The sequence below is a fragment of the Vigna umbellata genome, chromosome 2 (assembly GCF_029865625.1).
Source record: "Vigna umbellata cultivar VRB3 chromosome 2, Vumbellata_1.0, whole genome shotgun sequence".
Lineage (NCBI taxonomy): Eukaryota > Viridiplantae > Streptophyta > Magnoliopsida > Fabales > Fabaceae > Vigna > Vigna umbellata.
This window is the reverse complement of record NC_142166.1, coordinates 22,835,002-22,907,090: the sequence shown is the minus strand read 5'-3', so window position 1 is coordinate 22,907,090 and position 72,089 is coordinate 22,835,002. Positions and strand designations below refer to the sequence as shown.

The 72,089-nt window shown below is 35.3% G+C and overlaps 3 protein-coding genes across 4 annotated transcripts; all 3 read right to left on the bottom strand.

Annotated features, from left to right (window-relative positions):
• Window positions 1–4,489: 4,489 nt before the first annotated feature.
• Window positions 4,490–5,404, bottom strand: LOC148203639 (uncharacterized). Its single transcript, XM_088107692.1, has 4 exons — window positions 5,396–5,404; window positions 5,261–5,299; window positions 4,932–5,069; window positions 4,490–4,804 (listed from the first exon to the last, which is right to left on the bottom strand). Exons 1-4 carry the CDS (start codon window positions 5,402–5,404, stop codon window positions 4,490–4,492), a joined length of 501 nt encoding a protein of 166 aa, XP_087963818.1.
• Window positions 5,405–51,038: 45,634 nt separating this feature from the next.
• On the bottom strand, window positions 51,039–52,985 carry LOC124831213 (Eukaryotic aspartyl protease family protein). The gene has a single exon (XM_047305132.2). It carries the CDS (start codon window positions 52,520–52,522, stop codon window positions 51,176–51,178), a length of 1,347 nt encoding a protein of 448 aa, XP_047161088.1. The 5' UTR covers window positions 52,523–52,985; the 3' UTR covers window positions 51,039–51,175.
• Window positions 52,986–59,942: 6,957 nt separating this feature from the next.
• Window positions 59,943–63,542, bottom strand: LOC124831211 (uncharacterized). Of its 2 annotated transcripts, XM_047305131.2 has the most exons (4): window positions 63,328–63,539; window positions 63,142–63,246; window positions 61,688–61,907; window positions 59,943–60,334 (listed from the first exon to the last, which is right to left on the bottom strand). In XM_047305131.2, the coding sequence occupies exons 1-4, from the start codon at window positions 63,411–63,413 to the stop codon at window positions 60,080–60,082; spliced, it is 666 nt and encodes a 221-aa protein (XP_047161087.1). In that variant the 5' UTR covers window positions 63,414–63,539; the 3' UTR covers window positions 59,943–60,079. The 2 variants fall into 2 exon arrangements, with proteins under 2 accessions (XP_047161087.1, XP_047161086.1); XM_047305130.2 differs by having other exon boundaries at window positions 63,142–63,542.
• Between the last annotated feature and the right edge of the window lie 8,547 nt (window positions 63,543–72,089).

The following is a 72,089-nucleotide window of genomic DNA, read 5'->3' as shown; positions in this document are numbered from 1 at the left end:
CACTTAAGCATTTTTTGAAAACTTTTTCTACTAAAAATTCATAACTGCACTCAGCAAACAGGTGTTAGCAAAGGCACGAGTTTTAATCGATTATACATATAATGTAATCGGTTAAAACTTGTAGTTTGCCACAATAAAGCATTAGTTGATATCTGATAAACTTTATTGATTATATACACACTGTAATCGATTATTTCATATAGATATGTTTTGTGCAAGTAGTTTTGACACTTAAAAACATGAATATGCATACTACAGATATAAACACATGTATAACCATAGTAAGTATGCAAACCAAACAGTTCAAGCACAAACAAACATATAAATGCAGCTATGCATATTAAAAAACGTTTCAGTTGTTGTGCAAGAAACATATAGAAATATTTCTATTGTTGTCATCATAAAAAACACACAAGGATTAGGTTTAGCTTTCACATTGCCCCCTATCAACAATCTCCCCCTTTTTCGATGATGTACAACCAGAAACTATTTTCCCAGTTTATTTCCAATGTTATTTCCTATTTCTCCCCCTTTGGGCATTATAAAAAAAGATATGAAATAACAGGAATAAAAGTACATACAGAGATACATCAATATGTATTTTACATATTAATGGTAGAAATTGATGCTCCCCCTATCATTATGCAGTAGCTCTTTTCAAACACTCCCAATGCAAAACTTAGTTTAGTAACAGAGCTAACAAAAACAGTTAACATTGTATAGTCCAATCAAAGTAACGGATCATGAAAATGCAGAACTTATTTCAAGCATGTAACATGTATATTGACATGTACTATCAGAGTAAAAGTAATGATTAACTTTTGTGTGTAATATTCAGAATACTCAAAATTGATTAACAGCGGATATGAAGTAATGAGTATTAGAATGCATGAAATCATATAACTTCAGAATTGACAATTCAGCAGTACGAAAATCAAACCACATTCTTATGTGATAATCAATTTCACTATTTTTGCAATCGATTAACTTCTGCAGAGCATTTGCTCGTCCATCTTAGATACCACTGGTATGTTCATAATACTTGTCATATTTAGTAATAGACCTGCAAATCACAACTTTCTCAACTACATTGAGTGTTAGTTCAGTGATACATCACAATTGTGAAGAAATAAGAATCATCAAATGAGTATGAGTATGAGTATGCAATGATGTGTATGATAGTGAATTAGCAGTTTGCACTCATACAATAGATATATCCAATCAGATTCATTCAAAAAATTGATCAAGAACACAATATAAACCAGAATATATCTAATTCATTCATTATACCAAAATCTTTGGGTGGCCCGTCGGGTTCAATTCAACCTTACCCCTGAGGAAAAGGGGTTTTTCAAGAAGATATCGGGAAAGGAGGCCTCTGACATGGCCTATGAACTCAATATTCAATCCAGCGTGTGCATGGCCTACGTTGTTGATAGGAGGGGAGCTGGCTCAGCTGTGGAGTTAGCAGCACTTCAGGAGAGGCTTGATGTTGTTCTTAAGTTGAATGAAGAGCTTACCCTTCGGTTGGAGGAAGTCGGGAAGGGTTCTGAAGACGAGAAAAAGAAAGCCAAGACCCTACTCGCTGAGGCTCGCCACAACGCCCATTTGTTGCAAAGATCCAATGATGACTTGAAGTTGGATCTTGAACGTTCATGCGACAAGAATAAGGACTTGGTCACTGAAAGGGACAATCTTTTGACCGAGCGAAACTCCTTACATGGTAAAGTATAGAAACTAGAGGATGAAAATAAATTCTTGGGGGAAGAAGTTGTTAACGAACGTGTTCTTGGTTTCAACCAAGCGATTGCCCAATGCAACCTCCTCTAACAAGTGCCCCTGGATGATCCTTGCTTCGACGTCATAAAGATGGTAGTCGAGAGTAAACTTGTCGATGTGCCCCTTCCTGCTGTCCCCGAGTCTCCGGCCCCGATCACTCCTTCTTCAAAGCCTTTGCCCGTTGTGGTTGAAGTTATTGAAGAGGCCAAAGGGGAAAATGCTCAGCTTTAAACGTTTTTGTTCACCTTTTGTTAACAGTTGAAAATATCGTTATTTGTGTTGTAATCTTGATACTAAATACACCCTTTTTCACTTAGAAACTTGCTTAGACTCATGCTTTTTCATTAAGTTGTGTGAATAAGAGAGTTGAGGTTGAATTTGATGATTTTATGACTAATTCCCTTTGTTTTGATAGAAAATGAGTTAATACAGGAAGCAGAGATGAAGTGCTAAGGAGATAGAGCTCAAAAAGGTCTGGAAAAGCACCAGAAGGGGGAACCGCACGAAGCTTGGCCCCCCTGCATGGAGGCTTAAGCGTAGAAAATCAACGTCCGTCGCCCGGGCGCCCTCCTACGCCGCTCGAGCGTCGGCCCTCGAAGCCCGGGCGTCCAATTGAAGGCTCAAGCCCTACGGAAATCGACGTCCACCGCCCGGGCGCCCTAAATGGTGCGCCCAAGCGTCGCTCGTCATAGATCCGGCCCAGTTTTTGCTCTGTTTCGACTCTTTTGGACTGGGCCCTGTTTCTACTCTTTTCTGACTCTATTTAAAGGACCCAGGCGCTCTAGGTTTTGTATCTCTGGCTGGAGCAACACAACAACACACTCTTCTACTCTCTGAAGGCAGATCTGGAGGCGGGAGCTTCTTCTTCTACTTTTAGGGTTCTTCTATCTCATGCTTTTCCATTGTTCATCTAGTTTCTCCATGTCTATGGGGAACTAAACTCTATTTGTTGTTGGAGAATGATGTAACCTTGTGAACTCTCATGTATTTGAATTGATTCTTAATTTATATGCTTTTTCATTAATTGTTAGGGAATTCATTTGTTTCAATGCTTGCTCTATTTAACTCATTTAGTAGCATGATTTATGAATTACATGAGTGTCAGGAGGTCCCTTACAATTCAGGTTCTTGTTGAATTCTCCCAAGGGTAATATTTCTCAAGGATGAGGGTATGAGTACTCGGTCGTCTTAAGCTCTTGATCTTCAGACTTAATTTTCTAGGAACGCTAGGAATTGCACAAACTAGGAATTAAGGCAGGCTTATTGCGTCGAGGGATCGGGTTCTAAGTAATTTAGTGAGTAACGTTAACATTAATGTAAAAAGAAGAATTCTTATATACATGAGAGTAAACTTGGTGAAATCAAACCCTAACAACATAATCATCTCATTTTATAAACAACCTCCGTTCATCGTTGTGTTCTCTACTATTGATCAATTTGCATTCATATTTAATTTTATGTCTTTGCATTTGAAACCAACAATCTCGTTTTATTTAAGTCTTAATTAATTTAGTTATCACACAACTGTTTAGTGCCGAGAGTCCTCTGGGATACGATACTTGGTCGTACCATTTTATATTACTTGTGCGATTTGGTACACTTGCCAATCCATCAACACCTTTTGCATAAGGGTTTTACTTATATAGTTATTCGCCTCTTAAGTTTTTTGTACAACTTTACAAATGAATCTATGTATTACCTTGGCTTTTCTTTTATTCCATCTTTAGCTTTCACATTTTACCGATCGTTAAGACCCTAGAGGTTCACTTAAAACGTTTTCATAGGTCAAAAATACTAAAGTGAGAGTTAAAAAAACATTTCTTACCGAGTGATAGACTCTAGGAGTTCACTTAGAACGTTTCCTAGGTCGAGAATACTAAGGTGAGTTACGAAAACGTTCCTACCTAGCGGTGGGCTCTAGGAGTTCACTTAGACCGTTCCTTAGGTCAAAAATGCTAAGGTGAGAGTTACGAAAACGTTTCTCACCGAACGGTGGACTTTAGGAGTTCACTTAGAATGTTCCCTAGGTCGAAAATGCTCAGGTAAGAGTTACGAAAATGTTCCTTACCGAGCGGCAGTCTCTAGGAGTTCACTTAGAACGTTCCCTAGGTCGAGAATACTAAGGTGAGAGTTACAAAAATGTTCCTCATCGAGCAGAGGACTCTAGGAGTTCACTTAGAACGTCTCTAGGTAAAAAATGCTCAAGTAAGAGTTACGAAAACGTTCCTTACCGATCGACAGACTCTAGGAGTTCACTTATAACGTTCCCTGAGTTGAGAATACTAAGGTGAGAGTTACGAAAACGTTCTTCACCGAGAGGTGGACTCTAGGAGTTCACTTAGAACGTTCCCTAAGTCGAAATTTTTTTGCATTACTTGCTCGAAAATTGAAGGGAAAACACCTAATGTTATTAATAATTGAATAACACACAATATTACATCGTCAGTTTTTAACTCTAATAAAATCTAAGGTGCGATGCATTCCAAGTGTTGGGTATAGCTTTGCTGGTCGGATGCTCCAAATAATATGCTCCATTTTTTAGGTTTTCAACGACCTTGAAGGGGCCTTTCCAGTTTATAGCTAGCTTTCCCTCCGCCCAGTTTCTTCGAGCTTCTCCCTTCTTTCACCAAACTAGATCTCCTTCCGTGAATTGTCTCGGTTTTACCCTGGTGTTTTAGCGATGGGCTATCAATCTCTTTTGAGCTTTTGCCTAGACATTTGTCGTTTCTCTTCTTTTCGCAAGGATATCCAATTTTGCCCTTAGGTGATCATGATTCATCCCCATGTCCTTCAATTTTCTTCTAAGTGTTGGTTCCCTAACCTCCACTAGTAACATGACATCAGTTCCATATGTCAGGTTAAAGGGTATTTCCCCTGTGGTACAGTGCAGTGTACAACGATATCCTTGAAGGACTTCTAAAAACTCATCAACCCAAGCTCCTTTAACATTTCCCAAGTTCCTTTTCAACTGAGACACTGACCTAATTAGCGGCCTCCACTTGCCCGTTCGGTTGAGGGTGCTCAACTGAACTAGTGAAATGCTTAATTCTTAAATTTGAATAGAAATCTGTCAGCCGTCTATCTATAAATTGTCGACTGTTGTCTCCCAATATCGTTTGTGTCAGGCCCAAATGACAAATGATTGTCCATACAAACTTCTGAACTTGTGGTGCTATTATAGTAGGTAATGGTTTCGCTTCTACCCACTTCGTGAAATAGTCAATAGCTACCAGGAGAAACTTCTTTTGCAATTGCCTGATCAGGAGAGGTTTAACAATGTCCATTGCCCACTGTGCAAACAACCAAGGAGACATCAAGTTATGCAAGTATACCGGTGACAGGTTGAGATTGTTCTCATGCTCTTGACACTTTACACACTTTTAAACGAATGTCTTGCAATCTTTTTCCATCGTTGGCCAGTAGTATCCTACTCGTAAGGCCTGTGCACGAAGGGCTCGCTGCCTAGTATGCATTCTATTACCCCCTCGTGCAACTCTTTCATGACATACTCGGCTTCTTCCTGTGAAAAACATGTCAACAACAAAGTAGAGAATCCTCACTTGTAAAGGTCACCACTTATAAACAAGTACCGAGTGATCTAAAACAACTCTTGCACCTCCGCCATTGCTGTCAGCTAATCCGTCTACAATGACTTTCCAAGGCTGCGAAGGCTCTTCTCCATGGAAAGCTAATTTAGCTACAAAATCTTTTGAGTGTTGTCCTCAAACTGACCCGCGTGCCTAAAAACGTAGGCCAAACTCTGATAATTCTACTGACCAGCCTACTATCCTACCACCCAAATCTTGTTTTACGCAATATCTTAGCAATGTGATGGCCTTGAAAATAAGGCCTCAGTCGTCATGCAGTTGTGACTAGACCTAAGGCTATCTTCTCCACTTGCTTATACCTTGTCTCCGTGTCTTGAAGAGTTTTACTAATAAAATACACAAGTTTAAACTCCGGACTTTCTTCCACCAAAGCCGCAATAATCGTTTCTTCCAAAACTGCTAAAAACAACTACAAATCATGCTTTGGATCAATTCGACCCATCACAGGTGGACTATCCAGAATACCCTTTACTTCTCCGAAAGTTTCCTCGCATCAATCATCCTAGCTTGTCCTGACATTCTTCTTCATCATCTTTACAATAGGCTTGATACGCTCGGCCAATTTTGGAATGAATCGAAATAACGAGGTAAGTCGTCCCACTAACCGTTGTACCTCTTTAAGGTTTTGCAGGCTTCTCATTTCTAGCAGCAGTTTTGCACTTGCCGAGGTTAGCGTCTATTCATTTGGCTGTCAACATGAAGCCTAAAAATTTACCAGCGGGTACTCCGAAGGTACATTTGGCCGGGTTCAACCTCATTCCATATTTACGCACCTGACCGAGCACCTCAACTAAATCTTTGACATGATCATCTACCGATCAGCTTCGTATGACAATATCATCTACGTAAACCTCCATGCACCTTTGATCTGACTATGAAACACCTTGTCCATTAGGTGTTGGTAAGTTGCCCCCACATTTTCAAGACCGAACAACATTACCTCATAACAGTAATTTGATCGTTCGATAATAAAAATTGTCTTCTCACTATTAGGAAGGTACATCAGAATTTGGTTGTACCCTGAATATGCATCAAGAAAAATTAGAACTTGGTATCCCGAAGGTCCATCTACCAAGGCATCAATGCTAGGAAGAGGGTATGCGTCTTTCGGCCAAACTTTATTTAAGTCTATGAAATTTTTACACATCCTCCACTACTCGTTCGATTTCTTGACCATCACAACGTTTGTCAGCAAGTTGTGTATCTGACTTCACGAATAAAGTTCGCCTCTAAAAGCTTCTTGACCTCAACTTCTATCGCCACCTCTTCTCTTCTCCTAGCCTCCTTTTCTTATGTGTCACTGGGTGAGCTTATTTAAATAAAGCCAGCTTGTGTGACATGATCTTAAAATGAATTCCTGGCATGTCAACCGCAGTCCAAGCAAAAAGATCATTGTTGCGTTTCAGCTCCCTACCGAGCAACTTGGCTTTCTCCTCCATCAATTCACTACCGATGGAAGTAAATTGGTTTTCCAAACGTCCAAGATCGAACTGTCTTGTTTCATCTAGGGGCTCCATTCGGTCATTTGTATTGGTTCTAGGATCTAAATCCGCCATAGCCACTCTGACCGCCTGGTTCTACACCAAGAGGCCAAGGGTTCAACCTTCAATCCTGCGAAGTAACACTCTCGTGAAACCTTCTGGTATGCCCGAACAGTACAAATTTTGCCCTTTTTCGATGGAAACTTAAGGGTTAGATGGGGCGTTAAAACTATTACCCCAAAAGCATTTAGGCAGGGATTGCCTATAAGCACATTGTACGGGGTATTGGCCTCTACCAATAAAAATCTAGCCCTCAACTCTTTAGCTTCCCGCTTAGTACCAACATGTTCTCAGGTCCACGTTTCCTCTGGTGCCTACCGTTCTCCCACAAACCCAACAATATGCTCATTGTAGGGTACAATCAAGTCTTCAGACGAGTTCATTTGCTGAAACATTTTCCAGTAAAGGATATTGACCGAACTTCCTTGGTCGATCAAGACTTTGCCCATACTGTACTTAGCGATTACTGCAGTTATCACCATAGGATCATCTTGCTCAGGATCGAGAGCATGAAAATCCTTGTCAAAATACGTGATTGGTGGCATCAAACGTTTCTTCACGTCTACCCTATGCACACTTTTCAAATCCCTCAAGTGATTCTTCCTTATTGAGGCTGACAATCCTCTCCCAGCAAAGCCTCCATAAATTGTATTGATGTGGGCACACAACTGTCAATCTTGGCTTGGACTTCTGATGTGACGAACGGATTGTCGTTCATCCCTACGGTCATATCGACCGGGGCTTCTTTCCCCCTGCTTGTTTCCCATGTACTTCCTTAAATTCCCCACTCTTACCAACTCCTCTATTATATCCCAAAGTGTTATACTCTTCTATGGTGTTCCCCATGTTATGATGATAGAGACAATGCTTCCTACCATCTACATTTTTTGGAGTTGGTTTTTTCTTCAAAGGTGGGAGGAGATCAGCGCTCAAGGCTTCATCCAAGGTTCTTTCTTTCGGTGCATTCATAGGAGTGTACTGATTGAATTTGGGTCCTTTCGGGCCATCTTTATACTTTGGACCTCCACGTCGTTCATCTTGCACGAATGTCCGTTTGCCATCTTTTCGCTCTTGACCTGAAGATGACGCAATTTCATCATGCTGCCTTTTTTGAAAGGCACGCATCTTCTCGATCCGAATAAACTCGACTGCCCTCTCCTGTATCTCCCCCAAGGTCGTAGGCGATCGTGCGAACAAGTTGTCTGCAAAAGGACCAGACCTTAAGTACTCATAGTAAACTTTTTACCAACGTCCTTCACCTGCCGAAAGGTACGATTATATCTGTCCATAAGGTGTCTCAAGGTTTCATCTTTTTTATGCTTTATTTTAGTCAGCTTTAGATAAGTAAGATTTTGTGTTCGACTTGAAGCGAATTGCTACTCGAATAAAGTCCTTAACGTACCAAAACAATCTATGGTACAAGGGCGTAGAGAATGGAATCATGCTTGGGCTTCTCCTTTAAGAGATAGGGAAAATACCCTACACCACACCAAATCATTGGGCAAGTATATCGCTATAGCATCCACAAATGTTCTGAGATGTTCACTTGGATCACTTGATTCGTCGTATTTGTTAAACGCTGGAGGCATCTTCTCTAGCATCGGTTCCTCCATAATAGCCACTATAACTAGGTGAAGCCCCCCGACTTGATCAGTGGTAGCCGTACGGGCCGTTCGGGTCCTAGAATTGTTCGCCTCCTGCTTGGTTCCCTCTGGTTCAATTTGAACGTGCTCTATTGTAGGATCATGAGTAGGCACCACCGACTAATGAATTGATTGTTCTCTTTGCCCCGCAGCGCCCTCTGCTCGTAAAGTTGCAATCTCCTCCTACATGGCTTGCATCTGCATCTCTTGGACTAGTACCAACGGGTTTAGTTGTTCTGTCATTCCTCTGGTCTCAACTAGGTTTCTTCTGCTATCCTCGGCCCCACGGTGGACGCCAAAATGTTTCTGCTAGATAGGGACGAGGATTAAACCTGCAAACTTCTTCTTCCTAAACGAACATTCACTCTTCTCCTTGCTCTGCTCGACCGATCGGTTTGAAGGGGATTGATCTGCAGAAGACACTTCGACGCTCAAGTCAGATATGTTTCGTATATAGGTCTATGTTAATGAATTCTGAAAACTTCGTCTTACCTAGATTAAAACCTCTACTTATAGGGTTTACAAGAATCAAACCTATTAATTGACCTTTTAACTATTATTAATGCAAACGTTATTCATCCATCAATGGCAGTTACCACATTGATTACACTTTAACTTTGCTCAACGACTATCATGACCGTTCGGTTTCGCCGCTCTTCCATATGCTCCAACTGCTAGGCTAGCTTGTCTTGCCATATAGTAACAAAATATAAATAAAAAACCATTAAAATAGTTAACCACATTTGTATATTTTTCCTAATTATTAAAATAACTAGAATCTCACATTCCAACAACAATTATACAAAACTACAGGTATATTCTTCTTATGTTTTCCTATGATAAGACCTAAAAGAAATGCTTAAAACTATAATTAATCAAACACAATAACATATTCATACTTTAGCAAACAATGCACAACAATTATTATAAATATCACCATTGAACATAACACAAATAATAAAATAAATAAATATTATGCACGTAGCAAGAATCAAACACATAACCATCAATCCATAATAAGGAGCTACCCAACTATGTTACTCTTCACTTATAAAAAATTATATTTTCTTGTTTTTAAATAACGACTCTCATTATTACCACATTTTCTAGATATCTAATTTTCCCAAGTCTTACAAGTTTTGTTTACCAACCTGTTGGAAAATTATTTGAAAAAAGTAAATAAATTAAAACTTAACTACAGTTTCTTGTCAAAACCGTTAGAAATTAATGAAGCCTTTTGAAACTGCCATAAAAATATTCATCATATATTACATTATTTTATAGTGATACATTCTCATGATACACTTAGTTCACATATACATTCTATAATACAAGAAAAAATGATTCTTATACCTATACATAATACCAAGATTAGATATACATATTCTGAATCAAATATATATACTAAAAATACGATAAAAAATTTACCTTAAATTAAATTTTGTTAAAAATAAACTGAAAACCTATCACGTAGATTATTCTGCTATTATATATATATATATATATATATATATATATAAAAGCTATTTCTTAACACTTCCAACGTCAATACACTGATCAATGCATCTGGTTTAACAAAGAAAACAACAAACAATATTAAGATGAATACCATCCATATGGCAATAATCAAAGCTTAGATGCTTTATTTCTTTCTTTAATGGAATCACCAAGACCTGTTGCATCTAAATGGATCTTAGATCCATTGCATCTAAATATATTCCAATATCTAATATTCAAAATAAGTAATTCTTCCTTATAATATCAAGACCACAAATTCAATTTTGCAAAAGTTTGACGTGTTTACAACTAGCACATAATATCTTAATAACAATCATATTTCATATATGAAACTATAAAATTAATGTAACAATATACAATGTTAAAAAATAATCAAATATAAATAATCATCATTATAATCATAAAAAAAAAAAATAATAATAATAAAACAAAGATAAAAATTGATAAAGTTAAATAAGGAAAAATAAGATAAAATTGTAAATAAGGAAAAAATTAGAAAAAATTGGCTTAAGACACACATAATGTTGTCCTTAAATAAAAAACACCTTCACTATTCAGTTGGTTAAAGTATCGTACTAAGAATGTTATAAAACATAAAACTAATAATGTTACGAAATTAGAAGAAAGACTAATTTGTTGTCTTATTCTTTGAAGGAGAACTGTATTTATAATCAAAGATACAATTTCAGGATTAAGAATAGCTAATACAAATAACTAAATCTCATAAAAGAGTAATCAATCAATCATAAAAGTTTGAGTCATGATAATTCACTAGTGCAGTAAAGAGATACAACATCGGTTGTTTTTGCCTATAGACAGCGGTTCTGGAACCGAAGCATATACGAACGAGGTAAAAAGTCTACTCCTTTTGCCTCGGTTGTGGACCGAAACAAAAATAGTAGGATTTTTCCTCGATTCTCTTTTGAACCGAGGTAATATCTTGAGAAATTCAATAAAAAAATGCTATTTACATTCATCCTATAAAACAAAGTCCTTCTTTCAGTGTTCTACTTTAGATCTTAAATAAATTAATATAACTTATACTGTAACAATGAAACAATAAAACATCAATATCATATAATCTAAAATTAATATAACATATACTATAATCTAAAATTTGTCAGTTTTCACTGAGTAGTGCAATAATCATCATAATATCAAATGTTGCCAACCTCTTCAAACAAAAGAAACAAGGATAATCTTCTCAATCAAGACATCAGACAAATCACCAAGATGCAAAAGATATCCTCCTAGACTATCACGACTCATCACGAAATGGCATTGCCCAATTTCTGTGAAGTACAAATGGCAAGAACAATGTCACAAAGATGTCAATCAGCTTCCTTACCCACAAGCTTCATCTCCAAAGCTTCATCTCCAAAGCTTCATCTCCCTCAACTTTTTCTCTACCTCAATTCCATGACCAGCACAAATGTACATAGCAAGGAGCCTTTCATGAACCACTCGATATAGTGATGGGCTGCCATCTTGTATTAGCCAATTGGACAACCGCACTCCATGGACCAATAGCAAAACTCTGAAAAAAAATTGAACAATATTTTGAATGGTGTTGGTGATGCCTACAACCACAAAACGACAACGATCAACCCTAAAACAATTGATAAAGAAAGAACGAACCCGGCCCAGGTGGGTCTCCTCCTAGGGAACGAACCCAGGCCAGAGGTGCGGCGGAAGCGGTGTCGTGATTGATGACAGCGAGAGACGAGAGCAAGGAAGCGGTGCCAGTTCAACGAGGGGGCAGAGCGAGATCGCATCCGGTGGAGGAGAGAGATCGCGTCCGGTGGCGGAGCCAGATCGCGTCCAGATCGCGTCCGGTGGTAGAGCGAGATCGCGTCTGGTGGCGGAGCCAGATCGTGTCCAGATTGCGTCAGGTGGCGTTGCGAGATCGTGTCCAGATCTCGTCCGGTGGCGTTGCGAGATTGCGTCCAGATCTCGTCCGGTGGCGTTGCGAGATCGCGTCCAGATCTCGTCCGGTGGCGTTGCGAGATCGCGTCCAGATCTCGTCCGGTGGCGTTGCGAGATCGCGTCCAGATCTCGTCCGGTGGCGTTGCGAGATCGCATCCAGATCTCGTCCGGTGGCGGAGCGTGATTGCGTCCGGTGGCGGAGAAAGATCACGTCTAGATCGCTTCCCGTGGCGGAGCGAGATAGCGTCCGGTGGCGGTTCTGATTGGTGGTGGGGTTAGGGTTGCGGGGGTGGAAGGTGTGAGAGGTTTGGGGGTGGGACAACGGCGATGCGGCCATGGGCCGCGGGAGCAGGTTGGATGCGCGGCGATAACGGAGCGGCGGAAGAAGAACTGAGTGGGAGCAAAGGAAGAAGAACTGCGCGGAGCAGAGAAAGACGAACTGGAGATTAGGGTACTGCACTTCGTGGTTGAAGATAAAAAAATTATACTGACTCGGTTCTTTATCAAACCCAATGTCTAAAAAAATAATACTGACTCGGTTCTTTATCAAACTCGATGTCTATACTCATTTTACTGTCTCTGTCCAATTCAACCGATGTTGTAGGTCAATTTGAAAAAGAATTATGCCTCGTTTTTAATCATTAACCGAGGTAATTTGGCATTTATGCCCCGGTTCAAGAGAAACCGAGACCTATAAGTTAATTTAAATTACAAAAATGCCACCGCCTTTACATATACTTCGGTTTTCAGAAAACTGCGACGCGCCTTCTTTTCCACGTTTTGTACTAGTGATTCTTTTAAAACTATCATATTTTAAATGAAAAATGTGGATAATTTTTTAAAGTGATATTTCTAAATTGGTTATGTTCCGTCTCTGCACACGCACACCAGATACCATTGAGTTCATGAATAATAAAAGCTTAGCCTTTAACTTGAAGGAAGAGATTGCTTTTCTACCTTTGCATCATTTCATCGCAGTCGTCATTCTCATCTCTTCTTGCACGCTTCTGCTGTAATTATATTATTTTAGATCAATCATTGTTCATGCTCATAAATTATTTCTATATTCTATCCCAGTCTAAGTCTTTATAAATAAATTAAATTTGATTAAAACTAAAAATTGAATTGAAAAAAAAGAGAAAACTTGAATACACTAGCTAGCAAGTAGCTCATAATATTTTGGTTTATAAACTCATAAATTATTGCATTAGAAGCATTTAATAAAATTAAGTGATCAACTAACTAATAAACATAAAATGAGGTAAAAAAAATAAAACTACACAAATTTTATTATATAAATAAATTTATATTTTGTAGAAAAAAATATTATTATGTATTTCTGATATTATTTTATTAAAATAATAAGGCTTAATACTTACTTCGTCCCTATGTTAAGAGGTGAATTTCTGTTTAGTACCTGGTTTAGGAAAAGGCAGAGGAGAGAGAAGAAAAAATGCAGATTCATTTGCCACGTGAATTGGAAGTTAACCCCGTTATTGCCCATTTAACGGAAGTGACTCAATTCATACAATTTTGACAACTTTGGGACCTAATGTCTACATTTTTAAAACTAGGTACTAAACAGAAATTCACCTCTTAACATGGGGACGAAGAAGAATTTAAGCCAAATAATAATTTTTTGTTAAGATTTTTAGTATTCTATTATTTTTTAAAGTCCTATATTTTTTATTGGGACATACTTTTTTAAATGAGTTTATTTAATGAGTATTGATTATTATTATTTTTAAAATTTAAATTTTAACTTTTTTAATTTAAACTATTTGTAGAATCAATTTTGTTTTACAATTTTTGTTGTGAGTAATTTCTATAAATTGTCATATAAGAAAACTAATATATAAGACTGAGTTATAAGATCATTCATTCGTAGTTGATTAATTTTAGTATTTGGAAGTCTTTAGTTCATATTTATTTTACCGTCTTAGTCTCAAGTGTTCCAATCATAGAGGCTTCACCCTTTATATCTTTTTTTTTGGTAGAATATCTGGAAAGATACTTTGTCACTTAAGCTAATGTGTGTGAATAATAATGCATCATAGAATAAACAATAGTATTTGTGTCTAATACCTTTGTATTAATTACTTATTTATACTATTCTTAGTGGATCTTTACTTACATGAACTTTATAGACGAATCCATGTCATTCTTAATCTTAATTTAGTCGTTATTTAGTTTGATAATTGATCTTAAATATTTGTTATCATTTGATTGATTATGTAAACACTTTTTTAAGGTGTTCTTGATTTTTCCTAGTACTTATTGACAATATTAGTACTTATAGGTTTTGAGTGATGCTTCTTAACTTTGTTTGACACTTCTTAACCTTATTTGATATTTTTGCCCAAGATGGTACTTATTGACAAAATTGGTATTTTTTTTGCAAGATTAGTATTTATGACAAGATGGGACTTCTTGACAATATGATACTTCTCAACAAGATAGGTAATTCTTGACTTTGTTGATATTATAGTTAAACATTAGAGGGGTAGATAGTGATTTTAAAATTCTTTCGCAAAGCAGCGTCTAATGGATTATAAGAGATATATATATATATATATATATATATAATTTAAATAAGATCTTTAGACATTGTATTTTATAAATGGTGTATATAAAACAATAGCTTGTATGAGCATTCAAGAGTTTACTATCGTATCCTTCGTATCTTCTTTTTAAGTTTTCGTCTATTTATAACTCTCTTAAGATGGGTCTTATATAAACTCTATTCTAAATATAGCAAGTTGTATTGATTACTTCATCCTAGAAGTGTTTAGAAGAGTTAAAATCATTTAACATATATCTAGTTATTTCTTGTAAAGATTTGATTAGACGCTGGTTTTTATAAAAGGCATATATCTAAAAATTATAAAGAACAAAGTAATAAAGCATAAATTTTATACTGCTTCACTCAACCTAAGCAATATCCAGTTCTCCCTTAAGAATTGTTAAGGGGTTCAACTAATCTTCAAGAAGATTACACAAGTTTTACCTCTTCAGGTTTACAACGAGTATTAACATTGCTCTTGGTTCACCTAGGAAACATGACTAGTCTGAGTTTAACTACTTCTGGTTCAACCCTAGACAATTGTCTAGACTGTTTAACTCAATTGAGCTAAATGCCAAGTATTTTAATTCTCTTCAGAATATACAAAAATAGTGTTTAACGTTACGCGTTTAATGTCTAACAAACGAAAATTCAACGTAAAAAATGACAGGTGACAGTTTTGTAAATAAAACGCCATTATAGACGTCAGCTATAGGGGTCCCCGACGTCAAATACGTTATAGACATCGTCTCCCTACCCCACAGACGTTAAATGGTTTCAAACATAATTGAAAAGTCACTTTTCTATTGACTTTACGCGTCGGCTATAGGTCCCCTGATGTCTAATCTGAATTAGATGCCGGCCCCCCACTCACGGACATAAAAAAAGTTCGAAAATACCTCATTTTAGGGGCTAATATGAATTTTTTAATGACTTAGGCGTCGGCTGGAAGGGGAGCCGACATCTAAAGCAATTTGACATTGGCTGGGAGGGGGCCGACGTCAAATTCCTTATTTTCACCTACTTCGGAACGCGAGCATCAGTTACGTGTTTTCTCTCTCACTGCCTTCATCTTCTTTATCTTGCTTTCTCGTTTTCCATTAACGTTCAGGTAAATTTTCTTTCTCTTTTCATCATTTTTTAAATCCTTTTGCACCGATTACATTACATTTGGAACCATTATCTTTCATTTGCACCGATTACATTACATTTGGAACCATTATCTTTCATTTGCACCGATTAAAACTCGTTTACATTGGCTTTTGGTGCAGTTTCTTGTGCACAAGTTCTCAGACCTTGATGGTGGCGCTTTCCATCTCCATTGCTTGTGCATATTCTTCATTGCTTGTTTCCATTCTCTTTTGGTGATTTCCATTTTCAACCCTTCAAGAATGATAGTATTTTGGTAGGTTATTGTTTAGTGTTATAATCACTTGAAACACATAATATATAAAATTTATGATGTGTTGAGATCATTTTTTTGTATTTCAAGTGTGATTTTATTGTAAAAACAAATTTATTTTAAAAAAACAAACTGCACGTCGGTTAGTGTTAAAATCGACGTCAATTGACATCTATCCACGTGTAATCTGATGTCAATTGACATCTCCCAATAAGACGTCAGGACTAGGTTGGACGTTGAATGTCCAAAATGACAAACGTTAAAGACCTTTTTTGCAGTGGTGAGTGTTAAGAACAAATATAGATTGATAACTATCAAGGAGAGGATAAAAACAATACAATGAAATATAAGATTTTGCAAAGATTCTTTCTTTAGAAAATTGACTTTAGACGATATAGAGCAACAACAAGCTTGTATAAACGTTCAAGAATTAACTATGGTATCGTTCTTATCTTTCTTCTCTTCGAGTTTCTATCTATTTATACTTTCTTGAGAAATGACCATCAGATAGAGAGGTTAACTTCATGTATAATTGGTCACGTTTTTAGTTGAGAAGTCAGACTCAAGTCTACTTTACAAAGGTACACTGCTTTGACATATATTTTATCAAAACAAAGCTTATACGATATGTCATAGTCAAAGACTTCAAGGAAAACATTATCAGAATGTTCTTCATATCTCTCAACGTCTTCATCTTGTTTGTAGTAATTCTTATAAAGTATTTGTACTTTTTGTGATCTTCACCAATATCCAGAACAAGGTATACAAGCATTGAAACAATTTATGGTACATTCATTAAATATTTTGAACATTGATAAACGTTAAGATGTATTGCATGTTCAAAACATTTTGTCATTTGTCAACTCATTAATAAATGCATCGTTTGGTAAAGCATTCAACATATGATTATCAAACGATGTAAAATTATTATATACTTTTCAAAAGTTGTTTGAGATATGTAGTGTTTAGTGGACTTTCATTAGACGATATATTCCATAAGACGTTTTCTTCAATTAACACTTTTTGAATAAAACAAATTTTAAGTTTCAGTGTTTGCATTGAGATAGACATTTCTTTTAGTAAGACACTTGCTTGTAAACCATTGTCTGTTTAGACAATGTAAGTTTGAAAGAGTTATTTTACAATAGAAGAGACTATTTAATTGATAGATGTTTCCTTTACATTAGATGTTGTTTATAGAACTTTGTCTTTTAGACAATATAGTCTATAAAACGTTCTTTTAAGCTTGTTTTGGTCTAGAAAAGATGTTCCAAAATAATTTTCTCTTAGATGCCATTTCTTTAAAACAGTCTTTCATTCAGAGCGATATTTCGTTTAATGCTTTTTGTTAAACTTTAAAACTTAAGTTGCTAGATAGTCTATGTTAAGACAAAATTGTCTATACGCCTACACGCTCTCATGTTTTGAAATTTAACCAAATAACATTAAACGAAGTAATAATCTGGATATACCATAGAAAGAAATATAAGACTAGAATCAAAATCCCCAAATATAGAAAAACCTTAGAAAATCACTTAGGATTGTAGGAAACAGAAAACAACTATTAAGTAAAAAACATCTAAGCGAGTTGAAGCTAAACATGTAAAGCTCATCATACCCAAAGGTTATTTAGTTTAACTCATGAAAATGAAACAATGTCTAGAAAATGTCGTTGACAAAAACATTCTAAAGAACTAAAACTTAAAACACCAAAGAAAACACAAACAATGCTAAACATTATTGCTCTAAAAAGGCAAAATCACAAAAAGCATTTACATCAGTCTAAATGACACAATGATCTAAACTATTACTTCGTCCAACGACGAAGTCTTTACTCAATGCTTGGTATCTTTATAAGCAAAACTTAATTGCCGAATGCTACCTCAATAGTAGGAAATAAAAACGCACTTTGTTATTCTGAGCAAGCATTAAATGACATTAAATACTCAACGTTCAAAAACAACAAAAGTGATAAGAGAAAATACATATTTCTTGCATGCACAATCTACTATATTCTTTGCAGATAACCTACTATGCACACATCCATAAGCTTCAAATTAAAATATCAGAATTGGACGTTAGAGACAAAATAGATATTCACATAATGTTCTTCGCCTGAAATAGTATCCAAAATAAAGTACAACCTACTTCAAGCAAAGTAATGAAAAAACATGTTTGCTCTGACAAGTTGGCTTTAACCAATGATTGTTGTACACGAAAAAACAGAAGACACAAGAACCAAGGCCAAGAGCTTAGCATAACAGACACTTATCCAAGAGCCTTTAAATAGAAGATCATTCAAATGAAGAATTAAGAGGATAGTATACAACGATAATATTCATCCTTTAAGAAGCGTTCAAAAGAAAAACATAGAAATAGCTTAAGAAAAAGAGAATATTTGAGCAAAAACAGCATAGAAGAGAAAAGAAGAAAAGTAATACTCTCGAGCTTCATTGCATAATTTGCTTAAAAATTGTAAGAAAGAGAGAAACAAAAAAGAAAGAAACACCTGCGAGTGTTTAGACTACATTGTATTGTAATTACATCCTCTCTACAAGAGTAGTAGTCTTAACAACTTGTAAAAAATCATTGATTGCAATTATGAAAGAAAATTAAAACACTTGTTAAAGTCAGTTGAGTTAAGAAAATCTAGATAAGGTTTCTTAGTACTAGGAGTGGTGCGAATACTCATCCAACCTAGGGTAACAGGAGGTTATTCGCTGACTGAGAAGACCAAGAGTGGTGCAAATACTCATTCAGTCTAGGGTAATAGGAGGTTATTCATTGACTGGGAAGACTAGGAATAGTGAGAATACTCATCCAGTCTACGGTAACAAGAGGTTCATCGTTGACTGAAAACACTAGGAATGATGCGAATACTCAATTGTAATCTTGTTGAAGATTATAGTGGATCCCTCTACGGAAGAGACTGGACGTAGCTCAATTGGAAAGAACCAATATAAAATTATCCGTGTAATTATTAATTTTCTCTTGACACACTTCTCTTCTAAAACCTGCAGTTGCGCTTTTATCTCTACATAAAAGAACTTTCTGAACCAAATGTTTATTATTCAATTAAGGAAGTTCTTACAAACACTACAGTATACACTCTGAATAAAACGTTAAGAGAAATTATCCTTTATAATTATTTACAAAGTCGAGCATCTAGGAACTTGTTTGACAAATCCAAAACTTGACTAACGTACTATATCAGAAGATTTGCGAAAAGAACTTTACCATTAACACTATTCAACCCCCCCTTCTAGTATTTTGCAGGTACTTAGTCTAGTCTCTGGATTAACAGAGCGTGTGTACATTGTGTATATGTATCATATTGGATATTTATCAGAGCAAACAAATATAAGCAACCAAATATTTCATCAATTTCTCTTTACTGAGTATCAGAGCATATCGTTAAAAATTATCAAATCAGATGTCATTTGTAGTGTCAAGGATCATACGTTTATTATACTATTCAAGATCAATCATGAATAATATATGACTTCCAATAGTCATAATTCATTTATGTGTATCAGAGCATAAACAAAAACTTATGTGTATATCAAAGCATAAATAAGCAAAAATGTTCACATGTGTATCAAAGCAAAAAGTACGAATAAATGTTCATACGTGTATCAAAGCATAAATATTCATACATGTATCAAAGCATAAATATCATATCTAAGTCATATGTATATCAAAGTAGACAAGGAACAAAATGGATATTTTATATTTCAACAGATAAATATTTTAACACGAATGGAAGATGTGTTCCCTTATCTACAATAACCTATCATTACATTCCCCCCCTGAATGTAATAACCTATTAGTGTTTAACATTATTTCTCCCCCTTATTTGATAAACATCAAAAAAGGTATGGAGAGAACATCATGACCTAAAGGAAAAAAGAAAGGTGGCGGAGATAGTTATATGTGATTATGGTGGTGGTGGCTGGCTTGGATGTGTGGTTTGGTTGGGTTGGGCTTCCTTAAATGAAGAAACTTGTATAATTTCTTCCCGATGTTTCCAAGAAGAGACAACTTCTAGCTAGAGTCAAAGCCTATTTGTTGGCTTGCGTCAAGTGTAGATAATGATTAGTGCCATTTGAAGATGTTGTTATTGACACTAAAGGACTTTATTTGAATTACAGTCCCTTGCTTTCTTTGCATAATATTTCATATGAGTTAGGTTCTTCGCTTTGTTCATGGTCGAATTTGCTTTCACTATGGTCGACTTGTACTTCCTTTTTACTATAGCTGACTTATCATATACTACTTCAAGCAAACAGACTGAATTCCTTTTGGGAGATCGAAAAAACTCCCTCATATTGTTCCACTCAATTGTATTGATATTCTCATCCATTTCAAGCCTCCACTTCTCATCTTACACAACATCTTCAAAGGTTATGTTCTTAAAATCTACCAAAATACAAACAACATGTACCTATTCAATAGACTCATACAAGTCTTGCAAGGTTCGAATTCTAGGCCATCGTGGTTCATCTTCCTCATCAGTGATTTCAAGATTTGTTATAGCCAGTGGTATAGCAATTGATGAGCTCATATCTCCACTGATATCTTTGATTGAGTTGTTCCAACTCCACTCACTAGCTTCATCTCCTCGAACATCACAACTTACTATCACCTTTTATTTTATTGGGTCTAACATTTTGTAGGCTTTTTGTATTCTCATCTTACTTAATAAACACATACCTCTTGCTCCTACGTCGAGGTTTCATTCTTTGTTGAACTGGTACATGGCCATACACTACACTATCGAACACCTTAAGATGAGACACACTTGGTTTTTGTCCATTCCATACTTCTTATGGTGTCTTCTGATTCAACTTTAAATGGGGACACCTATTCTGAAGATAAATGGCACATTGTATGACTTTTGTCCAAAACTACTTTAGTATATTCTTACTTTTCACATGGACCGAGCCATATCAAAAATAGTTCAATTTTTCCTCTTAACTACACCATTATGTTGTGGGGAATATAAGGCTATCAAATATATTCTTATATCGTGTTGCTTATAATACTTCATGAACTCAATTGATGTGAACTCTTCCATATCACATTTGCCCATCTCTTTCTCCACCATCACCCTAAACTTCTTGAAGACCTCAAACTTTTCCTTCAAGAAGTATACCCATATCTTTCGTAAAAACTCATCTACGAAAGAAATAAAATACCATTTACCAATGAAATATCACAGGTAATTGGTCCACATTGATATGAATTAGATCGTTGTTCCTTTTCTTTTAACTCTACAAAAATTTTAATTTTGAAGTCCATGCTTGATAGTCTATGCACCATAGCTTTCTTCATCAGTTCGGTCATCCCATCAAAATGCAAGTGAATAAACCAGAAGTGTCACTCATTTCCTCATCCTTCACATCAAGTTTCAATCACTTCTCTCGGACGGTCTTTAAGTTCAGCTTATACATTTAGTTTTTCTTTATTTCTAGTCAGGAAATCAAATGTTTGAGTTTGTTCTTCTAGTGCAGTACTCAGTCTTTCACTAAAATTAAGTAACCTTTCCCCATCAATTGTCAAATGTTCAAAATATTACTTTTGAGATCGGGTACATAGTACACATCTTAGATTTCCCCAACTTAGTCATCCTTCTACCAGTACTAGATCCTTCCTCGACCTTCCATTACAACCTTTGAATCATCTCTACAAAGACAAGTGCCCATCTTCTACTTTAGTTAGGTCTTTGAAAACTTGATTGTTTGTGGTTGCTTACACTTATGTCAAGGTACCTCACCGAGTTGGTTGAATTGTTGGTTGTCCTATCGAGTTGTTAAGTTGCATATGCTTGGCTCCTAAGCTACTTGTCAAGTTGAGGACAACACCTAAGCTTTGTGTCATCATGAACAACCCCTCTTTTTCTTCAACATCTTTTTTAGAAAGATGGTAGTCTCTTATCTCCTATTTTCAGATCAAAACTCTTTTATAGAATGCCCAACCTTACCATAATTGTAACACCTACTCGAGTTACAATCCTTTGCATAGCGACCTACTTGCCACATTTGAAGCACTAAACATTTGAGTTGCTAGAACGACCTTTTTTCCACTGACCTTGTCCTCATCCGTGTCAATTTTTTTGGCTATGTTGCTCCTTTTCTTCATCTTGACCAAGATGTCTACCTCCAAGACCATTTCTTCTACCTCTTCGAACCCTTCCTTGGCCTCAAGTGTCTTGAGTACAAAACACCTTCTCCCCTTGATTGTTGTTTTTGGTTTAAGTGTTTGTTCAAGGGACTCCACAATCTTCTTCTTTTGTTGCTCATATACCTCAAGAGACTCGATAAGCTCTTCAACCAAGAGCATTGATAGAGCCTTGGATTCATCAACTGTGCATACCATGTTCTCAAAGTCATATGTTAGCGACCAAAAGATCTTTTCCACAACTTGGCTAGCGGGTAACATCTATCCATTTCAGTTGAGTTGGTGTATCAACATTTCAACCTGAGTTATGTACTCAACTAATCCTTCAGTCTCCTTCATCTTCATTCTCACTAACTTTCCCTTGAGTATTTAAAGTTGAACTTGCTTCACTCGATCATCCCTCTTATATGCCTTCTCCAATATATGTCATGTTTCTTTTGAAGATTTTACACTTGCAATCTTCTCAAAGTCAAACTCATCGATAGCTCAGAACAATATGTATAGGACTACCTTGTCCTTCATGTGTGTTGTCTTTAATGCATTATTATAGGCATTGGTATAGCATATAGAGCTTTCTAGTTCTACAAAACCATCCTCAACACTAGTAAAAAATGGGATTTTTAATTCGCTATATAGGCTTCAGTTATGTGAAAACCGAAGCGTATAAAGTTATATACATCGGTTAATCTAAGAGTTGAGGTAGAATAATGATATGGCACCGGTTAATTCAAGACACGAGGCATATACCACTACCCAGTTCAGAAAAAAGGCCCTATTGCCTCGGGTGACTAGGCAACCGATGCCTATACCTCTCCACTTTATACAGACTTAACCTAATCCGCGCTTCTCCTTCCTTTGCTCTCCTATTTTTCCTCTACGCGTGCTTCTCCTTCCTCCTGCTCTCCGCATGCCAGTGCTCCGCCCATTGATGCCCCGCCTCGCCGCTGCTGCCTGTGGTGCTTCCTCCAACGACTCCATCTTTCGCCGTCGCTGTAGCCTCCGCCGTCGCTGCCTCCGCCGTTGCTGCTTCCGCACTACTGCCTCCGCCGAAAATAGAAAAGGGCCAAGCCGCTCCAGATCCGTCGTTGCTGCTTCCGCACTGCTGCCTCCGTCGGAAATAGAAAAGGGCCAAGCCGCTCCAGATCCAGATCCCCCGTTGGTGCTTCTGCACTGCTACCTCCGCCGGAAATAGAAAAGGGTCAAGCCGCTCCAGATCCAGATCCGCCGCTCCAGATGCAGATCTTCAGATCGGCGAGATCCACCGCTCCAGATCCAGATCCACCGCTCCAGATCGGCGAGCCCTCCGTCGTCTCTGCCATGGCGCTTGTCGTCAAACTCCTCACCGCGAGTCGCTGCTACCCTCACCTAGACAGTAGCGTTTGCAGCTGCTCTGACGGTTCTCTGGTTTGGATCGGTGTTCTATACTCCTTCTTGGTCATTGATGGGAGGTGCTGCTTCATTTCTGCTTCTGAGTTTCTTCTCATTAGTTTTAGTTGTTTCTTGTCAAACTCTATTCAATCAATGGTTTAACATTATTGTGATATTGTGTCTTGTTTCTTGTTTGATTCCTGTATGGTTTTCTTTTGATTGTTTTAGATTGTTCAATCAATGGTTTAACATTGTTGTAATATTGTGTGTTGTTTCTTGTTTGATTCCTGTATGGTTTTCTTTTATTGTTTTAGATTCTTTAGCTGGGAAATCTTAGTTCTTTTTGGCATGATGAATTGAGTCCTAAATCTGAACAAATAATAAAAAACACGCTACTGCCTCGGTTATCTAAGAACCGAGGCATATTTCTATCTCGTTTTATTTCGGTCCGTAACCGAGTCATAAAGTTTGGCCTTTTTACCTCGCTCACATATGCCTCGGTTGTAAAAACGATGCCTATAACCAAATCTAACCGGTGCCTTTTCTCTTTATCCTACTAGTGCAACCACCTTTCAATTATCTTGGACACCATGAATAGCCTTCGATTGTTGACTTCAATTGTCATACTTGTCAGTTTTTGTAATCCTTGACAATAACATACTATTTATAAGATTGATCATGTCACTCAAACTTCTCAAAAGAACACTTAAACACTCAAGTTAAACTCTCGTACCAATCAATAGACAATAAATCTCTATTGTGAATAAACTGATTTACCTTGTTGTATTATTCATGCACTTAACAATACAATTTATAGACTCATTCTTAACCATTTTACTCCAAACAGGAAAAAAAAACAGTTACAAACAACTAAAAACCACTAACACATTACCTATTCATAAAACTTAGAACTTCAAAGATTAATTTCGATAGGTACCTAAAATACATTAACTATTCACGGCAGCTATAATATATTTATAATATATTTAAGTTTATTCCAAACTCAATATTACGTGAGTTACGTAACTGTTATAATGTACGTATATGCAATGGAGAGATTAAAAATATGGAAATAGATTATGATATAGATTGTGAAAGAAAATTGTAATCTTTGAAGAAAATGAAAGAAAAAGAAAAGGAAACTTAAAAGTGGGCTATGGGTGAGGCCTAACTAGACTACACGTGTTGTGTTAAGCTTGAAAAGAACCGAACGAAAGGAACCAATCTGTTGTACATACATAGTGACAGAGATAGATAGGTATATAATAGCTTAGTGTGTGATGAAACATCTGAATGAGACCAAGATTCATTCCATTTCAAGTGTAATTTGAATTCCCATTCTCGTCCAACGCTGACTAAGCACTCTTTCTGTGTTCCTCTTTCCAAAGGAAAAAATAAAAGGCAAAAGTGGGTAGCATCAGAAAGTGATTAGTCGCATCAGAAAGGTGGAATTTAAGGAGAATGAATGTTGATAGATAAACCTTCCCCTCTTAAGCTCCAAACCATACCATATGTCATAATCACTTTAAGAAACGCTCATTATTCACTTAGTGACTGCCTCTTTCACCTACTCCACATTTATTTCATTTTACTGTATAAACATACACTCCAAAGAATACAATTTATAACTCAATCATTGTAATTTTTTCCCAAAGTTTTGATATGATAATGTTTTGGAACAACTTCTATTATAAGAAAGGCATTCCGATGTTGTTTTATTGTTGATGTTGGTTTATAAAAAAATAAGTCTATTAACAACCAATCCAATAAAAATGGTTTCATTAGCATTTTTGGTTTTACCGACAGCAGCCTAACCCGTGATAGTTGTCACTAGCATGCAAGAATAATGGCATGAACATGTGAGGTGTGCATGTCCTTATCAACAAATTAAGCAAATCGATGGGAGAAGATTTGAAAGCATTTATAAAAGGAAGAAGGGTAGGATAGAGGGGACCATATTGCTTTATGGTCCTTGTTGCAATGATGCCCTCATTGTTTGTGATAATGGCGAGGAATGAGTTGAAGAGGAACGAGTGATTATGTATCATTGGTCGGCTCCTCGTGGCGCACTCTCGCCAACAATTTTTTCCTCACATAAACCCCACTCATTCCTTCCTTCTAATTAACATTTCGCTCTATCACACGCTCAATCCTTCATTTTCTACCTTTTTTTTACGATTTTTCCTTAACATATTATTCAGGAAACTTAAATTCTACAAAAATACTTATATATTTTAAAGTCTCTTTAAGAAATTAGTATACAGAATTAAAAATAAAATAATTTAATTATACATTTAATCTTTACAATATTGCATGATACAAATTATAAATACAATACTGAAAACTTAATAGTAGTTTTCGCAAATCACCATTTAATATGAATTGTCGGTTATATACTAATTTACAATCACACGTCCATTAATATATATATATATATATATATATATATATATATATATATATATATATATATATATATATATATATATATATATATATATATATATATCAGGTTACGTAATTGTTTTAAATAATTACTTCCCTTGTGTGAAGTACTACGGTATGATGTTGCAAGTAACAATAAAACACTAATTAGTTACACTATAAAAATTGTTAGAAAAATAAAACAGCTTTCTATTTCTATTTAGCTTTTTATTTTACTTTTATCCAAAATACAGAAAATATGCAAGTACATTGGAGTGGTTAAGAATAATTTACGTTTTCCAAAAAAACGATTATATTAATATGTCTTATCATATACTTTAAAACTTCACTTATAAAAAATAATAGTTTTAAACGCTTTAATTGTCCCTATTTTTGTGGGTTTTTTCCGTTTTGATCCTTTTTTTTTAATCTCTAATTGAATCATTAAAAGTGCTAATTTAAATCAATTGAACTCCTGTCGTTAAATTTACTAAACGGGGTTAAGTTTTTGCATAGGTGGGAGGTTGATGTGTCAATTTTTTAAAGTGTGGCATTCTGAGAGTTGAAACGTGGCATGGTTTAGGCCTTTATGCGTGGAATTTGGTAAAATGTAATAATATAATATTAGGGAATTCTGAAATGGGATTTAGGGTTCAATGAAATAGAATTTGGGATTCAATTTGGGATTAGAAATCTGAGAGGAGAGTGCAATGCGAAGTCGTTCAATGCGAAGTTCTTAGTGGAGAGGATAGAGACTTCATTAGGGCTTTCGAGCTTCGTTATTGGAGTTTTGACGTGAATCGCGAAGTCGTTCTACGTGTGCGTGAAGTGGTTCGAGTGGAATTTGGTGGAAGGTTAGTATCTCTACTATAGATAGATATGAAAATGTGGTGTTTGCATATTGCGCTAGTGGTGCCCCATGTCCCTCATAGTTACAATTTGTTTGTTCTGTCATTATCACTTTAATAAGCGGTGTTTTTTGTCGTTTTAGGGTTATTTCTAGGTGTAGAATATTCTTGATTGTGTTGTGTGTGATGGGCGATATAGAGGTTGTTATTCACCATGAGGGAAAGTTCGTCAATGACGGTTGCCTGAAGTATGAAGGGGAAAGTGATACAATGTATTTTGATTCTGACTTATGGAGTTATTTTGTTGTAGTGAGTGTAGTCAAAAGTCTTGGGTACGATGGATTTAAGGACTTGTGGTTTTCTGTTGGATGTGGTCCTGTATTAGATGATAGGCTAGAAGCCTTGTGTGATGACGTAGGTGTTATGCATATGGTCACTTTAGCTCAGTTAAATGGACGAGTTCATTTATATTTTATGCACATTGTGTCTCAACTTGATGTGATTCACATGATTGAGTACAATGTTGATGAAGGAGGTGACGAAGTTGCACTTGAGGTGAATGAGGGTGGTGAGAGGGTATGTGCTGATGGTGAGAGGATAGAAGTTGTTGTTGTTCAGGGTGAGATGACAGAAGCAGATAAAGTTGAGGGTGAGAGGATAGAGGTTGTGGAAGTTGATGGTGAGGCTGAGACGACAGAAGCAGATGAAGATGAAGTTGAGGGTGAAAGGATAAAGGTTGAGGAATGTCATGCTGAGGCTGAGAGGACAGAAGCAGATGAAGATGAAGTTCAGGGTGAGAGGATAGAGGTTGAGGAATGTCATGTTGAGGCTGAGAGGACAAACGCAGATGAAGTTGGGGGTGAGAGGATAGGGGTTGAGGAATGTCATGCTGAGGCTGAGAGGATAGAAGCACAGGATGGTGGGGCTTACACAATAGAAGTAGAAGACTTCGAGGATATAGAAGTAGAAGTCCGTGATTGGAGTACATCACGTGATGGTGAGATGAATAGTGAGGATGGGTTAGTAAACATAAATGTGTAGTGTGAATTCAGTGAAAGTGCTGGTAATATGGAGGTTGAGGTTGAACCTTTTTTACTTTGGTCTAAATCAGATATGGAAGAAGATGAGATTAGTGATTCCAGTTTGTTCAATGATGAATGGCAATCTGAGGACTTAACTTCTCCTGACCTAAGTGATGAAGAAAGTGAAGATGAAGAGGGGTATGGGAATTTTTCTACATTTAGTATGAAGATGAAGAAAGTGAAGATGAAGAGGTCCATCATTGGCCTTGATGGAGCCTTTTTGAAAGGCAAACATCATGGTGAGCTATTAACTGTTGTGGGTCGAGATGCAAACGACCAAATGTTTCCACTCGCATATGCCGTCGTAGAGGTTGAGAACAAGGAGCTTGGACATGGTTTATGGAGCTACTCATTGAAGACGTAGGTGGACCTGAGGTGTGTTCTTCACTTACTTTGATATCAGATCAACAGAAGGTAATCTCTACTATATTTATTCTCTTTTATCTTATAGAAATGACTTTAAATCAATATCAGCTAACTTTTTTATGACTCATTCACAGGGTCTGTTACAAGTTGTACAAGATGTTGTTCTTAGAGTTGCACACAGATTTTGTGTAAGGCATTTATATGCCAACTTCAGGAAGAAATTCCCTGGAAAGAATCTTAAGAAGCTTATGTGGAGGGCAGCTACAACAACCCATCCACAAAAATGGGAGAACGAGATGAGAAGTATCCAAGAGGTGATCCAAGATGTTTTCCGACACTTGATGGCTATTCCTCTAAGGTTTGGTACATTCAGTTTACGTATCTTTTAGTTTGTGATTATTTTACATAGTCGTTGTATGACATACATCTTCATTGAAGGTTTTGGTCCAGATCAAGGTTCACAAGCACAGCTCAATGTGATACCTTGGTAAATAACATGTCAGAAGCCTTTAATAGTGTTGGTAAATACGAGGACAAAACCAATTATTACAATGTTGGAGGAAATCAAACTGTACATGATGAAGAGATGGGCAACTAATAGGTCTAGGGTAAGGTCATTTAAGTCAACAATTTTTCCAAAAATACTGAGTAGACTACAAAAGGAGACATTACTGACAAAGAATTGGATTCCTAGGTATCTAAGAATTATGCAATATGTATTTGGTTGTTTATGTTCACTGGTTCATTTAACTAATGTTGGCTTATATTAACAGCTGGTTTGAAGTCCGACATGTGTCCCAAAGTGGGAACAAGTTTGTGGTGGGTATAGATCAATATTCATGCTTCTGCAGGCAATGGAGCATTAGTAGAATACCTTGTGTTCATGCATTGGCAGCAATGAGGTTTCTCAACATAGATGCATAGGACTACATACCTGTATGCTTTCAAAAGTCAACGTATGAAGAAATTTATTCCTCCATTATCAATCCCATTAATGGAAACAACCTATGGGAGGTAACCCAATATCCAGATGTCATGCCTCCATCAAAACGAAAGATGTTTGGTCGTCCTAAGAAGAAAAGGAGGTTAGAGCAATGGGAGTTGAAGAAAAGTAGCATTAGAATGTCAAAAGAGGGATTACTAAAGAGATGTAGCATGTGCAGGGAAGTAGGTCACAACAACAAAAACTGTCCGAAGAGAAACCAAGTGTAGGAAGAGGAACAACAACCCAGTTCATTGCCTGAGGGTCAACCACATGGAGAAGAACCACTTCAGACTTGAAGAATGTTATATGTTTTATTAGTAGCAAATGTAATAACAATGCTTTATGTTTCAGTATGTAATTGCCAATGTTATATGGAGAAGAACCGCTTCAAACATGTTTTATAAACAATGCTTTATGTTTCAGTATGTAATTGCCCAAAGTATCCTATTTATTGGTATTTGTAAAAACAATGGATGAATACTTTTTGGTATTAATATACAACTTCTTCAATTTGACATTGTTAGTTTCTTTATTGCAAGTAGTTTCTTCATTTTGTATGTTTGTAGTTATGTGTTCTCAACTGTTGATGGAGCCTTTATTGAGCATTGTTTTACAGGTTCTATGCACATTTTATGCTATATATAGGGCAACTGCTGACATAAAATTGAAACCAAATTTTCAATTGAAGTCATTTTTTCCAAATTTTGATTTCATTAAGGCTTAAATGCTTATTTCGTCCCCAAGTTAGGGGCTGAATTTTTGTTTTATACCCAGTTTTAAAAATGAAGCTATTTTGTTCCCATATTGCGAATTTTGTAAGAATTCGGTCCCTTCCGTTAAGTAGGTAGAAACGGCGTTAATTTCACACTTACGTGGCTTCACTTTTCTTCTCTCTCCTACTGCTCTTTCTGACACTTTTTTTCTCTCTTTCTGGGCCTAGATAACACGTCCTTCCTCCATCTTTTTTCTCTCTTTTGTTCTTCAGTATATTACTATCTAATGCATCAGAGCCATTCCGGTTTACCTCCACCTCTTGTACATTTTCTTCAACTTCCTCAAATTTTGTAATATAAAAAATACTTACTCATAATCACCCTCTATCTCTTTTTCATCCTTTATACATTTATAACTTTTTGATCATCTCCGTCATAGCCTATAACTGTAAAACAATACTTAAAAAAAAGACAATCAAAGTACTAAACTTCATCTTATCTAGTCATCAAATTCTTTTACAAATAAAAAAAATCATCCCTTTTCTGTCACAGCAAGTCTGACCTTTAAAATGGTAAATGTTTCTATTTCCTATTTAGAAAATATTCTTCTGTTTTTTTCTACCACGGTTTATTTTAAAAATATTCTGTTATTCTGGGAAACTTTTATATTTAGAAAACAAATATAATGTAAGTATTTAAAATTTTATGCAGCTTCGTCGTCCCACTGTGTATCTATCTATATAAATAAAAATAAAACATAAATATAAATGGGTGCAACAGAATGAATGGTAAAAAACATAAATTTAAAGTTTATTATTATTCGTAAAGGAGAAGAAACTGATCTGTAAATATAAAAATATGATAATAATAATTAATATTTTTTTTTAATTTTAAAACATATTGCTGAGATTTATTTTTATAAAAAGTAAAAAAAGAGAGAGCATCTATAGCAGATTAATGTAATGGTAATTTTGATATCAGAACAATGAAAGCGTAAAAGAAATAAGTGAGAAGGGAATGAAAGAAAGAAGCGTGTTTGAGTGTGTGGCGTTGGGTAGAGATAATGAGATTAGGTGTGAATAAGCACGTTGTGCGGTGCTCGATCGACACCGTTTCAGTCGAGTCCAAAACCCATTTTCTCGCCAAATCCCAACGTTCGTCTTTCTCATCTGTCAAGTTCCGCCCTGGCGATGGTTCTTCAGGTGAGTGAGGCATCAAACTTGAACCCAAAGACTCTCTTGGACAAGGTTGTTGTTGCGTTTATGCTTCACAATTTCTCAACACGGTAACTATATATCGTAGATTTAGCGGTTTCTAGTAGCAGCAGGAGAGAGCTGATATGGTAATTAATGGTCGCAGGAAGATAATGGTGGAAGAGAGAGAAAAATGTGGAGGTAGTTAAGGCTGAGAGAAATAGAAAAGAGAGAGAAAAAAAGTGTCAGGAAGAGCAGAGGAGAGAGAAGAAAAGTGTAGTCACGTAAGTGTGAATTTAACACCCGTTTCTACCTATTTAACAGAAGGGACCGAATTCTTACAAAATTCGTAATATGAGAACAAAATAGCTTCATTTTTAAAACTGGGTACAAAACGGAAATTCAATCCCTAACTTGGGGACGAAATAAGCATTTAAGCCTTTCATTAAACATCTGAAAATGATACATCTTCATAGCAGAAAACATAAATACATTGCAACCTCTACATTAAACAGAACTACATTAACATTATCAAGCCTACAACTAATACCAAAACAGACCTACATTACACCTATACATAAATTATCAAGCTCTTCCCATCAACATTGCAAATATAATGATGTTCATTACACATAGAACACTAACAACCCCAACCAAAAATTTCATCCACCTTTAAAGACCCATCACAGCTTTCTGCACACCAACTACCTTCTTATCACTTTCATAACTCTTCAGCAACCTCTCATCATTTGCTTCCAACACCTCACACTTTCTTCAATTCCTTAATCACTACACCATCTGAAGTAGTTGCATCCACCATTTTCACTTCCAACCTTATACCTAGGGCAACCCAGAAATTTTTGCCTCGATTCTTACTGGTTTTCGCAGTCCTCAACACACACTTCTCTCCACAATGGCAGATCAGCGAAGTCTCATTCCTGTTCCACCCTCCATCTCCACGAGAGCTCACAGACCAGAAATGCTTTCTTCGACACTCATTGCAAGTGGAAGATGAACACGAATGAGCCATCGAAATTGTTGCGTCTTCTGCTTTCGCACTTCCCTATTTCGAAACTTCGCGTGCTTGCCAATCTTCAACAACAACGAACCCTAATTAACAAAATAGGGTTTGGAAACTTCACGTGCTTGCGCAAGTTCAGAACCACATTCCTCTCATATTTTTAATCACGAATGAAATCTCGTATTTAAGTTCATTCAACCGTAAATCCCATTTCAGAAATCCATTTTATTAAAATTTAACAAGTTGTCAAATTCCACGTTTCAACTCTCAGCATGCCACGTTTTAAAAAATTGACACATCAACCTCCCACTTGTGCAAAAACTTAATCCCGTTAAGTAAATTTAACGGTAGGGGTTCAATTGATTCAAATTAGCACTTTTAAGGACTCAATTGGGGATTCCAAAAAAAAAGGGATCAAAATGGGAAAAACCCACAAAAATAGGGACAACTAAAGGGTTTAAACCAAAACAATATTAAATATTCATCTTTATTTTCTAATGTTATGATGATTTGTTCATTTATTTTTTGAAAATATATTTATATTTTAATATCTAACACTAGAAAATAGTATTTTAAAATTGATAGTATCTTTAATGATTAGATTTAATTATTTTAATATTAAAAATTTAAAATATAAAGAAGTTTTATAAATGAGTTTCATTATTTAAAAACATATATTTTTTTAGAAACCTTTTCTTAAATCTTCTTTCTAAGATTTCTTACGATTTGTTCATTTTTTTTAAGATCAAATACTATAGGATTTCTCTTAGTAGTGAGTTCAGCAAAATCAATTAGTCAGTTTCTTGAATATGGTAAGTTGGTTTTCTTTCCCTTTCTTGGTCTGCTGATTTTTATTTTTTATTTTTTATTTTTTGAATGTGGTCCTTTTTGGCTTGCATGTAGTGTTTGTGTTCTTTTTACTAGTCTCTTTTGATCAGTGATATTAATTATGTGTACTGATCATGTTTTTAATGTTCATATGGACAATTTAAGCTTTTTGTTCGTCTAGGGTGTTTTAAAGGGTCACTAAGTTGTTTGGTTTTATTTTAGGTAAGGGAAGCTAGTTGCTTTAGAATGTTATTGGTATGTTGTTTGAATCTAATGTGGTGTTTATATTTGAATTAATTATGTGATTTGAGGATTGAATTGAATTGCTCGTTGTTCCGACTGTTGTGAATGAGAGAACGGAAGAGTTGAGCAATTAGGCAAATTGGTATAAATTTTAATGTATAAAAATTGTGTTTAACAAACTCTTAAAAAATGGAATACCAATTTGAGCAATTATTCAGGTTCAAGTTCACTTAAACCACAAGTTTTGTATATCTAACACAGGAAAATATTCAGCATAAAACTTCTTCTTGAAGATCTCTTACCTCTTTCCTTAACATCAACTTCATGCTAGCCCTCCAATGGATCACTTCTCCAAACAGTTAATACTTGAAATAGGTCAACCTATTCTCAGTCGAACACCTCTTGGCGTCAAAGATCCTATCCATGTCCTTTAGCCACTGATCAACCCCATCAAGACTCGTCTTCCCATCAAACTTGGTTGGGTGATGTTGCAAGAAATTCTCTAAACTCCACTCTTGGACTAGAGAGGTGGAGCTTGAGAAGGACCAAAAACATCTTATTCTCTCTCAAGTGTCTCAAAGCCTCCATATGCTGCTACCGGGTGGCTTCAGAAGCGAGCCTAGCAAACTCCATATTTGTTGCAAGGTCATCTAATGCTACTGCATCATGGCAACACTCTACTATTGGAGGCCTGCTTCCATGGACTCGGTTTCCCTTATCGTGTAAGGCATATTCGAGGTTGGAGGTGGAGGAGAAGGTGGCCTAGGTGCCATAACTCTACTCACATATATTAAAGTCATCAGTCTAACTTAAAGAAACTAGCATACTAGTCACACAAAACTAATAGCACACAACAAAAACTATGCAGCAAACCTACAGGTTTCTTAAGGAACAACTGCTTTGATACAAAAAATGTAGCATTTCATCATTAATAGTATTCAACTACTAAAAATGTTATTACACTGAACCCAAAACCATGATATATTTGATGGACAAATTTATGAACACCAAAATATGATGTCACAAACTTGTTTTTCAATCGGCAAGTGTGACCGAATCATTCAAGTAATAAATTTGGTAAGACCAAGTATCGTTCTTCCCAAAGGACTCACGGCCTAGTTTAGTTGTGTGGTTTCTTGATTAGCTAAGACTTAAAGACGAAATATTTGGACTTTATATGCAAAAGACAAAAATTAAATATGTATGCATGAAGTTTTGATCAATGGCAAAAAGCAAAAGATAAACACTTTCAATGAAATTTATGTATGAATATGTTGTTGGGGGTCAATTTCATCTTATCCACTCTCATATATTTTAGGAATTCAACATTCAAATCATCATTGTTAATGCCACTCTCTAAAGTACCTTTCAAGAAGGCTTCTCCCTAATCACGAGTTCATACAATTCCTAGCATTCCTAATGATCAGTTCATAAGTGCAGGAGCTTAACGACAACCAATATCATATTGGGAGAAATTCCCCGGATCTAGACTTCCCCGTAAGCGCCCGTATCGACAAAACCAATAATCATGCATCGAATGAGTTAAACAATGCAAGCATTAAACAAAGAGGAAAAACCCTAACTAATGATGAAAGAAAGCATATATCTTAAATAAAAGATGTAAAAACAAATTCCATATATGAGAGCTTCAAAAGATTACATTGATTCCCCAACAAACATACAGAGTTTAGTTCACCATATTCATGGTGAACCTAGATGAATTACAATGAAAGAATGAAAGATAAAACCCTCAAAAGGTGAAGAGGAAGCCTCAGCATCCAAGATCCTCCTTCAAAGGGGTGGAAGAGAGAGTGTTTGCTTCGTTCCAGCCAAAGATACAAACCCTAGGACGTGCAAGTCCTTAAATAGGGCATAAAAATAACACAAAACAAGTCCAAACCCATAAAAACAAAAGAAAACCGGTCCAAGCCCACTTAGAATGGCGCTCAGCGGTATTTTACCGCTGAGCGGTACTAGCGCATGATCCATTTTGCCCCCCAGCTGTTGTTTTGCCCCTCAGCGGTGATTTCGGCACCCGAAAAGTGCCGCTCAGCGGTATTTTTCCGCTTAGCGCCACTCGGTCAGACTTTTTCTGCGTTCTGGTTGGTTTTTCAGCATTCTGGTTGACTGGTTGACTTTTCTGGTTGATTGGTTGACTTTTCTGGTTGACTGGTTGACTTTTCTGGTTTCTGGTTGACTTTTCAGCACTCCAATCATTCAGTATTTCAATTCTTCTTTCAAATCATTCAATTAGCCTACAAAATCAAGGGAATCTTGCACAAAACCATTAAATTCACTTTCAACTCTCTTATTCTCAAAACTAAAGCAAAAATATGAGTTCAAGCTAGTTTCTAAGTCTTAAAGGTTGCTTTTGGTATCAAATTTAAGCATAAAAATAACGGTTTTTCAACCGTTATCAGAACCCCAAACTTAAAACTTTGCTTGTCCTCAAGCAAACAAGATGTAACTCAATCTTCCATCAATCTATATAATGGTTCACCACATTCAAAAATCCTTCTTTCAAGATAAGTAAGTGCTCAATTCAGCTCATTTCAAAGATTTCAATCAAGACATGCACATGCTTTAATGTTCACACAATCACATACTATCCAACAAATGCTACTTTTCATGAATGATCAATCAACTAAGCAAAGATGTTCTTATATGTTCATGGAATCTTTCCTCACTAGATAAAATGTTTCACTCAAACACACAAGTGTATAAGAGGTATTCACTCATTCACTCTACTATCACAATGTCACATGAATCAACTTTGCCTTTCATTTAACCATAATCAAAAACACTTACAAGCAAGCATCATCACAAGGACTTTTCTATGGCTTATAATGTGGCTGGGCTAACAAGAAAATTGGTTTTTCTAGATCACAAAACCCTTGAGTTAAGAGAATCATATAAACACAACCATTCTTACTTATTCCCAACTTTCTTTTGCATTGAGCTTTGATTTTTCTTTTCTTTTCTTTCTCTTTTTCTTTTTCTTTTCACATACTTAATTATTAGCTCTTAGCTCAATGCTTTCAATTTCCCTTTCTATTTCCCAACAACCCCAAACTTGAACATTTGTCAATACCACAAAATATTTTCTACTTAACTCAAGGTAAAGCTTTTCAACAAGGGTTTTCAAATCATGTTCAAGGCTAGAGGTTCAAAGGATATAACACATAGTGTTCTCTTTTAGTGGGCTCAATTTATGAATTTGGCTAATAGAAGGGTTATCAACAAATGGCCTTGATCATATGATGCAAACAAGCAAGTAATTCAATCATAGAAAACCTAGGCAAAGTCATTCATGCTTTCACAGTAATAGTATTCAACAATAACAACTCTGGAGCTCAAAACCTCACATATAAGCTCATTCACATTCCACATATAACATCCTGCTTAGAATCATAATCACAATCATAACATCTTGCATTTGTTCACAATGCTTGTGAACCACCTGTATAAGCATATAATGTGCACATTCTCAACATCAATCAATATCAAAGCATCATCAGGCATTACTTATCAAACAACAATCATAAGCAAACCATCATAATCGACAAAGTTTCCAATTGAGTACATCAAATCCTATTCTAAAAACAAAAGTGATTGATAAAACAAATCCTACTCTGGTGCTTTGAAAAACTCAGACCCATCAATGATGCTCTCTCCCAACCCCAAACTTAGATGGAAAACTAGTGAGAAAGTGAGTGGAAGGGAGATTTTCTAAAGAGGAATGAAAGGAAAAATGTAGAGAACCTTTGGAAAAACATTTAGGAGTGTGTGTGTAGAGAAGAATCTAAAAATAAAGGCCAAAGCGTGACTTAGGGTATAAAAATACCCTAATGGGCTCGGGTTCCGCTAAGGGGCAACCTAAGCCCCTTTTACGATACCACCGCTCAGCGGCAATTTGCCGCTCAGCGGCACTTTCATGTTGTGCTTTTCTTCTTCCTAGCTTACCCTAGGTGCCTTCTACTCATGCCCCTCACTTGCTCCCTGCAATTAATTTCTCAAATCACTCAAACATTCAATCCCTATCATGCAACTAAAGCAGAATCAAAACAAACAATACAGATAAAATCAATCAACTGGGTTGCCTCCCAGGTAGCGCTTGTTTAACGTCACGAGCCTGACCCAAAATCCTCCAGCACCCTTCAGTAGACACAAATCTTTCTTACCAACACCCATCAGTAGGTGTATACAAACATAGTATCCTTCAGTAGATACTCTTCCGCCTAACATCCATCAGTAGATGTAAACCCTGTAACAAACTTATAACAAAAACAAAAATACCCAAAAGTTCAAAATTACATCACCAAACCAAAAATTAAAACTTCTTAAATCACTGGGTTGCCTCCCAACAAGCGCTCTTTTAACGTCACTAGCTTGACCCAATAAAGCTCATGTTCCATCTTCTTTTTCTTCTTTCTACTGAACTTCTTCAGAAATTTGATCAAACCAGGAACCTGTTGCAGTGTCTCAATCATAGGAACTTTAATCTCCAATATCTTGAAGATTTCCATGAAGCACTTAAATTTTTTTTCCTTCCTATGATACTTCTTTGGATGAGGAAGAGGTTTTTCATATGATTCTTTCTTTTTTTCTCTCGTCCTCTTTTTCTTTTCTCTCACTTTCTTTTTTTCTTTTCTTTTTCTACTCACTTTCTCAATCTTCACACAAATTTTCTCTTCTTCTTTCTCTTCTCTCTCTTTTCTCTCTTTTCTCTCTTCTTTTTCCAACTCAACTTTTTCAACATTTACACTCACTAGCACTTCACACTCTTCCCTGGGGTTAACCTCAGTATGAGCCCCAAAATTTTTGTTAGGCCTTTCTTCCAATTGCTTGGTAATATGACTGATGGACAAATTTATGAACACCAAATTATGATGTCACAAACTTGTTTTCAATCGGCAAGTATGACCGAATCGTTCAAGTAATAAACTTGGTTAGACCAAGTATCGTTCTTCCCAAAGGACTCACGGCCTAGTTTAGTTATGTGGTTTCTTGATTAACTAAGACTTACAAACGAAATAATTGGGGTTTAAGATGCAAGACAGAAAATAAACATGTATGCATGAATTTTGATCAATGGCAAAAAGCAAAAGATAAACACTTTCAATGAAATATAGATATGAATATGTTGTTGGGGGTCAATTTCATCTTATCCACTCTCATATATTTTTAGGAATTCAACAGTCAAATCATCATTGTTAATGCCACTCTCTAATGTACCTTTCCAGAAGGCTTCTCCCTAATCACGAGTTCATACAATTCCTAGCATTCCTAATGATCAGTTCATAAGTGCAGGAGCTTAATGACAACAAATATAAAATTGGGAGAAATTCCCCAGATCTAGACTTCCCCGTACGTGCCCGTATCGACAAAACCAATAATCATGCATCGAATGAGTTAAACAATGCAAGCATTAAGCAAAGAGGAAAAACCCTAACTAATGATGAAAAGAAAGCATAAGTCTTAATTAAAAGATGTAAAAACAGATTCCATATATGAGAGTTTCACAAGATTACATTGATTCCCCAACAAACATACAGAGTTTAGTTCACCATATTCATGGTGAACCTAGATGAATTACAATGAAAGAATGAAAGAATAAACCCTAAAAAGGTGAAGAGGAAGCCTCAGCATCCAAGATCCTCCTTCAAAGGGGTGGAAGAGAGAGTGTTTGCTTCGTTCCAACCAAAGATGCCTAACCCTAGGAAACCCTAAAGCTTATATATCATTCGTAAATTACAAAAAGTCAAGTCCAAGCCCATTAAAGTGCCGCTCAGCGGTAAAATACCGCTCAGCGGTGAGTGCGTGACTTGTTTTCTCCCCTCAGCGGCCATTTTGCCCCTCAGCGGACCTCACGTGACTTCCAGAGTGTCGCTCAGCGGTAAACTACCGCTGAGCGGTGACTTCGGCTTCTCCTTTTTGCACTTTTTGTTGTCTTTTCTGATTTCAACTCTCTCCTTCTTCACTTCTTTCACCAAATTCACCTTAAAACCTGCACAAAAACACTGAAATCAAGCATAAACCTGTCCAGCTCTCTTATTTCCAAAAATATAAAGAAAAGCATGATTTCAAGCTAGTTTCTAAGTGTAAAGGTTGCTTTTAGTGTCAATTTTAATCATAAAAATAACAGTTTTTCAACTGTTATCAATGACCCATTTGAATCTCCATGTTCTTAATAGCTGCTTCAGTGCTCTTTTGAGAAGATTCAGTTTTCTGTATGAATTGCTGAAGAGTTTCTTCCAACCTTGTTGATCTTTCATTAAGTGTAGACATTTGTTGCCATAAGGTTGGTTGTTGTTGTTGTTGTTGTTTGTGAAATGGCCCTGATTGTCCAGCTTGCCCACTTTGTCCTTGACCAATACTTGGGTGTGGTTTCCACCCTTGATTGAAGTTCCCCTGACAGTATGGAAATTGATTGGCCATGAAATTAACATCCTCTAAAGCTTCCACTGGAAAGGCGCATTGACCATTTATATGGTCACCACCACATAATTCACACATCTGTGGTTGAACCTGTGCAACAGTCTTTAACTCTTTTGGCAGTTGTGCAAGTATCTTTGTGAGATTCTCCAATTGTTGAGTTAGTATCTTGTTCTGTGCAAGCAAGGCATCATTGGTTTGTAACTGTAGAACTCCCTTTTGTTGAATAGGAGCTCCTCTTTCACTGTTTAGTTCATTATCACTTGTAGCCATATTTTCAATGATTTCTGTAGCTTCCTCTGGAGTTTTCCATTTGATATTTCCTCCAGCTGAGGCGTCAAGCATCATCTTGGTTTGTGAACCAAGACCTCCAAGGAAGATTAGGACTACTTCCACTTCGTCAAATCCATGCGTGAGAGTCTTTCTTAATAGGCTTTTATATCTGTCCCATGCATGACCTAGTGATTCCTCCATGCCTTGCCTGAAAGATGAGATCTCTTGCTTTCTTTGTTGACCTTGGAAGAATTGAGTGCCCATATAGTTAAATTCTTGTCTGAATTGCATCCTGCAAGCATTAGGCACAAAACTCTAGAAAATATTTGTTAGCACAAAAAGATAGAGAAGATACAAAGAGTAAATGATAAGAAGATAAAAGATAGCAAGATAGAAGATAAAAACATAAAATAGAAAAATGAAAACAGAAAAAAAAAATAAAATAAAAAATAAAAACAGAAAACGAAAAAAAATAAAAACAGAAAACGAAAAAATAAAAACAAAAAAACAAAACAAAAAAAATAAAAATAAAAATAAAAACAAAAAAACAGAAAATAAAAAAAACAGAAAAATAAAAAAAAATAATAACCGAAAAATAAAAACAGAAAATAAAATCAAATCAAATCAAATCAAATCAAATCAAATAAAATCAAAATAAAATCAAATCAAATAAAATCAAATCACATAAAAATAAAATAAAATAAAAACAGAAAAAAAATAAAAACAGAAATTCAAAAACAGAAATTCAAAAACAGAAATTCAAAATTAAAGTCAAAGGTAATCAATAATCACACAAATTAACCAGTTAAACCACGAGTCCCCGACAACGGCGCCAAAAACTTGATGGACAAATTTATGAACACCAAAATATGATGTCACAAACTTGTTTTTCAATCGGCAAGTGTGACCGAATCGTTCAAGTAATAAACTTGGTAAGACCAAGTATCGTTCTTCCCAAAGGACTCACGGCCTAGTTTAGTTGTGTGGTTTCTTGATTAGCTAAGACTTAAAGACGAAATATTTGGACTTTATATGCAAAAGACGAAAATTAAATATGTATGCATGAAGTTTTGATCAATGGCAAAAAGCAAAAGATAAACACTTTCAATGAAATTTATGTATGAATATGTTGTTGGGGGTCAATTTCATCTTATCCACTCTCATATATTTTAGGAATTCAACATTCAAATCATCATTGTTAATGTCACTCTCTAAAGTACCTTTCAAGAAGGCTTCTCCCTAATCACGAGTTCATACAATTCCTAGCATTCCTAATGATCAGTTCATAAGTGCAGGAGCTTAACGACAACCAATATCATATTGGGAGAAATTCCCCAGATCTAGACTTCCCCGTACGCGCCCGTATCGACAAAACCAATAATCATGCATCGAATGAGTTAAACAATGCAAGCATTAAACAAAGAGGAAAAACCCTAACTAATGATGAAAGAAAGCATATATCTTAAATAAAAGATGTAAAAACAAATTCCATATATGAGAGCTTCAAAAGATTACATTGATTCCCCAACAAACATACAGAGTTTAGTTCACCATATTCATGGTGAACCTAGATGAATTACAATGAAAGAATGAAAGATAAAACCCTCAAAAGGTGAAGAGGAAGCCTCAGCATCCAAGATCCTCCTTCAAAGGGGTGGAAGAGAGAGTGTTTGCTTCGTTCCAGCCAAAGATACAAACCCTAGGACGTGCAAGTCCTTAAATAGGGCATAAAAATAACACAAAACAAGTCCAAACCCATAAAAACAAAAGAAAACCGGTCCAAGCCCACTTAGAATGGCGCTCAGCGGTATTTTACCGCTGAGCGGTACTAGCGCATGATCCATTTTGCCCCCCAGCTGCTGTTTTGCCCCTCAGCGGTGATTTCGGCACCCGAAAAGTGCCGCTCAGCGGTATTTTTCCGCTCAGCGCCACTCGGTCAGACTTTTTCTGCGTTCTGGTTGGTTTTTCAGCATTCTAGTTGACTGGTTGACTTTTCTGGTTGATTGGTTGACTTTTCTGGTTGACTGGTTGACTTTTCTGGTTTCTGGTTGACTTTTCAGCACTCCAATCATTCAGTATTTCAATTCTTCTTTCAAATCATTCAATTAGCCTACAAAATCAAGGGAATCTTGCACAAAACCATTAAATTCACTTTCAACTCTCTTATTCTCAAAACTAAAGCAAAAATATGAGTTCAAGCTAGTTTCTAAGTCTTAAAGGTTGCTTTTGGTATCAAATTTAAGCATAAAAATAACGGTTTTTCAACCGTTATCAATATTCTTTCAAAAACTTATATAAACAGAAAACAAATATTCTACTTTTTTCTTTAACATCATCACCTTCCTACTCTAGATCTATCGGAACATCCTCATCATTATAGTGATCATTACAAACAAGAAGACAAACATACAAACAAACAGAGATTAAAGTGTAAGCTAATGTACCAAAAAGAGTATTCAAACAACATTTAAGTAGATGATATCACATATAAAGATTTATATCAACCAATCCTAAGTCATACAATCATTCATTCTAGACTTGACCATTTGTATACATATATTAATATCAGACTCTAGCAAGTTATGCACTTGTGGTGACCTCTACTATTAAACCCTATCATACATAAGGTTAGTTTGTTAATGCCTTAAGCCAAGGTAAAGCTCTTAAACTAGGACCTCTTACTCCTCTCACCACATACCTCACCCTTTTCTACTTGAGATTGAATTATTATTAAAGCATTCCCAATACAAAATGCATACATCAATACATACATTATTATAACCATTACAAGAAATTTCTCCTTGAAATTCCTTTCACAACATACACCATTCATAATGACAGCCATGTTATAAACCCATGAAACCTCATAAATCCATAATAAGCATACATATAACTCATGGTAAACCACTTCAAACAATCAAAGGATCAAAAAAATCACAAAAACCTACAATAGCACTCAAACTGACACTTAGCACAAAACCTCTCGCAAAAAGGGAGTGCTTAGTGCCAGACCTCTTCCAAAATGTCTCACCCAGTGAGGTCATTCTGTCGCTCAACAAATTATGACTAAAAAGGTTATAAACATGTAGTGGAAAGTGACGTTCAATGGTATCCTATCATTGCCTAACATCATATCATTCGCAAAAATGGTCACTTATTGATGAAAATGGACACTTAGCGGTATGGAGCACAATTGCTTCCAGACTTGCACAACCAAATTGCACTCAACGCCACATCAACACTGCTCAGTACCATATTAGAAATCAACACATTTAAATTTATGATTTGGGGAACTAGGGACCTATCCAAATGATCAAATTAGTATTCCTAACTTAGTGCTTGGTTCAAAACAAGTTTTAATGTCAATGGTCAGATCTCAATCCCTCAACTCAACACCAATTCATACAAAATCAAGCAACATATAATCATCACACAAAATAGAATTTTAGCATGCTCAACTACCAATTACAACAACTTAACTAATTTCATACAACTTCAACATACCAACTTAGATTATCAAAGTACTAAAAACTTAAAAATAAGGTATATATCTTCCCTTACATGTTAGATGATCAAATAGTTCTAAAGATCCTAAGACCACCTCAATAGTTCAAGAATCTTTATTTGCTCCTACAAACCACAAAAACACAATTAGGACACACTATTAGGACCACTGATCAGTATAGAGTCTTATAGAAGACTTAGATGTCACATGTAAACCAAAGTAGCGCACATGCATAGAAAAACACACACTCTAAAGAAAAAAATAGAAATCTACTTACGCTTTTGTAGAGAAATTGATAGAATGAAGTTGAAGATCTCAACTCAAATATCACTCTAAGTTGTCTGTGATTTTTAGAGAGATGAATAGGAGTTTAAAAAACCTAGAAAGAGGGTAAAAAGTTCTTAGAGAAAAATATTTTAGAAAGATAATATGTTTTTAAATAATAAAACTCGTTTATAAAAATTTTATTTATACATTGAACTTTTAATATTAAAATAACTAAATTTTATTATTTAGAACATGTTATCAATTTTAATTTTAATTTTAAGACATAATTTTCTAGCCTCTTACACGTTACATTCCTTTGCGGTCATATGTAAAAGGTTATATATTGAACTCCTAACATAAGTGAAGTTTTTTACATCTCATCATAAAGATCAAAGATTAAAAAAAAAATTCTTATATATAAAAATGTTGTTTACCTTTAATTTTTTATTGTCAAATGTAAATTATATAACATAATTAACCTATAGCTTTTTTAACGTTCATACGTTTAATGAACCATACTTAGACCTAAACCTGGACCCTAATTCTAAATTAGTTTTAGAATTGTACTCTTTTAAAGTGAGAAAAATTAATTTATAGAATAAATTATAATAACATTCGTTGATTAGAATATCATTGATTTGATTATTATTAGATTAACATAAATAAACTCAAAAAAAAAATTAACGGCACTTTCATCCCCTTAATTTTTTTTATTTGCAATATCAAACAATGGTTTGGTATTTGTTTTACTTTATTAATATCTTTGATTATTCAAATGAGATAAATATATTTAACTATATAAATCCTTTTCTTTAATTTAATATCTAAATATTTTCCCAACTATAAAATGATCTGTCCTCCATTCTTGCGTAGGATGCTTTCTTCTAGATGCCACCAGAATTTTCAAGAGAGCATAAAAATATGATAATTTTTTTAGTTGTGGTCACATTTGCAAAATATCACTTTGAATTTAGAATCTGCATCATGCAAACAACAACATACCAACCCCATTATCGTATTTGCAATTATCTTGAATTTGGCAATTTTTAAATTATTGAAAATAGATTCTTTATATAAATAAATTAACCTAAACGGTAAATTTAGTTGTAATGCATTATTAAAAGAGACAAAACTTATAAGAAAAATCAATATAACTATTAACTGTCTTCTACTGTTTAATATTTAGCGTTAATATATATATATATATATATATATATATATATATATATATACACACACACACACCATGAACTGTTATTTACGCCCAATATTAGAAGAGAGAAAAATATTTTCCAAATGTCACACTAAAACAGTAGATATTATTATTAATGTTTTATATATTAAATTGATAAGTAAATAATAAAGAATAGTATATTGTAAATACTTGTTTTACTTCAAAACTAGGGTTGTTTTAAAATGTAGTTTTGTTCCAATTTTACAATTAACTGTTATGTTAAATATAGAGGTATTTTAATTTATAAATGTAACAGTTGATATTTTTTAATGAATAAATGTAACTAGTTAAACATAATTATAGTTTTGAAAGAGAGGGAATAATATTGGTTATAAAGAATTGTTGTTTATAAATAAGTCAAACCCTGATATTTAATGTTTCTCTAAAGTTGTCTTCCCCACTTACTAGGTAAAAAGTTTTTTGTGTTCAATTAATAAGTCAACTAAAGATAGACCTAACATGGACCTTAGTTTAGGTATTAGATAAGTTTATATGCATAAATATATCATGAGTACTGATTCTATGTATTTAGGTGAGTTTTATTTTTAAGTTTTAATTGGATTTATAAAAGAAAATGTCTAATGTTAATATAATATTCAATAGAAACTGAAAATTAGTTCGTACTTTAAACGAAAATTAGTTGACTATAGAGATTTGTTTTTGTAAGTTGTGGATCGGATTAAGATGAGGATATAATGACATGCTAGATTATCTTCCTCTTTACTAGACTTTATCAAAATACAATGACACTGAAGATTTGATTTGATTGAAGAAGTTCTTCAAAACTTGGTGAACCTTTCATATGAAGTTTATCCCCTTTTCTGGTCCCTCAAACCAGATATTTTTTAGTCAGCTTAATGGTTGTGTACAACAACAACACGTCTACGAAAATAGGTCAAAAGCAGCACTGAAGAACACAATCATGTGACTCTTATCTCTTAGGAAATAAACATACATGAGTCAAATATATGTAAAAGTCCTTTCATCCAATCATTGAAGATGGTTGGTTAGGACTTATTATGATGTTTTGAAAAAAAAATGCTAAGAATTCAAGTGTTTTTATGAACAGTGTTTTTATGTTTTAGCATCTTCCAAGTCAACTCGGTAAGAGTTCTGTTTTAGCATGCAAATGCAAAAACAGAAGGAAATATATATGAAGATGGTACAATACAGTGAACGAATTTTGATCGGAATCGTCTTTCGTTAACTTTTTGGCAAAGGAATTTTAGTGATGCAATGTCAGAGGCATTAGAACCACACGATGTGACCGACCATCGGACCACCCACTCCACCACCTTGTACGACTTAGTATGCTTTTCAATGTACTTTCACATTCTACTCTTTTCTTCATATATATATCGTTTATTTATATCTTCACATATTAATAACTGTTATCGTACCAAATAGTCAAAAATATAATGTTTCGTTACTGTAACATTTTCCCAAAAAATAGTGGAGCACATAATTCTTTTTTTAATCTAATACAATTTTAATTCAAACTTATTAAAATAGTATTTTTTTTTTTAAATTATACAAATAGATAAGCTATAATGTGGAAAGACGGCTTAAAAAAATAATCCTGTAGAGAAAAAAATCATGATATAGAATGACAACTTAAGAAATAGGCTGTATTTCGAAAAACAAGACTTCTAAGTTTTATAAAGTATGTACATAATTTCAAGCTCTTTATTTGTTTTAACTTTTAATCACGTGACTTTGATTTTAATTTTTTGAATTTACTTCTTTATGATATATATATTTTTATTTTTTAAATATTTTTAATAATTTCATTCATTCATTAAAATATAAATTTTAAAATATTTTCACAATTTTTAAAACATTCACGTTGTTTACAATTTTAACAAAGCCTTATTTTCTAAATAGGACTTATTCATTTGAGTAATTTTTGTTAAAGATGAGCCATTTGAATAGAATAAAAGTTTGACTTGGAGTCGGAAAAATCGAGGAAATATAGTTAATATTAGAAGTGGACTTCACGTCGAGGTATAGACATCTTGTGCGTGATAGTAGAAATTGGGTGGTCCGATAACGGCCCGATAGCGGGTGGAATAGAAGAATATGGGTTTTTAAGCCTAACTCAACCCCACAAAACCGGCTTGTAGGGTGAGGTTTGCACCTCACTTATATATTATAATTTGGCCTTATCTCTAGTCGATGTGGGACTTCCAACACACCCCCTTCACGCCGAGGTATAGACATCTCGTGCGTGATAGTAGAAATTGGGTGGTCCGATAACGGCCCGATAGCGGGTGGAATAGAAGAATAGAATGTCCACTTTCTAATAGTTAATTTAAATGCCGTACGCATGTGATGTATTTTTACAAGTAAAATGATGTATTATTAAGTGAAATTGAAAGACATTGGGCAAGTTTGGAAACAAAGTGGTAGAAATGAGAAAAGAAATAGTAGAAGGAAATGAACCACACTCATCACATAATATACCCACAATTACAAAAGTCTATCGGCAATTAATGGTAATGCTAATTTGATGCCAAAAACATATTTCACATATCAATAGTGGTATACTGAAATTGTTTCCTTTTTTTATGGATTGATCAGTGGGTTTTTCTTTAGTGTTTTATTTTTCTAAAGAGAAGAATTTTACTTCCTGTACTCCCCAAACTTCTTCGTGCATCCCTCCAAATGTTAAAATAACTATTTTACCCTTCCAAAAAGTGACTTTGATGTTATGAAAATGTTCTCAAGCTACCAAGATTTTTGGAATAGGATTTCTGAAATGAAATTTCTGAAAAAAAAATTCAGAATACCGAAATACATGGAAAAAGTTTTCTTTAATAAGATTTTTGAAATACATGTAATACCTTGCAAAACAAGTTTTTCGGAAAACTCACTAGTACAGACGCTACATATTTTGTAACAGTTTAGTGGCTACATAAATTAAAATGTTGTCTATTCTAATTAAATTATAATACTTTTCTAATATTATAATAAAAAATGTTGCCAAAATAGATGTAATTACCGATATACATTACGTGATATATCTATTGTTCTGATTTTTCTTATTTATTAAAACATTTTTTACCTATAAAATTTATTTTAATATCCATTTTATTTTATGAATAAGTGTTCTATAAATTATTTTTTTAATCATTTGTAATTTTTAATTTGTTTTTATTTATATTAATTGTACTCATGAACATGAAAGTTATTTTACTTTTTTATTCATTTATTTTGTTTTTTAATTTTTTAATTTATATTTCTTTTGCTGTTACATGTTATTTTTACTTTTTATTCATTTATTTTATTTTATTTCTTAATTTTTTATATTTATTTTACTTTTTAACTTTTTTATATTTATTTTACTTTTAAATTATTTATTTATTTTTTAATTTTTTTATATTTATTTTCTTGTCACATATACATAGAATTTATTTTACTCCTTTTATCTATTTATTTTATTTTTAAACTAATTTATTTATTTATTTATTTATTTATTTTGTTGGCACATATTTTGTTAATCAATTATCTATTATCTATTATGTAAAATTTAAACTAATATCTCATATTGTAATATAATAAAAGAGATACTAAGAAAGTTATATTCTTATCCATGTTATTTTTTTGTCATTTTAATTTTTTATGATATTAATTATTTTATTATACTACTTTTTTTATGATATTTCATTACTTAGTCACTTATAAAATTAAATTTAAAAAATATATTTTAATTTTATTTTGTAAAATACTATCATTCAAAAATAATAAGAATAATTTTATCTCAAGAACACCTATCAACAAATAAAATATTTTTATTTATATTCATTTTACTGTTACATGTACATAAAAATTATTTTTGCAACTTTCCATTTTAATAATATATAATTATGAAAAAACATTACACATTCAATATTTAATATTTAGTAACAGATAATAAATATATATAGATATATATAATATAATATAATATAATATAATATGTCATTGCAATTATCTTAAATATAGTCATACTACCAAAAATATATATACACAGGGTACTATTCTAATTCAAAAACATAATAAAGATTTAAAAAAAAGGAAAACATGTACATATCTACATCATCCTAAACTTATACTACATCATGCTCGTTTTTCTAATTGGATCAATTGTTATATCATGATTTGCTAATATTATTAAAGTGATAATTGCAGAGAACACAGACAAAATAAACATTTATGCACAAAGACCAATCATACAATAAATATATATAAATAATTCATATCAAGAATCCTAGCACATACAGATACTTACACTAGACTCAGTCATCTAGATACATATATTGATATTAGGCTTTGGTGAGTTATGCACTTGTGGTGGTGGAACAACTCGCCCACCCAAACTGCCACATACAAGGTTAGTCCGTTAACCATATTCAGTCAAGGTAAAAGCTCTAGACTAGGATCTTCTACACCTCTCACCACATACCTGACCTTTATCTACTTGAGATTGGATGGTTATTAGAGTGACATGATAACTCTCAATATTGAATCCATATATCAATACATATACTAATGAAACGTCCCCATAGAACCTCCACATGAGATCTACAAAATTAGCCAACACATATACCATACTCCTCATCATCACAATTTCATACATAAATAAATACCATATACTTCTTAGACATGCATAAAGTATATTGCAAATTCATTTCAAACAGCCATGGAATAAGAAACTCAAACATGTATGTTAGTGCTCAAAAGTGGCGCACAACACTAGGCTTCTTGTAGAAGGTCACACTCAGCGATAGTCTAGGCACTTACTATTAAACCTTTCACAAAAGGTGGTTCTCAACGAAAGTCTTAACAATTAGCAACAATCTTGGCACTGAACAACAATGTTGACACTTAGTGTCATTCTTCTTGCGAAAAGACGTGCTCAGCGAAACCCTCATGCCGCTCAACTTCCTTAAACAAAAATGCTTTAGACTTGTAGTGAAACATGACACTCAAGAGTGCCCTACTACTGCTCAACACCAAATCATTCACATTTCATGTGCTCAACAATGACTAGCTCTTAACGGTCTAAAGCTAAAATGATCACAAACTTACACAATGAACTGGTGCTCAACACCAGCTTACAACAACTCAACACTGCATAAGATATCAGCATATCCAAATTTTGTGTTTTTGGAAAATGGGACCTGTTCAAATGGTCAAATTGGTATTCCCTTCATAGTACTTTGGTCAAAAAGAACTTTTAATATCAAGACACATACCAATTGCTCAATTGATCAGATTCTAAGTTTCTAAATCAACACAAAGTCAAACAAGACAAACAACAAGGCAAACATCCAAAACGACCAAATTAAACATATCAAACTTCTTCGTACAACTCATTCATGCAAGTCACAAATTTAAAGATGTTTAAAACTTAAAACAATTTCCTTGTTGCTTACTCCTTAGTTTTCTCTTCTCGTTCGAATAATCTGTTTTCCAACATATCAAGTGTACCTCCTAAAGATACTATGATACTAAAGTCAACTCAAGTTCAATTATTTAAGTGATCAAAGTTATAATAAATGTGTCATAAAAATTTCAACAATCATATCTTTGATCTATATTTATAGTTTTTTCGTAAGCTTTTGATTAGAAAGTTTAATTTCGTTTAAATTTGATTACTGATGGATTTAGATTAACTAGATTATTAACTAATTCTAATCATCATGACCGATTGATATCTCCTAAACCTAAACGATCAATTTTCAATGGATATATATATATTGGGCTATACAGATACTATACATTATATTTTAAAAAACCCGAGCGTTGCACATATCCAAATCCTACGTTACAATATGAAATGAGTAAGATTTTTGTATGTTAGAAATTTGTAGCGTTCCTTTTTTTATAGCAGCATGGCATGAACATAATAAGACTGTATCATTGTTCGTAGTGGTTAAGTAATAGAAAGGTATAAAATTCAAATAATTGGTAGAACAGTACTTTTCGATTTTAGGGTGGGTGGGTGGGTGGTAGTTGTTGAGCTTCTTAACCATTTTCAAAGTTAACTCAGAGACAGTATCCACCGATGATCTATGCAACGCAAAGCTATACTAACTTTTCTGTGTTGAATTGGACAAACAATAACAATGTTGATATTATTGCAAAAACTAAGAAATTCAATCATAACAACAGGAGTTTGGCGACAGAACATTAAACAAACAAAGCAACAAAAGCATGTACTAAGAATCAGTGTATACAACACACCCTCACAACTCATCACAGGACGTAGGGATAAAAGAAATGGTGTCTTTCTCGAGATCATGGTTCACCAAAATGTTCTGCTGTTGAACATTCCCGAATATAGACATTCCACTGGAAGCACCCATGGCCAAGCAAGCCACTCCCAAGCTGGAGTCACCAATCATGTAGTTCTCAGCGGGCAGCTCCAAATCCCCACCGCTGAAGTGGAAAATCAGCTTCGGAATTTCCACTTCTGTTGAATCTGATGGCAAAGAGAAACAAAGATCCAACCCAGTTGAGCTACTTTTGTCGACAGGAAGCTTGGTTTGAGAAATGAACTCTTTCTTCAGTTCATCAAAGGCTTTTTCTTCAATGTACGTGATTGTGGTGCCAGAATCTATGATCGCACCTCCACTCCCATCATCACCCACCTCAAAAGTGGACTTCTCAATGGGCAATCTAGTGTCCCCCACAGAGATACCTTCAAGAGAAAGGTAGTAAAAAGAAGGTTGCAAAGGGTTTTTGATAAGAGGAGTTGTCACTCCTTTTGAATCTTTCACCTTTGCCGAAGACCCTAACAACAAAACACTCTTTTTTCTGTCATCTATTGGGGTCAAGCAATAAGAAAATCTGGGTTCCTTCAGTTGAGAAACCAAAGACAAAGGACCACGTCCAAGCCCCACCAACCCCGAGGCTTGTTCAAACCCATCACCTTCGTTATCCTCCCCACAACCAAAACCAATGTTGTGAACCGAAACTTTCTTCTTGGACTTTCCGAAAGTGAAGGTCTCGGTGCCCAACACCCCTTGTGTAACTGAATAATCACCGTATGAATACACATACTCACACCCATCACTGCATGTAGATGAAGGCAAAGCACTGCATAAGCTGCTATCACATGAGACCTTGGAAAACGAAGAGGACTTCTTGGGGTCGAAAATGGGCGTTGGCTGCTTGTAACATCGTGTGCAAGGCTTGCATTGTGTCCATATGAGGTCACTGCCGGTGTCCAAAACCGCAGGGTAAGACAGTGGTGGAGTTCCTATGGCTAACTCCATCAAGTACTCTCCATTCCCTGCATGGGTAGGGGCTTCCAACTTATCAGAATCCGGTGCGGTTGAAGCTGCCAACACCATTGCGTTTAGCCTCTGAAGCCTACTCTTTCCACGCTTCATCCCGTGTTGCACACGCTCTAGTTTGGTCAGGTTTTTCCCCGAGTCAACGTGGCGAAGCTTGACTCGGAACCCATCTGTAGGACAAGGGTGGTGCTTGAGGATTTTTCTGGAAGTGGAGGTTGTCGGAGCCACGAAAAGAGACACCGCCAGAAGTGCCAGCAATGTGACAAACAATGAAGGTTGTTTCAGTGTAGCCATGATAATTAGGGTGTTCAATGTGGAAGGAATTATATAAAGTGAATGAGTGAAAGAGAAGAGTGATGATGAGAAGTGTAGTAATGTATATATGAAAGGAAAGATCTTATCTTAGCTTGTTCGACACACGAGAAAATTTTGGTGTTTTTTGTAACGTTCCCTTCGAATGTGGTGAAGAGGATTAAGGGAAGAAGAGTTTTAGCTTGTAAGTTTTTTCCTTCTCTTTTTTCTTTTAGGAAAAAACAGAAGAGTTACAAGAGTGAGAGAGAGAGAGAGAGAGAGAGAGAGAGAAGTGTTTTTGGTGTAAAGAGAGAGGGTCGTGCGTTTGATGATGAATGGAGGTTGAGATATCAGCGTTGTGTCGCAAAAATTAAGTACCGAGTCTTGCGTTGAGGTTGGTAAAGATTTTACTTCTAAAAGGCAACATTGTTGTGACACAACACGAGCCAAGAAACACGTACGGTTTAGGGGTTCTTGGATTATATCACCAAAATAATAACATACAGACTTCTTGGATTAGAGGAGCACCCCAAGTTTTGGATTGTCTTCAAGAGGTTCGCTTAGCTTTGAAATTATCTATTTGTATTTGTCGGCTTCACCACTTTTCTGACTAATCTTGGAGCAGTAATCGATGTTGATCAATGATCACGAATTGGGTGAACCACATAATTTACATAAATTATGAAACCCATATAAAATATAGTTTGTAAGAAATTAGGCAGTAGGAATATTGATATATTTTATACATGCATCTTTGTGCTTCGTCATTTGATTTTTATGTGTAAGTTGTGGAGTGATTGGATTGGATGAATAGGTTGGGTGGACAAACTGGTTTACTAAATGCTCCAAAGAGTGGAAACTGAGCTTTGTTTCAATTCCACGCATCCAACAGGAAAAAAAAGGGTTGGTTGATGATCCTTTTTTAGTTAGGTAGAAGGCCTTAGAGACAAAGATATTATGCCAATTATTTATTTATCAATCTCTTGTAACTTGCAATAACATTGGTCAAAACGTTCGATACATTTTCTTCGTAGCAAATTTTGATGCATTCTTAATATATATAATTACGTTGAGCATTTGAAACAATAAAGCTTTGGAATTCAAAAGGAATATTGTAGTCGAAATTTGAAACCAAATTATCATAATAATTGGTATGAAACCGTGGCTTGTATGGCGACCCGCAATAGTTAACGATAATATGATGGTTAAAGTAGCCAGACAGCTAAAAATATGTAATTGATGAGATATGCTTGAAAATACTACTTGATTCTAAAACAAGAAAGAAAAAGCCTAGGAAAAAAAAGTGTATTATCGTTTTATTTACTTATCATTAACTTTTCCGTTTTTTCTTTCCTCAAATATAACTTATTGTTACATATGTTTTTAGTTAATGGGTGTACATTTGATTTGAAATGACATAATCCAAATTAGTGATAGGTTTAGGAAGATTACCTACATTAACCCAAACACAAATAAATAATAAAAAGGGTAAAAAAGGAGGGTGGTCCAGGGTGAAATTTGACCTGTTACCTTTGAGTAAAGCTAAGTGTTACTCAATTCTAGCATGATTATTGGTGCTGCCTACCATCTCTCATTCCTTCCTAAGTCACTCTTCATATGTAACAATCACTTAATTTCATACTTTTTTGCTGTATAAAGTTAGACATTCATTTTTTATGAATCTCTTAAGAATCACCGTGAGATACTGGGATAACAAATTAGACTAAAACACCATTTACTGCTTCTATTTTTTTCTCCATTAACCTGGAATATGTCTCGACTCAAAAACCAAAAGGTAATTGATTTAAGAAATTAACTGTTATTATCTCCGTACATGTAAAATCTAAACATCAAATACTGAAGTTGTTTGTTTCCTTGTCTCGTGTAAATTGATCAACATGATTGCAGCACATAACTTTTTGAGTAAATTATACTCGTCTCTTTTGTATCTCTTCTTCTTTACTACTTACAAAAAGTTTCTTAATCTCTCCAAGAATGATTGTCGTAGACCTAAAAGGTAGGGTATTGTGTGCAATCCAAAAGACTGTCATATGAGTCCCAGTTTAATTTACTTTACTAAAGAAATAATTAAATTTATTTAATAAAAGGGAAAAGTGATTACTTTTTGGCTCCAGTAATAGATGGCATCTAAGCATAAATTCCCGCAGAAAAGCATGCAAACAATTGCGAGAATGTGATAGTTAATGGGGGAAACAAATAAAGTAAAACATGACATATTATATTGGAAAACGTTTCTTCAACAACGCTATTTTGACAACAATTTGACAACGACACATGTCGTTCTGTCATTTGTTGTTTTAAATGAATTTTTAAAAAAGTTGATATTTGTTTTCGAGGGCACTTTTGAAAGAAGAAGATTGCTGAAACCTGTTCGTGTCTTCGTCTCTTACGAAAGTTTCTCTCTCTCAATCTCTTACGAAACTGTGGCCTTCATCTCATGGATTCTCTCTCTCAATCTCTTACGAAACTCTGTCTCTCTCTCTCAAGGATATCCATTCGAAACTTTGGCGCCACCGAAGTCCCCTTTCTTCGCCGTTGTTCGTTGGTGCTTGGGTTCTCCATTCGAAAGTCTCAGTCCACCATTCGAAACTCTCGCTCCGCCACTGAAGTCATCTTTGTTCACTGTTGTTCGTTGGTGCTTGGGTCCACCTATTCTCTGCAGGAAGCCCTTTGTCTCTGTGCGTCATTGAAGTCGTGGGAGGAAGTCTCGCTTGGGGCCACCGTTGGCATCTTTTCTCGAAAGGAGAGGTTTTTTCGCTGTCGCTGTTGTGCTTTTGGGTATTGGGTGCGCTGGTGACTTTCTCTGCAGCGTGTTTTTCTTTTTTAATACAAAGGTATTTTGTATTCGCACACTTTCATATAAGCTAGATGAGATCCATCACATTTTTGCCATATATTCAATGACCTAATGTATTCATTGGTGTAGGGAACACATCCATTCACATGGAACTCAGTCACCCATTCACAAGAAATGCAAAAAGTCACAAACAAGAGCAATAACCACTATAGGAAGTAGTGTTTATCTAACTGGGGAGTACAGTTGAAGTTTCTGTACAAATGAACCTTTTTCCTCTGGTAATCGATTACAAGACCCCTGTAATCGATTACGAGAGGAAAAAGAGTCATTTGTACAAACACTTCAACTGTACTCCCCAACTAGATGAACACTACTCCCCAGGGTTATTTTTATGTCCTTATGGGTGATTTCTTCCAGTTTTTGCATGAATGTCTCATGTTGCTAATCATTGATGGGAAGCTTAGAAAAACGTTGTTTTTGGGAAATTAACTGCATCTACTAAAGTGGTCTAAAAATTATGAGTTAGTAATCATTTGAAAGATCTTTGAGTCTACATTCCAACAAAACAAGAATCAACTCATTTGGAGTTCGGTGGAGAAAGTTATGAGCAAAACAACCAGCAAAGGTAAGAGGTGGTAGAAATATATAAAACGTTAACTTTAAGAAATTAACTGCACCTACTCAGGTGTCCAAAAATTATAAATTAGTATTCATTGGAAAGATGTTTGAGTCTACTTTCGAATAAAAAAAGAATCACATCATTTGGAGGTCTGTAGAAAAAGTTATGATTAAAATAGTCAGCAAAGGTCAAAGTTGACAGCATGGGTTATGCACCTCACCTCAATTGGAGAAAACCACCTAAATGGACATTTTTATTTTGAAGAAATCAATGACCTAACCTCGTTATTGGTGCAGGGAGCTCACCGAATAACATTGAACTCACTCACCCATCTCAAAAAAGGAAAAATTCAACAAAACTAGAGAATGGGGAGCAGTGTTCATCTAGCTGGGGAGTACAATTGAAGTTTCTGTATAAATTACCCTTTTTCTTCTGGTAATCGATTACAGGGGTCTTGTAATCGATTACCAGAGGAAAAAGGGTAATTTGTACACAAACTTTAATTGTACTCCCCAGGTAGATGAACATTGCTCCCCAACTCTATTTTTCTAACCTTTGCTACTTGTTTTGTTCTTAACTTTCTCCACCAAACTCCAAATGACTTGATTCTTGTTTTGTTGGAATCTAGACTCAAAGAGCTTTCCAACAAAACAAGAATCAACTAATTTGGAGTTTTGTGGAGAAAGTTATGAGCAAAATAACCAGCAAAGGTCAGAGGTGGTAGAAATATACAAAACGTTAACTTTAAGGAATTAACTGCACCTATTCAGATGTCTAAAAATTATAAATTAGTAGTCATTGGAAAGGTTTTTGAGTCTACTTTCTAATAAAAAAAGAATCACATCATTTGGAGGTGTGTGGAAAAAGTTATGATTAAAATAGTCAGCAAAGGTCAAAGTTGACAGCATGGGTTATGCACCTCACCTCAATTGGAGAAAACCACCTAAATGGACATTTTTATTTTGAAGAAATCAATGACCTAACCTCATTATTGGTGCAGGGAGCTCACCGAATAACATTGAACTCACTCACCCATCTCAAAAAAGGAAAAATTCAACAAAAATAGAGAATGGAGAGCAGTGTTCATCTAGCTGGGGAGTACAGTTGAAGTTTCTGTACAAATTACCCTTTTTCCTGTGGTAATCGATTACAGGGGTCTTGTAATCGATTACTAGAGGAAAAAGGGTAATTTGTACACAAACTTCAACTGTACTCCCCAACTAGATGAACATTGCTCCCCAAAGTCGTTTTTGTGTCCCTATAAGTGATCTTTTCTATTTTTTTTGCATGGATGACTCACCTTGCTCATCATTGATGGTATCAAGTGCATCAAAACACAGTTTGGCCCACTCAATTGTGGATGAAACACATGTTGTTCATCATTGATGGTGTCAAGTGTATCAAAACACAGTTTCCGCCCATTCAATTGTGGAGGAAAAAACTCCTATAGGTGTTTAAACCAAGGTAGTTCAAGTTCATGACAATTTTTGCACAACTCATAGAGGAAGAACTTATTAACTTCCGTAATCAATTTGATCGACAACCATCTTCTTAGATTACATTTCATTGTATACTGTTATGTATCTTTTCATTTCAAAACTTGTTGTTTCATGAAATGTCATTACGTTTTTTTATTAATGTATGTGCTTTTTAATATTGTTATAATTTTTCATTACTCAATACCCTTCATTATTTCGTTTATATTTGTTTAATATTGAAGTATTCCAACTTGAAATGTTCCATTAATGATCCATCCATAAAACCTTCAAAAGACAGTCATAACGAATCCATAATATTCCTGGGGAGTGCTTAAAACACGTCTGGGTAGCACTCTTCAACTTTCGGTACAAAAGGAGATTTTTCTAAGCGATTACCAGCTCCCTGTAATCGATTACAACAATGATGAGAACATATTTTGGTTCAATCCATGAATATTAACATTGAAAGAAGATGTTGTGAATTGGAAATGTTCGATACAATCCATTACAATAATTTTTTAAAATATTAACGTCAGCATGATTGGAAAGTGGACATTCCATAATTTTTTCAAGTAGACATTGCTCTCCTCATGAGTCAATCTTCCATTGAAAACATCAACAAACTTGGTTTTGAAAGAATGTTGCACACACAACTTCATAAAAAAAAATTCACGTTAGAAAAATCCAAAAAATAATTAACAAAACAAGAAACACAAATTGGCAAAGAGGAAAGGGGAAAGGCTAAATGGAAAATGGGAAAGAGGAAGTGGAAAAGGGGAAAGGGAAAACGCGAAAAAGGAAAGGGAATAGTGGAAATACCTACTCTCATCACTGGAATTTTCCATTTCCCACAACAAAATCAATGGAAAGGAGAACATGTTTCTCGTCAGGTTGCTTCGACGAAGAAGATGAAGCTAAAATAAAGAGAAACGAGAGAGAAAAGAGAAAGCTTGAAGAAAGAAAGGAGAGAGTTTGAAGAGAGAAAGGAGAGGGCTTGAAGAGAGAAAGGAGAGAACTTTAAGAGAGAAAGGAGAAAGCTTGAAGAGAGAAAAGAGAGAGAACGATAAAAGAGGTTAGAGAGAGGACGAAAATGGAGTAAGGGAAAAGGGAAAAAGGGGAAAGGGAAAATGGAAAATGGAAAATGGAAAATGGAAAAGGAAAAGAAAATACCTTGTTACTGGAGCTTTCCATTGCTTCACCGGAGTCTCGCTGGAGAAGATGAAGCTTGCTTCATGAGAGAAAGAGAGAAAGAGAGAAAGGAGAGAAAACACACACAAAATGAAAACGAAAATGCACAGTGAAGGGAGAATAAAAACAAAAATGAAAAGGACATTTTCGGAAACCAAATTCACTGCCAACTTTAACGAAAAAAATATATTTTAAATGACCGAATAGCCTTTTGACATGTAGCGTTGTCAAAAATGTTGTCAAATGTGCGTTGTTGAAATATCACGATCCTATTATATTCCTTAGAACAGGGATGGATGGCAACGGTGCTGCTTTCCCCCACCCTCACGTAAATATAACAAGTAGCTATGCAAAAGAATAAATATTTAAGACTTTGAAGATTATATTTATTTGTTAAACAAATACCATAAAATGAAATTATATATATTTATCTCGTCTCAAAATTACATAAATAAATTTGATACGTATAATGAGTTTAGTAGTCATACTGAGTGGAAAATATTTTGTCTAATTGTTGCAGAAGTTAAAAGTTTATTATATATTATTATCCGTTATTGCATACTTAAAACTCCGCTCAGGCTCTTTTACATTTTGTCAAAATATAATAGAAAACAAATTCATAAATATATTAGTCAGTCCCACCTGATAAATTAAAAGAACCGGGAGGCTTTTGTAGAAAACCATTAAGTTTTAATGATCTGCGTTTAAAGATAATAATTATCGCTTTCTATTATGAGACAGTTTTCCTCTGATTTTGCCACTTTTGGTAGATATAGTGGTCATATCATAACAGTGACGGCCAACCTGTGACAACGGCAACAAATACTTAGTTGTGTTTTTGACAGGTGCAAATTATCTACCAATCATCCTTGTTGAGCATCGAAAACTAACTTGATCAAATTATAACACCATTTTTTGTCAAGACCAACACAACTAGTCATAACAAGCACAACAATTATAGTCAGAACCACAATGAAATTAGTTTTAAATCTGATGCTCTTAGAAGCGTTTTTAATCCATATGTCGCTAAAAAAGTAAACATTCTGGGAAAAAAATTGAGATAAACTTTTTGATAATGCATAGCATATTCACAACGAAATTTTACTCAAATCGAATTCTTTAAATTGTCGAAAAACTGTTTTTTCCTCAATATTTCTCCAGAGAAAGCATGATGTGGGATTACAACTTCACAAGCTCATGTACCGCAATAAGATCTATCATTATTTTATTGATCATTCACTGCATTCTGACTGATAATATCTAAACCCAGTGACATAGGCAGGTAGCCATTTCGCAAATAAATCTCATCATAATAGTAACTTCAAGAGAAAATTATACTTTTAATTTTTCTTATATCTTTTAATAAAATAGGTTGCATTTATAGGAGTATCAAATCGTTCATTCAAGATCACGGTTTCACACTAGGGTACAGATGAGTACAAATTGATATATGGTAATTAGAAACCATAAGACTTAGGCCTAGATTTGTTCTTACCCAAAGAATTAATTCGATTTGCATGTTCTTCTTCCTCCTCCAGCTTCTTTCTCCGAGCAGCCTCTTCTTTTTGTCTCTGAATCATCTCTAATTCCCTTTGTCGTTCCTCCTCCTTTCTTTGCTGCTCAAGTGCTTCTCTTCTCTGTGCTTCTTCCACTCTTCTCCTATTCTCTTCAAGCATCTTATCCAGCTCTTCTCTTTCTTTACGAGCTTGTTCCTGTCGAATGACAACACCGCATCACAATTTCCAAAAGACATTAGACGAGACCAGGAAAAGAAAAAGAAACCCAATTAAGATTTTACCATACTCTCCTAGTGGTTACAAACATGGTAGTTGAATCAGAATACAAAAATGGCTAATCGTAATGGGCCTTTCCCAAATCAAATCATAAGATTTATGTTCAACAATAAAACACAACATATATTTTAGAATTATGAAGTCAAATATAAAGTGACATGTAAGCCTCAATAATTCTCATTTTAGTTTCCAAAATATGAGAATAGAAAATAACATTATTTAAATTTAATTAGAAAATGAAAATGGTGAATCTAGATTTTAATTTTATTTTTTTTTAAATTTTGATTAAATATTTGAAAGTCCTGTATGAATAAAAGAGTTCAGTAAATAATGGATGGCCAAAAGTCAAAAGGTCACTTTTCTTGGAACTAAACACAACGCTATTGTTTAGGTTTAGGGCTGTGAATCGGGTCATGTCTCTTTTCAACCCACTAGCAGCATGTGCAGCCACGATTAGAATAGAAGATGTAGAACTTCAGTGCAGCATGATTGGCCCGCTCCAGTGTCCATTTTTTACACGCTTGGCTGAAAAAATCAATACTCCAACCACAACAGACATGAGACATGATGGCCCTAGGACAGCAAAGTGTTGCAACACACCACAATTCGCATGTAAGATACGATTCAAATGATCACGATTCATGTGCGATTTGCACAGTTCATGCACGATTCAAACACGAAAACAATACAGCTCACAATTCATATCGCCATGCTGAAAATTTGCTTCATCGAAATTGTACAAACTACTGATAACCATGCTCACAACTTAAAAGGTAGTATGCATACTTTTAGATACAAATCACAAACAGCTTATTTGTCAGTCGTCACAGGGAGAGACACTTCAACACTGTTACCTGATGACTTATAGCGCTAATGAACAAAGATACCAAGAGAAAAAGTAATTGGAACCAAATATAGATACTAAATCAGATGTGAAAATTGTATACATATCCGAGAACCTTGATATAATCTGATTAGTATTTGACAGACTGAGATTATTACGATCTGATCAATATTTTAACAGACAGGGTAAACCTAATTTCAGGATCATGGATTCTGGCAGGGTGACAGCTTGTTTAGCAGACAAAACATGATTAAAAGGTATCCCAAAGACCAGTATCATTTTTCAACACTAAATTTATCAATTTCTGATGAAACTTCCTCCATTTTTTATGTGAATTATTCAGAGAATGATAAATACCTTGCCCGTGATTCTTGTTCAGATGAAAAGGGGGAAAGAGGAAAAAAAGAAGTCCCAGTGAGAATACTTACTTCTTTCCTTCTAGCTTCAGTAAGAGCATCTTCCTTTTCTTTTCCAAGTTGAGCTTCAACATCATCAAACAATTTTTTCACTCCCTCTGCCACACGCCTTTCTATTTCTAACTTGACTTCCTCTGATTTAAGCTTCTCCTCAACATTTTTTCGAATTGCTTCTTCCAGTCTTCTTGCAGTTTCCTCTTCCAACAGTTTCAACTCTTCCTCATGTTGACGCCTGTGCCAATGTTAGAAGTTGGAAAACATAAATTAATTGGCATTGATGAAAAAAGAAAGATGCACAAGCAACTAAGCAAGTCATACTAATTTCTATACCAGAAAGTTAGATAAGTTTGTAAAACCAATGTTTTTTTTTCAAATCTGTTTATTATTTATCTAGCCATTTCATCCATTGACATGGAAAATATGAGCTTGTTATGCTTACAAGGCATACCTCTCTAGCACGTTTCTGATCCATAACAAATGAAGTTTCTAGTGCAAGAGGAGATAATTGGAAGAAGCCATTGTTCATCATATTTAACAAGTTGAACTTCCTTCAGAAAAGCCAGTGAAGAATGAAATTAACCTGTTGCATTTTAAAATTACATCACTTATCTTGAGCATAGACTGGAATTTATTCAGAAGCATCTAGCAAGAGAACTCATGTTCAAACGGTCGCTAACTTATATCAGGTCAAGTGTAGTACCAAAACCCTTGCATTCTTAAAAAGAACAATCTTATACAATAAGATGTGTCTACATTTTAAGATTTAATCCCTGTACGGGAAAACTATTAAATTTTAGTTCCTATACAGTTTTTCGCAGTAGTTTATTATCACCGCAACTGTCAGAAAGTCTTCCCTGTATTAGAGCAAGAGGGACCAAAACTAGGAAAACATCCCCTAGTAGAGACTACAAATTATAGCTTTCTCATATACGGACTAAATCTATAAAAGGAGAAAAACATAGAAAACAAGTGAATAGACTAACAAGCTGCTCTAAACTCTCATACATCTTAGTAAATGGATCTCCTCCACAATATAGATTAGTTGTATTCATCTTTTATTTTGATAAGTAAAGAGGATTTTAATTAGATCTAACGCATCAGCAGCATAGATGAGTAGTATTCATGAATTTGAATTATCTCACGTCTTTGTTTCCTCCTTTGAAACAACACAAGCGAACAATGGCATAAAGACTAAAAATCTGCACAGAATAATAATTGCAATGCAGCATTGTTTATTATTACTATTATCATTCTCATTAGCATTATCAATTTCAAACAAAACGAATTTTTAATATTGCAAAAAATGCAAGATGAGTGCGGCGAGCAACCACATGCTTAAAAATGCCATTCAATAGTGGTGATATGTGCATTTAAAACGAAACCCAACTAATGAAATTTCTTAAAGCTAAGATCAATTCAAACGAAATCGAAAGAGAAGAAAAGGAATGGTTATGGTGATGGTTTACCTTTTCTTCTGATCTTTCTTGAGCTTAGGAGTTGGGCTGCGAGAAGGAGAGGGGGAGGAAGAGGTTCTGCGCCTTCTGCGGCGTTTGTGGGAAGGAGAGCGGCGCCTGAAGCAACAGAGAGAACGAGTTAAAGAGAAGGAGAGCGAGAGAGGGAAAATGAAAGAGAAAAAGGAGATGAATTGGTACCTGGAAGTTCGAGAGTGGCGATGAGAAATCGGAGAAGGAGAGTATCTTCTTCTGCGAGAAGGAGAACGTGAAACACTGCGACCCATATCTCAATAACACCTTACCCAACTCACTACTCTATAACCCTTTCAATTAAAAACCCTACTCATCCGCTGCTCACCAATTTTCCCCTTTCTCCTTTGCATCACCAAACTTCTATTCTATGTAGCACAGTGAAAATCATGAATTTAAGAATTAGGTTTTTAAATGCCTGAAACTTAAGAACAAAAATAAATTAACTTTTTAAGTTCTAAAAATGAAAGTATAAATAAAAGATATAAGAGAGTAGTTGTTCTAAAATTTCACTACTTTAACAACGTTTTAAATATGACAGTGAACATTGATAAAACCTACTTAAATTAAAATAATTGAAGTAGTTTTATACCAAAGTAATTTGACCAAAAGAATTATATATATAGTCTTATAAATCTCTAGAAATATTTTTCATAATTTATACTTATAGTAATTCTTTTTCACAAAACAGCATTAATCAAATTTTAAATATTTGTCAGAAAAACATAACTTTTTAAAATTTTGAACTTTTATATTCAAGCTAGCGTGTACTAGATTAGAATAATTTAATTATAATTTTTCAAAATATTTCTTTGTCTAATAATTTAATTATAAATTTTTAAAATATTTCTATCTCTAAAAATTTATTTAACTATTTGCAACAATTTAATTATAATATTTTTTTTATTTTTTCTTCTAAATTTTTGTTGTCATAGGTCATGTCTTTGATGTACAGTGATAAGTATTGTGTCATTGTGTTATTACTTTAATTCAATTTAATTTATATATATATATATATATATATATATATATATATATAAGTATAAGTATTTTAAAAGAAAATAAGTAATTAAAACTAATATATTATTAATTCATTTTAAAAGTTATCTTATGAAAGTGAGTAGAACTTGGTGTTCTTGGTGAGACTGAACTGGTTGGTGCAGTTTGAGTGTTAGTCTTCTTGGAGAATATAGACAGGAGTGAGATAGAAATCTAGCTAATTTATGTTTTTTTTTTCTAAATTTCTTATATTTTATTTACTTAGCTTCTCTAAATGGTCTTGTTTGATGCTTATTACAGTATGTTGACGTAGTACTTATTTTAACTATGCTTTTTAAATTGTAATGATGAAAATAAGTTTATGTATACAAATTAATGGTGTGCATAGATTTTTTTGAGCAATGGTGTGCATACATCAAATAGGTATTTCTATCTTTTAATTTTATTTTACAATATTTTTAGGTTTGGGAGTTGGGAAAATTTTTATGTAAAAATGGTTAAAGTCTTTTATGCCAATTGTCTTTGTTGTATTAGTTCAATTTCCTCTTGCCAATATTGCTCGCTCCTTTGCTGATATCTTTGACTCAACATTTGATGATATTTTTTTTAAAAGATGTTGCCTCCTATGGTTCAGCTTCAAAGAAGTTAAAGCTACTGAAGAAAAAATAGAGGAAGAAAAAACAATGATAGACAAATTGTTCGAGCCACTAAAGAAGAAAAAAGCAAAGGAGTTATGCTACTTAAAGATCAAACAAAGAAGAATAATTGTTTTAGGGTAGATGTTATATTAGACTTGTTACACAAATTATTGAAAGTTGTTTTTCATTTAGTTTATTTTTATTATTTTGGGTTTATTGATTCACTCAAGTATGAGTAATTCTTGAAACAAAGTACATGTGATTCAAGTATATGTCATTGAGTACTTTCACAATTTCAGACTTATTGTTAACTTTTTCCATGTAAAGAGAGAGTGTAATAAAGCAGCGACAATGAGCCATTGAGTATTTTCACAACAAAATCATGCATTACTTATTAGGAGATGATTGAGAAGTTAATAATGAGTCTTTCTTCCTTTTGATTGGACAATTTCGTGAGTCATGATCGGTTCCACTACAATTAGGATAATGACAACGACGATGCTTCTTTGCAGCTTCAACTCCTCCTTTTGCCCTTGATCCTCTTGGTCGACCTTTTGTTTTAGATGTGATAGGATTTTCAACATCACACTCATCAACACTTAGAACACCATGTTCTAGATCAATTGAATTTTCTTGAACTCAGGCATGCCTTTTAAATAGTGAATGACTTTCTTTAACTCTTTAGTAGTTACTTCAACTCGATCTTTGGTCTTTAAAGATTCAACCTCTAAACATTGCACGAGTGATCGAAACTCAACAGAGGAGTTATCATTAGAGTTGATTATGTGTCTTTGTTGTGGGATCAATGAGCTTTCTCTTCTCCATCGAGAAGAAAGATATTCTTCTGGAATGCTAAAATAGTCATTCTTCAACAACACTCGAATAACATGTCTACATAGTATCCCAAAAAATTCAAATTCTTTACGAGAACAATGACTTGAATTTTTTTCCTTTATCCAAGTTACAGAACGACCTCCATCAAGTTTGGTATGATGCCGCACCGAGTAAGAGTCATTTTCAAATCACAGTTGCTGCATATTTTGTAGATAACTCAATCTCATGTTGAAGCAACTCAAAGGCATATGGTGTGAGTATGGATGTAGCATGTTCCTCGATTAGAAAACTCGTTTTTATTAGAGGATTATGATACTTTTGACGCATTCTCGCCTCTTCTCCAACTTGATTTCTAATGTTCATTCCAAATCTCATCTTCGGATGTTGAATCATCATCTCTAAAAAGCACTCCATACCAATTACCAATTCCTTCGGATATAACCACATCATGCTTGGCCTTTATCACATATAACCACATCACACTCTGCCTTTATCAAATATAACCACATCATGCAACTATACTCATCTACAAAAGAAACAAAGTGCTTGTTTTGTCCTAAAGAAGATATTCAAAAGAACCACACATATGATAATATACTACATGCAACAATTCAATAGCTCTCATATGCCTGTGAGACTTGAAAAAATTTCTTGGTTGTTTTCCAAACAAACATTCTTCACACATTTTATCAGGTGGAGAGATATTAGGTAATCTAATCACCATTTTCTTGTTCGCTAATTGCTTCAAACTTTGGAAATTTAAATGGTCGAACCTTACGTTCCAAATTCAGTTTGATTTGTCAAGAATAGTGGTTGTGAAGCACTGACTTTCCACCTTGTGCAATCTGGTTTAAAACATTGTATTCTTTGACAAAGGAGACTTTAACACCAATCTTTGTCTCGAGTCATAAATCTTCAGAAGATTATCCTTCATGGTGACCGAGAAGCCTTTCTCAGCTTTGACCTACACTCAAAAGATTACACTCCAAACCAGAAACATGTAATACATTCTCAACGATTTCTACCTTGTCTTCATCTCTTTTGATCACAATGTCACCAATACCTGCAACTGTCATGGTTTTATCACCAACAAGCCTTACTTTGCTTTGTCTACTTGTATCAAGATTGGGTAGTCAGTCCGTGTGTCAAATCATGTGATTGGAACATCTAGTATCTAGAAACCAATTTTCTAAAGAAAGATAATCTTAATTATGTTGTAAACATGAGCCAAATAGGGTCTTCGTTAGACTCATCTTGACCTACATAAGCCTTGTTCTCCTAATCTTTCTTCTTTTTTTCCTTTGTCATGCCAAAAATTAGCTCCATAATGCCCCCATTTTTCACAATTATAGTATTGAATATTCTTTCTATCTTGACTTCGATTTCCACTTCTACCTCCTATGTTGCCCCTACTAGGGGATTATGGTTTATCATCGTGTTTAGACTGTTCTTGATTAAAAGAACTCCTCCTTTCCTTGTTAAATATGCTATTGTACTTACCTTTCATCCACCTTCCACGTGATCAACCGGTCTTCTTGGAGACTTCCGCTTGAAGTGTCTGTTCTTTAACACCTCTGTCAACAATCCCTGATAGTAATTTCAACTCATGGGCCTCCAACAATCCTTGGAGCTCTTGTACCTTCATCTTTATAATGTCCTTAGACTCTTCTATTCCAACTACAATGTAGTCAAACTTAGAGGATAATTTCCACAAGATTTTCTCCACCATATTTTGTTTTGTCACCATTTCCCCATAGGCTCTTATGGAATTCTGTTTGGTTTCTGTAATCGAAAACCTAATTCCCTTCTCTCGCGAATCACAACAAGAACACAAAGTAGAAGAATGAATGAAACGTAATGATTTATTTGCACATTAACAGTATCGAAAGTCAATGTACAAGTATGGATGTAAGTATGGATAACTATGGGAGCCTAATCCCCTTCCTCAGGCGAATGCCCTGACTATACGAGTAAAAATATATCCTCCCCCCTATAGACTGACGATTATTCTATTTATAATAAGTTCTTTCCACCCAAAACCGTCAATACTGTTATGCTTTCCATTGTTCAACCGAACGTCTCTTGTTCCACCGAACGACTACTTCCCCCTCTCCCTCAGCCGTTCGGCATTCACCTTATGCTCTCACTTCATTTGACCGCTCGTTCCCTGTTGCTCCCACTTCATGTGAACGATCGGCTCCTCCTGCTCCCTCAGCATGTGACCGATCGGTCCCTACTGCTTTAACCGTTCGGCTCCTTCCCCATCGCCCTAAGTCGTTCGTTTCTTTCTTCTCTCATAAACTTTCCAGGTCCTATCATTACCCTCTGCCTGAAAATTAACCTTGTCCTCAAGGTTAAACTCTGGAAATTGATCTTGTATTGCCACCGAGTCTTCCCAAGTGGCCTCATCAACTCCACCTTCTTGCCACTCAATCAATATTTGTTCAACCAGATCCTCGCCCTGTTGCTTTTGTCTTTGGTCCAATACACGTAGTGGCCAAAATGAGGGCCCCTCTGCCTGCAAGCCCTTTGGTAACTCTTTTTCCACCCTCTTTGTACCTACCGCTAGCTTTAATTGCGACACGTGGAATACAGGGTGTATCCTCCCTGTGTCTGGTAATAGTAGCTTGTAAGCCACCTGTCCTACTTGCTGCACCACCTTAAATGGCTCGAAATACCTGGCCGAAAGCTTTGGATGTAGCCTTACAACCATATAAGATTGCCTATGAGGCCTGATCTTCAAGTAGACCCAGTCATCAACCTTGATCTTTGCTGGTTTCCTCTTGCGATTAACATGTTTGGCCATCAAATCTTGCGCTCTCATCAAATGAAATCGGAGTTGCTGCAACGCCTCGTCCCTAGTTTGGAATTCCTGCGCCACAGCCTTCACTAAGGTTTCTCCTGGAGAAAACCTTGTCAATGAGGGAGGGGCTCTTCCATACATAATCTCAAATGGTGTACACCTAGCTGCCCCTTGATAATTGGTATTGTACCAATATTCCGCCTAGGGGAGAATAAAACACCAACTCCTTGGCTTCTCAGAATAGAAACATCTCAAGTATCCCTCTAGAACCCTGTTTAAGACCTCCATTTGTCCATCCGACTTCGGATGATATCTTGTACTCATCAAGAGTTGGATGCCTTATATTTTGAACAACTCCTTCCAAAACAGGCTCAAAAATAGACGATCTCTATCACTAACAATCGTCATTGGCACCCATGCAACCTCACCACTTCCTTCACGAAGATTTCGGCCACTGTGCGAGTTGTGTAGGGATGTTTCAGGGGAATAAAATGCCCGCACTTACTCAATCGATCTACCACAACTAGCACAACATCATAACCCTACGATTTGGGAAGCTTAACTATGAAATCCATATTAATTTCTTCCCAAATTGCTTGGGGAATCGGTAAGGGCTGCAACAATCCTTGAGGCAAGGAGGTTAGATATTTGTGTTGCTGGCAGATTAGACAGTGGGCCACGAAGTCTGTTACCGCCTTCTTCATCGCTACCCAGTATAACGACTAGGCCACCCAGCGGCGTTCGATATACTCTAGAATGACCCCTAGTAGCAGACGTATGGAACTCAACTATTATTTTAGGTATCCATGTTGACTTTGCTGAGATAACCAATCTACCCTTATAGTGGAGCCTGCCTCTTTCCATGGTATAAGCGGAATTACACTCCAGATCCTCCTTCAAGTTTTCCTTTATCTTCCTCAATTGTTCGTCCTCCTCTACTTCCCCCAAGACCTCCTGAAAATCCTGCCAATATGGTTGAGCCACTATTCTCAACTCCTTCTCCTCCTTTGCTTCTCCCCCCTTCCTGGATAAGGCGTCTGCCACCCGATTTGCCGCCCTTACCTTATACATTATTTCAAAATTGTACCCAAGGAGTTTGGCTATCCAATTCTACTAGTTCTACGTAGTAATCCTCTGCTCCAGCAGATATTTCAGACTCCTCTTGTCTATATGTACCACAAACTTCTGTCCAAGGAGATAATGTCTCCAATGTTGGATAGCCAACACCAAGGCCATGAACTCCTTTTCATAAATGGACTTGCTCAGTGTTCTTTCTGATAACGCCTTGCTAAAAAATGCAATTGGCCTTTTGTTCTGTGTGAGAACAACCCCCACTCCACCACCATAAGCATCACACTCAATATTAAATTGCTGGGTAAAATTCGGCAAGGCCAAAACTGGTGTAGTAGTGATCGTTGTCTTCAATTGTTCCATGGTTGTCCTAGCTGTTTCTTTCCATCTGAAATTTCCCTTCTTCAATAGGTCAGTCAATGGACGTGCAATCTTCCCATAGTTCCGTACAAATCTTCTATAGTACCTTATCAAGCCTAGAAATCCTCTCAAGGCTTTAAGGGTCCTAAGTTCAGGCCACCCCCTTACAGCTTCCACCTTATCTGAATCCATTTCTACTCCTTTATCAGAAATGCTATGTCCTAAATACTTTATCTACACTTTGCCAAATTCACTCTTCTTTCTATTTGCCACCCATCCATGTTGCCTCAAGGTGCTCAAAACTTGCCCCACATGTTCCCTATGTTCTTCCCAAGTTCTGCTGTAGACTAGTATATCATCAAAGAATACTAGTACAAATATCCTCAGATATGGCTTCAACAAACTATTCATAGCACTCTGAAATGTGGCTGGGGCATTAGTAAGGCCGAATGGCATCACAAGGAACTCATAATGTCCTAGATGCGTTTGGAAGGCTGTCTTTTGGATGTCCTCTGCTCCCATTTTAATCTGGTGGTAACCCGCCTTTAAATCCACCTTTGAAAAGTATTTATCCCCCCTCAGTTCATCCAGAAGCTCCTCTATGACCGGTATGGGAAACTTGTCAGGAATGGTTGCTCTATTAAGAGCCCTGATGGACAAATTTATGAACACCAAAATATGATGTCATAAACTTGTTTTTCAATCGGCAAGTATGACCGAATCGTTCAAGTAATAAACTTGGTAAGACCAAGTATCGTTCTTCCCAAAGGACTCACGGCCTAGTTTAGTTATGTGGTTTCTTAATTAGCTAAGACTTACAGATAAAATATTTGGAGTTTAATATGCAAGACAGAAAATAAACATGTATGCATGAAGTTTTGATCAATGGCAAAAAGCAAAAGATAAACACTTTCAATGATATTAATGTATGAATATGTTGTTGGGGGTCAATTTCATCTTATCCACTCTCATATATTTTAGGAATTCAACATTCAAATCATCCTTGTTAATGCCACTCTCTAAAGTACCTTTCTAGAAGGCTTCTCCCTAATCACGAGTTCATACAATTCCTAGCATTCCTAATGATCAGTTCATAAGTGCAGGAGCTTAACGACAACCAATATCATATTGGGAGAAATTCCCCGGATCTAGACTTCCCCGTACGTGCTCGTATCGACAAAACCAATAATCATGCATCGAATGAGTTAAACAATGCAAGCATTAAGCAAAGAGGAAAAACCCTAACTAATGATGAAAGAAAGCATAAGTCTTAATTAAAAGATGTAAAAACAGATTCCATATATGAGAGTTTCACAAGATTACATTGATTCCCCAACAAACATACAGAGTTTAGTTCACCATATTCATGGTGAACCTAGATGAATTACAATGAAAGAATGAAAGAATAAACCCTAAAAAGGTGAAGAGGAAGCCTCAGCATCCAAGATCCTCCTTCAAAGGGGTGGAAGAGAGAGTGTTTGCCTCGTTTCTACCAAAGATGCCTAACCCTAGGAAACCCTAAAGCTTATATATCATTCGTAAATTACAAAAAGTCAAGTCCAAGCCCATTAAAGTGCCGCTCAGCAGTAAAATACCGCTCAGCGGTGAGTGCGTGACTTGTTTGCTCCCCTCAGCGGCCATTTTGCCCCTCAGCGGACCTCCCGCAAGCTCCTGAGTGCCGCTCAGCGGTAAACTGCCGCTGAGCGGTGACTTCGGCTTCTCCTTTTGCACTTTTTATTGTCTTTTCTGATTTCATCTCTCTCCTTCTTCACTTCTTTCACCAAATTCACCTTAAAACCTGCACAAAAACACTGAAATCAAGCATAAACCTGTCCAGCTCTCTTATTTCTAAAAATATGAAGAAAAGCATGATTTCAAGCTAGTTTCTAAGTGTAAAGGTTGCTTTTAGTGTCAATTTTAATCATGAAAATAACAGTTTTTCAACTGTTATCAAGCCCTATAATCTATATAGAATCTCTAACTCCCATCCTTTTTCTGGACTAGATTAACCGGGCTTGAATAAGGGCTTGTGCTAGGCCTTATTATTCTCGTCTTAAGCATCTCCTCCACCTATTTTTCAATTTCTCCTTTTATCATATGTGGATATCTATAGGGTCTTACATTAATGGGACCCACTCCTTCTTTCAATGGTATTTTATGCACCATTTCCCTATCTGGGGGTAGTCCTCTAGGCTCTTGGAACACCACTTTATATTGTTCCAGTA

Coding starts and splice junctions, on each gene's coding strand:
- LOC148203639 (XM_088107692.1), bottom strand. Junction 5,070..5,260: donor TGAAAGAGTTGCACGAGGGG/GTAATAGAATGC, acceptor TTGTTTGCACAG/TGGGCAATGGACATTGTTAA. Junction 4,805..4,931: donor CACCACAAGTTCAGAAGTTT/GTATGGACAATC, acceptor TCACTAGTTCAG/TTGAGCACCCTCAACCGAAC.
- LOC124831213 (XM_047305132.2), bottom strand. CDS start 52,522: ATGGCTACACTGAAACAACCTTCATTGTTTGTCACATTGCTGGCACTT.
- LOC124831211 (XM_047305130.2), bottom strand. CDS start 63,413: ATGGGTCGCAGTGTTTCACGTTCTCCTTCTCGCAGAAGAAGATACTCT. Junction 61,908..63,141: donor AAGAAAGATCAGAAGAAAAG/GTAAACCATCAC, acceptor ACATTGGCACAG/GCGTCAACATGAGGAAGAGT. Junction 60,335..61,687: donor CTGAAGCTAGAAGGAAAGAA/GTAAGTATTCTC, acceptor GTCATTCGACAG/GAACAAGCTCGTAAAGAAAG.